Source organism: Ursus maritimus, unplaced genomic scaffold (assembly GCF_017311325.1).
Source record: "Ursus maritimus isolate PB19 unplaced genomic scaffold, ASM1731132v1 scaffold_4, whole genome shotgun sequence".
Lineage (NCBI taxonomy): Eukaryota > Metazoa > Chordata > Mammalia > Carnivora > Ursidae > Ursus > Ursus maritimus.
Genome location: NW_024426552.1, coordinates 77,797,488 through 77,869,576, shown reverse-complemented (window position 1 = coordinate 77,869,576; position 72,089 = coordinate 77,797,488). Strand labels below are relative to the sequence as shown.

The window sequence follows — 72,089 nt, the reverse complement described above, 5'->3', positions numbered from 1 at the left end:
TCCTTTGAAACCTTGGTAAAAAACCAGTTGACCATATAAGAGTAGGTCTATTATTGGATTATGTTCTCACTTACTGACATATTTTTTATGTCAGGACCGTATTGTCAGTGATTACTGCAGCTTCAAAGTATTTCTTGAAACCAGGAAGTATATAAGTCCTCAAAATTTCTACTTTTTTATCAAGACCATATTGACTATTTTAGATTATTTATATTTCTATGTAAATTTCAGAATCAAGTTTTCAGTTTCTAAAAAAAAAATCTTTCTTGTGGAGAATTAACATCTTAACCTTGATTTTTTTCAATCCATGAACATAGCGTGTCTTTCTATTTATTTAGGCCTTCTTTGAGTTTTCTCAGCACTGTTGTGTAGATGTTAGTGTAAAGATCTTGCATGTTATGAAATTTGTTCGGAAATATTTTTAGTGTCTTGGGTGCTATTGTAAATGGTGTTTTTAAAATTTAATTTTCTTTTTTCTCATTGCTACTATATAGAAATACAATTGACTTTCATATATTGGCCTTATTTCCTGACATTTGCTAAATTTATTAATGTAATAGCTTTTTGTAGATTCCTTAAGATTTTCTGTTAATACAATCATGTAGTTTTTGAATAAAGACAGTTTTACTTCTTCCTTTCCAATATGTATGCTTTTCTTTCTTTTTTTTTTTTTTTTCATTGCATTAGCTAGAACCTCCAGTATAATGTTGACTAGAAATGATATGAGTGGACAGCCTTGCCTTGATCTTGATATTAGGAGAAAAACATTTAGACCACTAAACATGGTCATAGATGCCCTTTATTTGATTGAAGAATTATTTTCCTCTATTCTTAGTTTGTTGAGTTTTTGTCATGAATGTGTGTTGAATTTTGTCAGATGCCTTTGCTGCATCTATTGAGATGGTTATCAAGTTTTTCTGCTTTTTTCAAAACCCTCTTTATGTGGCAAATAGCATCAATTGGTTTTTGAATGATGATCCAAACTTGTATACTTCAGAAAACTTGTTTAGTTGTGATGTAGCAAATTTTTATACATCGATGAGTTAAAATTCTCATTATTTTGGGATAGATCTTGCACTTATGTTCATGAGAAATATTTACTCTGTGGTTTTCTTTTATTATAATGTCTTCATCTGGTTTTGATATCAGGGTAATGCTGTTATCATAAAATGAGCTGAGAAGTGTTCTATTCTCTATTGACCAAAAAAGTTCGTATAAAATTGTATTATGTCTCTCCTAGATATTTTTAAATAGATTTTATTTATTTATTTGTCAGAGAGAGAGAGCGTGTGCACAAGCAGGGGGAGGAGTAGGTAGAAGCGTCCCTACTGAGCAAGAAGCCTGATGCAGGTCAGGCTCATCCACTGTGAGCCTGCTTCTTCCTCTTCCACTCCCCCTGCCTGTGTTCCCTCTCTTGCTGGCTGTCTCTCTCTCTGTCAAATAAATACATAAAATCTTAAAAAAAAAAAAAAAAAGAAGAAGAAGAAGAAGAAGAAGAAGAAGAAGCAGCCGCCGCTGCCGCCACCTGATGCAGGGCTCTATCCCAGAACCCTGGGATCAGCACCTGAGCCAAAAGCAGATGCTTAACCGACTGAGTCACCCAGGCATCCCTCTCCTGGATAGAATTCACTAGCGATTCTAACGCTAGGTCTGGAAGTGTTTTGTTCTGTTATGGAAACATTTTAAATTACAAATTCATTTTAAAAAATAGGGTCTTTTAATAGTGTCTGTAGGCTCTGTAATGATGTTTCCTCATTCATTTCTGATATTAATAATATGTATCCTCTTTTTTTTCCTTGGTCAATGTAGCTAGGGTTTAGCAATATTGTTAATCTATACAAAAACCAAACTTCAGTTTCGCTTATTTTCCCTATTTATTATCTGATTTTTGTTTCACTGATTTTAGCTCTTCATTTTTTCCTTCCTTCTACTTATTTTGGGTTTAATTTGCTCATTTATTTTCTAACTTCTTAATCATGGAAACTTAACTTATTGATTTTAAGTCTGTCTCCTTTTTTTAGGTGAAATAATTTAATTTATAGATTTCCTCCTAATCACTGCTTTAGCTGAATCCCACAAATTTTGATATGATATACATTTATTATCATTCAGTTTGAGATTTTCTAATTTCCTTGGGAATTCTTCATTAATCCATGGGTTAATTAAACCATGTTATTTGATTTCCAAATACTTGAAGATGTTCCAGATATCTTTCTGTTATTGAACTCTATTTTTGTTAAATTGCAGTCAGAGAACAAAGTCTATATCATTTCTACTTTTAAAATTTATTATGTCTTATTCTCTAGGCCATTTGTGATAAACGTTCAATGTACATCAAGAAAGAATGTCGGGGCGCCTGGGTGGCACAGCGGTTAAGCATCTGTCTGCCTTCGGCTCAGGGCATGATCCCGGCGTTCCGGGATCGAGCCCCGCATCAGGCTCCTCCGCTATGAGCCTGCTTCTTCCTCTCCCACTCCCCCTGCTTGTGTTCCCTCTCTCACTGGCTGTCTCTCTCTGTCAAATAAATAAATAAAATCTTAAAAAAAAAAAAAAGAAAGAATGTGTATTCTTCGGTCATTCAATATAGTGTTCTATAAATGTCAAGAGATTGAATAAGTTTATGGTGTTCAAGTCTTCTGTAGTGTTACGATATTCTAGTCTATCAGTTCTTGAGAGAGAAATGTTGAAATTGCTAAATACAATTATGAATTTGTATTTCTTTTTTTTGGTTCGGTCAGTTTTGTTTCATGAATATTGAAACTCTGTTATTATAGTATGTACAAGTTATGATTATGTGTCTTCCTGATGAGATGATCCTTTTATCATTATTAAATGTCCTTCTTTATGTCTGGTAATCTCCTTGTCCTAAAGTCTGTTGTTTGATACTATGATAGCCATTCCATCTTTCATAAAAATAAGTGTTTGTGGGGTGCCTGGCTGGCTCAGTTGGTACAGCATGTGACTCTTGATCTCAAGGTTGTAAATTTGAGTCCCACACTGGGTTTGTAAAGATTACTTAAAAATAAAAAAATCTTTAAAAAAAGAATAAGTATTTGCATAATGTTATTAGTGTTTACATAGATTTTCAGTATTTGTGTGATATATCTTTTTCTATTCTTATATTTTTAATCTCTCTGGGTCATTTATTTAATGAGACCCTCTTAAACAGCATACTATTGGTTTTTGCTTTTTAAAAAAATCTAATTTGGTAACTTCTGTTTTTAAGTTAAAATATTAATCAATGTACATTTAATGTAATTTTTTGTAGGTGGTTTTATTTTTATTTTTTTTAAGATTTTATTTATTTATTTGACAGAGAGAGCAGGGGGAGTGACAGGCAGAGGGAGAGGGAGAAGCAGGCTCCCTGCTGAGCAGAGAGCCCAACACGGGGCTCAATCCCAGGACCCTGGGATCGTGACCTGAGCCAAAGGCAGATGCTTAACCAACTGAGCCACCCAGGTGCCCCTATGGCTGGTTTTAAATTGCCATTTTGCTATTTGCTTTCTGTTTTTTCATTTGGTCTTTGCTTTTCTCCTCTTCCTTCCCTATGTACTTTTGTATTATTTGTGTTTTCCAGTATCCGAGTTTGTCTTTACTATTGGCCTACTAGCTGTACATATTCTTTGTTCTATATTGTTAGTCATTATTCTAGGATTTACAGTGTTCATCTTTAACTGCTAATACTCTACCTTCAAATAATATAAATTCATATATAATTTAAGAACCTTATGTGTTTTCATTCCCTTCCATTCTTTTTGCTGTTGTTTATATACATTTTACTTCCACATTTATCATAAACCCTGCAGTACATTGTTATTTTGTTTCTTGAAGCAGTTATCTTTTAAATAAATTAAGAAATGAAGGAAATAGTCTCTCACCCTTACCTTCCTGTTTACCAGTTCTTCTACTCTTTATTCCTTATTGCTTCATTTATTCATTCATGCTTCCACCTGGAATCTATTTAAACTTTCTTATGGAGCATGTCTGTTGACAATGAATTTTCTGAGCTTTGTTTGTTGGAAATGCCTGTATATCCTCTTCATTTTTAAGGGATATTTTTGCCTGATGCAGATTCTAGTTTAACAGGACTTATTATTACTTTTTTACAACACCTTAAATGGTTGCTACATTGTACTCTGGCTCACATTTTTTTCTGTTCAGAAGCCAGACATAATTCTTATCATTATTCCCTTTTTAATGCACTTTCCCCTCTCTGGCTGCTTTTAAGATTCTTTTTTTCATTGGTTTCCAGAAATTTGATTATGATGTCTCTTCAGTGTGTTTTCCTTTATTTTTATCCTTCTTAGGGTTCTTTGACTTTCTTAGATCTGTGAGTTTTTATTTTGGAAAGATTGCAAAAAAAATATTGACCATTATTTAAGTTCCATATTGCAACAAATATTTTTCTGCCTTAGTTTCTCTTGCCTCTTCTTCTGGTCCTTGAATTTCACATATAATAGATGGCCTGATATTGTCCAATAATTGATCATTGAGACTTTGTTAACAATTTCCTAGGCTTCTTTCCTCAGTGTGCTTCAGTTTGGATCATTTCTATTATATCTTTAAATTCACTGATCTTTCTGTGTCTCTGCTGCTAAACCTATTCAATGAAATTTTTAATTAATATATTTTATTTTTGGATTCCAGAATTTTTTATTCTTTTTTGCACTTTCCAATTTTCTATCAAGATTTCCTGGGGCGCCTTGGTGGCTCAGTCGTTAAGCGTCTGCCTTCGGCTCAGGGTGTGATCCCGGCGTTCTGGAATCGAGCCCCACATCAGGCTCCTCCGCTATGAGCCTGCTTCTTCCTCTCCCACTCCCCCTGTTGTGTTCCCTCTCTCGCTGGCTGTCTATCTCTGTCAAATAAATAAATAAATAAATAAATAATCTTTTTAAAAAATTTCCTAATTATTTCTTCATTCTGTTCATTTTTTCCTCAAAATGGTTAAACTTGTTTATAATACTGTTTAAAAAAATTTTTTTTTTCAGGGGCGCCTGGGTGGATCAGTTGTTAAGCATCTGCCTTCGGCTCAGGGCGTGATCCCGGCAGTCTGGGATTGAGCCCCACATCAGGCTCCTCCATTGGGAGCCTGCTTCTTCCTCTTCCACCCCCCTGCTTGTGTTCCCTCTCTCGCTGGCTGTCTCTCTCTCTGTCAAATAAATAAATAAAATCTTTAAAAAAAAATTTTTCAGTATAGCTGACATACTATGTTACAGTAGTTTCAGGTGTACAACATAGTGATTCAACTTCTCTAAACATTGTGCTAAGCTCACCACAAGTATAACTACCATCTGCCACCATACAACATTATTACAGTATCATTGACTATATTCCCTATGCTATGCCTTTTATTCCCATGACTTATTCATTCTGTAAGTGGGAGCCTATACCCCTTGATTCTCTTCACCCCTTTTGGTCCATCCCTGGCAACCTGTCCGCTCTGGCAACCATCAGTTTCTTCTCTATAAGTTCGATCTGCTTTTTAGTTAGTTTGTTTGTTTTTTAGATTCCAACATTCCATTGTTGCAAATGACAAGATCTCATGATTTTATGGCTGTGTGATATTCCATTGTATGTGTGTACCACTTCCTTATCCATTGACCTATTAATGGGCACACTTAGGTTGCTTCCTTATCTTGGCTGTTGTAAACAATGCTGCAATAAATACAGGGGTGCATATATCTGAATTAGTGAATTGAATTAGTGTTTTCATTTTCTTTGGGTAAACACCCAGTGATATAATCACTGGGTTATAGGGTGTTTCTATTTTTTATTTTTTTAGGAACCTCTATAGTGTTTTCCATAGTGGCTGTACCAATTTACATTTCCACCAACAGTGCATGGGGATACCTTTTTCTCCACATCCTTGTCAACCACTTGTTATTTCTTGTCTTTTTGATTTTAGCCATTGTGACAGGTGGAAGGTGATATCTCACTGTGGTTTTAATTTCCATTTCTATGATGGTTAGTTATGTTCAGCATCTTTTCATGTGTCTGTTGGCCAGCTGTCTTCTTTGGAAAAATGTCTATTTTTTTTTTAAGTTTGTTTGTTTGTTTGTTTTGGAGTAATCTCTACATTCAACATGGGGCTTGAAGTCACAACCCCAAGATCAAGAGTCACACGCTGTTTCAGACTAAACCAGCCAGGTGCCCTAGAAAAATGTCTATTTTAAAATTCTTATTGATAATAACATCATTTCCATCATTTGTGTGTGTATTTCTATTGACCAGTTTTTCTCCCAGTTATGAATTAAGCTTTCCTGCTTTTTCACATATCTAGGAATTTTTTATTATATGCTTGGCATTATGAATGTTACCTTATTGAGTGCCTAGATTGGGATTTTGCTCTGTCGTAGATATTGACTTGGCAATTAACCTTTTGAGACTTAAAGTTTTTAGGATTTGTTAGGATGGATCTAGGGAAACATTTAGATTAGTCTAGATTAGTTTTTCTTCTAAGATATGATCTTTCTGAAGCCTCTATTAAGGTATTTTTGTAAAGTGTTTTCACTCAGGCTGATTTCAAGTTGAACATTTCCTATCCTCTATGATATTCAGTAGTTATTTAGCTCACAACTAGCTGATAGTTGTTCTTTGCCCAGGCTCCTGGAGTCTTGTCTTGTACATACACAGTTTAATATTTGGCCAGACTCAAGAGGGTCCCTATGTACATTTCTGGAGTAGCTTCTGGGTACTGCTCCTTTATCTTTGTTACTTTGCCCACAAATTCCAGATAACTAAGTATCTGGTTTCTATTTTGTTAAATCAGGGAGACTTCTGTGCTCTGTTTAGGTAATCCTTCCTTACACCACAGCTCAGAAATTAACTCCAGATAGAAAGTCAGGGAATATGAGGCTCAGCTCATTTTTTTTCACTTTTCCCAAGGACCATGGTACTGTATTACCTCTTATGTAACATCTGAGAACAGTTATTTTATATATTTTACCAGTTTTCTAGTTGTTATAGTGGGAAGGCTGGTTGAATATCAATTTCTGTCATGGCTAGAACCATAAATCTTTGCCTCTTGTCTGATTTTATATCTTTAATTTTGGGAAGTGATGGAAATGTTTTATGTTATGATTTTTGTGGTGGTTACATGACCATATCCTTCTCAGAACACATGGACACTTTAGTACGCAATTGTGTACTGAAAACTGGTAAACTTTTTTGTGTGTAAATCATACCTCAATAAAGCTCATAAAAAGGTAAAATAAAGACTTTTGAGACCAAGTGATAATACTATTAGATTTTTCAGACACACAAATAAGTATAGAGAATAGTATAGGAAATGCCCTTACAGTTATCACTCAGATTACACAAGAAGATAATAAAACCAAATACAACCAGAAGCTCCCTGTGTATCCCTCTCTCTCTCACAGCTGAACTTGTGTTTATTATCATCGTGCTTGTTTTTATCATCTGACTACATGTATATGTATAATTTTACTTAATATGTCTGTATCTTGACAAATATGATGTTTTCCCTGCTTTTCAACTTGACATAACTGTTTCATCCATCCAGCTGTTTTTCAATGCTGTGGTAATAAATAGGCAAACCCACAAGCACAATTATACTTTTGAAACTTCTAGCAGTAGGTCTGACGTTTATACTTGGGCCTGACATGCACAAAATTTACCAGACTATACCTTCTGAAACAACTACCATTCTCTCAGGAGAGAAAGCCAAGGGAATCACTATCATTTATTCCTCTGCCCAGGGGGAAGAAAAATTAGTGAACACTCCCGCTTGGCAAGTGACATGAAAGGCAATTTGCAAAGGCTGGCCGTGTTCCAAGAGCTCTAGTAAAGACTCACGCGCCCAGGGGTGACGAGGGTTTGGCTGCCCCTATTGCCCTGAGTCAGCAGGCCTGCTGGTGCCTGGTGTCAGCAGTTTCCGGTCAGAGAGTGACTTGCTGGACACCCTCCTGCTTTCTGCTGGACGGAAGTGAGCGTCTCCGAAAAATTGATTCCAGTCCTTGGATCCAGGCTGGACCATTAACTCCGTAGATACTATTAATCCCTTAATAAGCTTCAGAAATATCTGTAATTCCCCCCCAATGCGACTCCTTTTTATGAGGTCCAGCCCACATGCGCTACCCATTCTCCAAGGCACAGGCTCCACAGGCAGCCCTTCCTCACACCAAGCCCGATTCCCCTAATTCACAGTGATGGCTGATGCTTTCAGCTTTTATCTGTGCCTTTTTTTTTTTAAATCATTTTCTACATGTGCTGTATTTCCTCACTACCTGTGTTGTTTCCTCCATTACAGCCAGGGACCTGCATATGCCAGTTTCTCTTTGTTTCCATCTATCTGCCCCAGCCTCTTACCCTCACTCTCGGTGAGATTTAATACAGTAACTGGTTGTGGAATAAATGAGCGATTGACTGTAACAGATACTCATCTCTTGTTTCAGTTTATCATACCAAATTTAAAACAACAGAAACACTTTGCTCACAAAAGGACTCTGTGTACAGCATAGCATTTGTATTCTCTAGTTTAATCTATAATTCCACGCTTTTGGTTCATGTAAGTCCTTAAGAACAAGCCAATCCCTGCAATCACCAGCAAGACCACAGCTCGTAAACACAGCCAGATCCTCCAGAATAAGTTTTATTTTCTCATAACCTCTGCTTATTCTAAGTAGAGTTTCATTTTCTTTTCCATTGTTCTTTTGAGCTGTAACAAGCCCCTCCTTTGTCCATTTCTTGATTTCCCAACAGGTCAGTTCTGATCACTAGCAGGGTGGTTAAATTTCCTGAAATGCCACACAGCTGAGCCAAAAGTTCTCAACAGAAACAAGAGGGACATCAAACAGAAGAGCCTCTTTTCAAAGTTCACAGACCACATGAAATTTGGAAGCATTAAACAACCTCTTTGTCAGTTAAGGAAAATTTTAATCGGGGGAAGTGATGAAAAGCATGTCTCCATTAGCACACATGCACACATTACCCCACCTACACATGCACACACTTTTGCTTATTTATTGTTCTTTGTACTTCAAGCCAAGCATAATATATTTCTATATCATTTGGTGAAATCAGTTTCTTCAGCTGGAATGTGTGGAATTCCCATTTATAAGTAAATAAGGGAGGAACAGAATTAATTTGTTTATAATTTATTTTATGAAAGGTATTTTGGTCAAAATAACTTAAAAATCATATTTAATAAATAAAAATGCAGGATACTCTATCCCTTTCTTCCTCTCTCAGTTCTTTTTCTCAGAGACAACCATCAACACCCATTTTACCTTTGTCCTAGTATTTCTTCTAGTATCTACCTCTGTTTCTAAATATTATGTTTATATTGTTCTTTCTTACTTTCTCAATTTTAGAAATGATCTATTGTTGTGGAAATTGAGATCTTAGCACCCTTCACTTATATACCCATACTTTTGTTCCTCCCTGTCCTTTCAATGTAGGTATATCACAATTTTCAGTGTATTAATATGCAGTGTGAACCTTACTATGACTGTGTCAGTATTGTTCACTTCTGACTCACGCACTATAATATATTCTGAATGGCTTTTTATTGTCCTGTTTTTTTCCCAGCTTTACTGAGGTTTAAAATTATATGTATTTAAGATGTACAGTGTGATGTTTTGATATATGTATTCATTGTGAAATGATTGCCACAGTCAAGCTAATTTAATATATTCATCACCTCATATAGTTACCTTTTTGTGTGTGTGAGGAGAACAATTGAGATCTACCCTCTTAGCAAACTTCAAGTATATAGCACACTAGTGTTAGCTTTGGCCACCATGTTGTACATTAGGTCTCCAGAACTTATTCATCTTGTGAGTGGATGTCTGTACGCTTTGACCAGCGTCTCCCCTGGTCCCCATTCTCAGACCCTGGTAACCACCGTTCTACTCCATGTTACTGCATTACTATGAGTTTAACATTTTAAGATTCCACAAAAGAGTGATATTGTGCAGTATATGTCTTTTTATGTCTAGCTTATTTCATTTAGCATAATGTCCTTCATCCATGTTGTCACAAATGGCATAATATCCTTTTTTCTCATGTCTGAATAATGTTGCATTACATACATATTTTTATATATTAAATATATATACACACACATACCACCTTTTAAAATCATTTATGTGTTGGTGGACTCTTAGATTATTTCTATATCTTGGCTACTATGAATAATGCTTCAGTGAATGTGGAAGTGTAAATATCTCTTTCAGATAGTGATTTCATGTCCTTTGGATATATACCCAACAGTAGCATTGCTGGATCAGATGGTAGTTCTATTTTTAAGTTTTTGAGAAAACTTCAGACTGTTTTCCATAGTGGCTGCACCAATTTACATTTCTAACAGCAGTGCACAAGTGTTCCCTTTTCTCAGCATCCTCACCAAAACTTGTTATTTCTTGACTTTTCGATAATATCTATCTTGACAGAAGTGATATGATATCTCATTGTGGTTTCAATTTGCATTCCGCCGATGATTAGTGATGTTGAGTATGGTTACATATAAATGTTGGCCATCTGTATATCATCTTTGGGAAAATGCCCTTTCACGTCTTTTGCCCATTTTTAGTCAAGTTATTTGTTTTTTTGCTATTTGAATTGTATGAGTTATTTATATATTTTGGTTATTAACCCCTTATTGGATATATAGTTTGCAAATATTTTCTTCTATTCTGTAGATTGCCTTTTTGTTTTGTTGATTGTTAACTTTGCTGTGCAGAAACATTTTAGTTTAATGTAGCCCCACTTGTTGATTTTTGCTTTTGTTGCTGTGCTTTTGGTGTCAGATACAAAAAAATCATTGCCAAAACCAATGCTATAAAGCTTTTCCCCTGTTTTTTTTTTTTTTCTAGGAGTGTTATGTTTCAGGTCTTATGTTTAAGCCTTTAATCCATTTTAAGTTGATTTTGGTGTATGGTGTAAGATAAGGGTCCAATTTCATTCTTGTGCGTGTGGATATCCAGTTTTCCCAGCACCATTTTTTGAAGAGACTATTCTTTCTCCATCGTGTATTCTTGGCATTATTGTTAGTTGTTTTGGTAATGTGTATTCTTGTCACCAAGATTAGTTGACTGTATATGTGTGGATTTATTTCTGGGCTCTCTTTTCCGTTCCATTGGCACATACTTCTGGTTTTATACCAGTACCATACTGTTTTGATCACTGTAGTTTTGTAATATAATTTGAAAGAGGAAGAAGTATGATGTTTCCAGCTTTGTTCTTGCTCAGGATTGTTTTAGCTCTTTGGGGTCTTTTGTGGTTCCATATTAAGCTTAGATTTTGTTTTTTCTATTTCAGTGGAAAATGCCGTTGGAATCTTGGTGTAGGGATTGCTTGAAATCCACTTGATACTACTCCACTTGGTAGTAGTTTGGGTAGTATGGACATTTTAACAATATTATTTTTTCTGATCCATGAACACATGTTATCTTTCCATTTTTATCTTTTTCAGTTTCTTTCATCAATGTGTTATAGTTTTCAGTGCACAGATCATTCACCTTCTTGGATAAATTTATTTATAAATATTTTATTGATTTTGATGCTATTATGCATGGGATTATTTTCTTTATTTTTTTACATAGTTTTTCCTTTTTTCTTTTTTTAAGATTTTATTTATTTCTTTGAGAGAGAGTGAGAGCATCTGTGTGTGTGGGGAGGGGCAGAGGGAGATAATCCCCAAGCAGGCTCCCCGCTCATGTGGGGCTCAGTGCCATGACCCATGAGATCATGACCTGAGCCAAAATCAAGAGTCAGATGCTTAACTGACTGAGCCACCCAGGTGCTCATGATATCTTTTGCTAGGTTTTCAAATTGTGGCTTTAAAAATCTGGGGTATGGTTGACATATTGTGTGAATTTAAGATATACAATGCATTGATTTGATACATTTATATATTGCAATGTGATTACCACCATAGCATTAGCTAATACCTCCGTCACATAATTATCATTTGTTTTTTGGGGTGGGAAGAATTAAGACCTACTCTCTTAGAAACTTTGAGGTTTATGATATAGTATTGTTATCTGTAATCACTACGCTATACATTAGCTCCCAGGATTTATTTACCTACTAGCTGCAAGTTGGTACCATTAAACAATATATCCCCAACTCCCCCACCCTGTAGCCCCTGGTAACCACTGGTCTACTGTCTGTTTTTATGAATTCAGCTCTTTTAGATTCTAATATAAATGATACTATGCAGTATTAGTGTTTCTCTCTCTGACTTATCTCACTCAGCGTAATACCTTCAAGGCTCATCCATGCCGTCGCAAATGGCAAGATGTCCTTCTTTCTCATGGCTGAATAACACTCCATTCTACATTTTTACACCACATTTTCTTTATCCATTTATCTGTTGTCAGACACTTAGGCTGTTTCCATATCTTGCCTGTTGTGAATAATGCTTCAATAAACATGGGAGTGCATATATCTCTTCAAAATCCTATTTCATTGCCTTTGGGTATAAACCCAGGATTGCTGGATCAGGTGGTAGTTCTATTTTTAATTTTTTGAGGAAACTCCACATTGTTTTTCATAGTGGCTGCACCAATTTACATTCCCACCAGTAGTGAATGCAGGTTCCCTTTTGTCCATATCCTGCCAGCACTTCTTATCTGTTATCTTCCTGATGATAGCCATTCTAACAGGTGTGAGATGATCTCTCATTGTGGTTTTGATTTGCATTTCCCTGATGATTAGTTGAACATCATTTCATGTACTGTTGGCCTTTTAGATGTCTTCCTTGGAAAAATGTTTATTAATTCCCCTGCCTATTTAAAAAATAGATTTTTTGTTTGTTATTGAGTTGTAGGAGTTCTTTCTATATTTTGGATGTTAGCTGCTAATCAGATACATGGTTTCCAAATATTTTTTCTCATTCCACAATGTGCCTTTTCATTTTTTTATTGTTTCCTTTGCTGTGTAGAGGCTTTTTACTTTGATGTAGTCCCATTTATTGATTTTTGCTTTTGTTGCTTGTGCTTTCAGTGTCATATCCAAAAACTTATTGCCCAGACCAGTGTCAAGGAGCTTCTTCCCCATTTTTTCTTTTAGGAATTTCATGGTATCAGGTCTAATATTTATCTATTTTGAGTTAATTTGTTTGAATGGTATAGGACAGGGGTCCAATTTTCCCAAGTTTTCTGCAGGTCGTTATCCTGTTTTACCAGCACCATTTGTGGAAGAGGCTATTCTTTCCCCATTGAGTGTTCTTGTCAAATATTCCTGAGCTGTATGTGCTGGGGTTTATTTCTGAGCTCTCTGTTTTGTTATTGGTCTATTTGTCCATTTTTATGCTGGTACCATACTGTTTTAATTACTGTAGCTTTGTGGTATAGTTTGAAATCCGGAAGTGTGATGCCCCCAGCTTTGTTCTTCTTCTTTTTTAAATATGTATTTATTTGAGAGGGAGAAAGAGCATGCACAAGCACAGGAAGGGACAGATGGAGAGAATCTTCAAGCAGATACCGAGCTTGGAGCCTGACTCCAGCTCGATCTCATGACCCATGTGATCATGACCTGGGCAGAAACCAAGAGTCAGACGCTTAACCAACTGAGCCACCCAAGTGCCCCTGTTCTTCTTTCTTATGATTACTTTAGCTATTTGAGTCTTTTATGGCTCCATACAAACTTTAGGATTGTTTTTTATATTTCTGTGAAAAATGCCATCGGAATTTTGATAGGGATTGTGTTGAATCTATAGTTGGCTTTGGGCAATATGATATTTTTTAGTATTGATTTTTCCAATTTATGAACATGGGATATTTTTTCCTTTGTCTTCTTCAATTTCTTTCATCAAGGTCTTATAGTTTTTATTGTACAGATCTTTCAATTCCTTGGTTAAATTTATTCCCAAGTATTTTATTTTTGATGCTATTGTGAATGAGATAGTTTTATTTCTTTTTCAGATAGTTATTGTTACTGTATTTAAATACAACTGATGTTTGTATGTTGATTTTATATCCTGCAACTTTACTGAATTTCTTGATTAGTTCTAGTAGTTTTTTTGCATGAGTTTTTAGGATTTCTTTCTTTTTTTTTTTTTTAAGTTTATTTATTTATATAAGTAATCTCTACACCAATGTGGGGCTCGAACTCACGACCCCAATATCAAGAGTCATATGCTCTTCTGACTGAGGCAGCTAGGCATCCCCAGGATTTCTATATATAATATCACCTCATCTACAGATAACAACAATTTTGCTTCTTTGTTTCCTATTTACAAACCTTGTATTTCTTTTACTTGTCTAACTACTCTGGCCAGGACTAACAGTATGGTGTTGAGAAAGAGTGGTAACAGTGGCATCTTTGTTTTTTCCTGATATTTGAGGGGAAGCTTTCAATTTTTCATAATTAAGTGTAATATTAGCTGTAGATTTGTTGTACATGGCCTTTATTATGCTGAGTTATGTTCCTTTTATACCCAATTTGTTGAATTTTTATCATGAAAAGATACTGTATTGTCAAATGCTTTTTCTGCATTTATTGAGAGATTCATACGATCTTTATCATTCATCCCATTACTGTGGTGTCTCATATTTATTGATTTGCATATGTTAAACCATTTCTGCATCCCAGGGATACATCTCACTTGGTCATGGTGTATAATCCTTTCAGTGTGTTGTTGAATTCTGTTTGCTAATATTTTGTTGAGAATTTTTGCATCTATATTCATCAGGAAAATTGCCTGTAGTTTCCTTTTCTTCTAGTGTCCTTTTCTGGCTTTGGAGTTTAGGTAATGCTGGCCTCATAACATGAGTTTGGGAGTGTTCCCTCTTCTTCAGTTTTTTGGAAGAGTTTGGGAAAGACTGACATTAATTCTTCTTTAAATGTTTCTTAGAATTCACCAGTGAAACCATGTGTTCCTAAGCTTTTCTTTTGGGGGGAGGTTTTTGTTTACTGATCCAGTCTCCTTACTCACCATTGGTCTGTTCAGATTTTCTATTTATTAATGATTCAGTCTTGGTAGGTTGTATGTTTCTAGGAAATTTATTCCTTTCCTCTAGGCTATCCAATTTGTGGGCATATAATTATTCATAGTAGTTTCTTATCCTTTGGATTTATGTGGTATCATTTGTAATGTCTCATCTTTCATTTCTGACTTCATTTGAGCCTTCTTTTTTCCTAGTCTAGCTAAAGGTTTGTCAATTTTTTTTTCCCAAAAAGCCATCCTCTTAGTTTTGTCAATCTTTTCTATTGTTTTTGTGGTCCCTATTTCATTTATTTCTGCTCTGGTCTTTTTTATTTCCTTCCTTCTGCTCACTTTGGGCTTAGTTTGTTCTTTTTCTAATTCCTTGAGATATAAAGTTACATTGTTTACTTAATATGTTTCTTTTTTCTTTTTTTCTCTTAAAGATTTTATTTATTTATTTGCCAGAGAGAAAGAGAGCATGAATGGGGGGGGGGGGGGAGAGGGAGAAGCAGACTCCCTGCTGAGCAGGGAGCCTGATGCAGGACTCAATCCCAGGACCCTGGGATCATGACCAGAGCTGAAGGCAGGCGCCCAACCAGCTGAGCCACCCGGGCACCCCTGTTTCTTTTTTCTTAATGTAGGCATTTATTGCTAGAAAATTCCATCTTAGAACTGATTTTGCCACATTCCATAAGTTTTTATATATTGTGTTTCCATTTTTGTTTTCAGATATTTTAAATTTTTCCTTGTGATTTCTTATTTAATCCATTGGTTTTTCAGGAGTATGTGGTTTAATTTCTACATATTTTTTAAATTTCCACTTTTCCTCCTGCTATTGATTTTTAGTTTCATACCAGCTATGGTTGGAAAGATACTCAATATGCTTTTGAGTCTTTTAAAATTCGTCAAGACTTGGGACACCTGGCTGGTTCAGTTGGTAGAGCGTGCAACTCTTGATCTTGGGTTGTAAGTTTGAGCCCTATTTTGGGTGTAGAAATAACTTAAGACCTATGAATGAATGAATGAATGAATGAATGAATGAATGAATATTTGTCAAGGCTTGTTTTGTGTCCTAACATATGATCTCTCTACTGGGGAATATTTCATGTTTGCTTTAGAAGAATATGTATTCTGGTGCTACTGCATGGAATGTTCTGTTATGTTCATTTGGCCCAAAGAATTGTTCAAGCCCAATGTTTCTTTATTGCTTTTCTGTCTAGATGATCTCTCCGTTGTTGAACATGGGTTGTTGAACTCTCCTACTGTTATTGTATTGATGTCTATTTTTCCCTTCAATTCTATTAATATTTGCTTTATATATTTAGGTGCTCTGATGTTGGGTGCATATATGTGCAATTGTTATATTCTCTTGATGAATTGAAAGAATGGCTTTCCTATCTCTTACAGATTTTGTTTTTTCTCCTTGAGTTGAAAATTATTTTATCTTTTCAATTTCGAAGTTTTTCATGTGCATGTAACTAAACTTCCTCCATCTATTTGGGAAAGTAACAAATCTGTTAAAACTTCTCAATATTTTTCTGAATGCAAAAAACACAATTTCGTGTTTCCCATAGAGACTTTCCTCCAATGTAGACTTGGGCATCTCTAGGCTGGGCACACAACTATGATACTGGGCTTCCCTTGGCTGCTTTTCTGGCTGGGATGCTTAGTCTCTTGGATCCCATCCCTTCTGCTTTCCTAAGTTATGCCCCAATTTTGCCAAAGCACATCTTCTAGGAGATTCCTTAAAAGTCATATAGGAAAAAATATTTTCAAAGATTTTAATTTTTTTTAAGTGATCCTAACCCAATGTGGGGCTCAAACTCACAACCCCAAGATCAAGAATTGCATGCTCCACCGACTGAGCCAACCAGGTACCTGGGAAAAACCAATATATATATATATATATTGAATGAATGAATGAAACTCACAACCCCAAGATCAAGAATTGCATGCTCTACTGACTGAGCCAGCCAGGCGACATGCTTGGAAATATTTTTATTCAATCCTCATACTTAAGTTTGAATGAGTATAGAATTTTAGGTTGAAAATAATTTTTCCTCAGAATTTTAAAAGTATTTCTTCACTCTTTTATAGCATCCACTGTTGCTCTTGAAAACTCCCATGCTGGGACGCCTGGGTGGCTCAGTCAGTTAAGCGTCTGCCTTCGGCTCAGGTCATGATCCCAGGATCCTGGGATCAAGTCCTGTATTGGGCGTCTTGCTCAGCAGGGAGCCTGCTTCTCCCTCTGCCTGCTGCTCCCCCTGCTTATGCATGCTCTCTCTCTGACAAATAAATAAATAAAATCTTTAAATAAAAAGAAAGAAAACTCCCATGCTATTCTGATTCTATTATCTGGTTCTTTGGGATTTTTAAAAAATTATTTTTAAGTAACCTCTATGCCCAATGTGGGGCTCAAACTCAAGACCTGAGATCAGGAGTCACATGCTCTACAGACTGAGACAGCCAGGCGCCCTGTTATCTAGTTCTTCGAATGAGATCTGTGTTCTCTCTATTTTTGTCTCTATAATTTCCCCCTTGGCTTCTCTCCTTCTATCTCCTTCTGTCCCAATCCATGCTTTCATGATTTTCTTCGGTATTCTTTAACTTTTGTGACATGGATTTGTGTGCTGGGTACTCAAGGGGCATTTTCAATATAGAGAATTATTACTTCAATTCTGGGAAATTTATTTGTATTCTACCTTAAATAATTTTCTCCCCTCCATATTCTCTGGTCTCTCTTTTGGCAAATTGTATTATTCCCCATCTCCTGGAATACTCTTAATTTCTTCTTATCATTCATACTGTCCACCTCTTTGGTTTTTGTATTATACTTCCTGGGAGTTGTCTTCATCTTTATCTTTCAACCTTTTATTGAGTTTCTGTTCCACCCATCATGTTTTTAATTTTGAAGAGTTCTATCTTCTTGTCTAATTGTTCTTGGCTTTAGGTGTAATACTCTTATTCATAGCTGTAATATTTTATCTTACTACTCAGATGTTGTTAATCATAATTTTTAAATATTTTCTTCTGTTCCCTGTGTGGTTTGTCTTTTATATAAATCCCCCCATTTTAGTTTAACTTTTTAATTGAGGTATAACTTATTGAGACGTATATAGAACTTGGTTATACAACTTGATGTATTTTGCATCTGATGACACTCCTGTAACCACACCCAGATCAAGATATAGAATATTCTAGTGACACAAAAGTCTCCCTCATGACCCTTTCCTGGCAATATAACCCCAGAAGAAGTAATCACTCTTTTGATTTCTATCAACAACAGTTCGTTTTGTTGGTTTTCAACTTCATATCAGTGGAGTCATACAGTATGTACTCTTCTGTATCTGGTTTACTTCTTTCAACAATATTAAGCCTGTTTGACTCATCCATGTAATCAGTGTAGCAGTTGTTAATTATTTTTATTGCTGTATAGTATTCCATTGTATAAATATATCACAGTTTGTTTATTACTTTCCTGTCGAAAGACCTTTGAGTTGTTGCCAGTTGGAGTCTATTATGAATAAATCTAAGAATATTCCTGTACATGTTTATTATAGACATAAGCACTCAGTTCTGAGGGATATATATTCAGGAGTGAAATTTCTAGGTCATAAGGTTTATAAATATTTAGCTTTAAAATATATTGTCAAATAGTTTTTCAAAGTGGCTGTACTAACGGAAACTTCCGCCAGCAATGTATGAAAGTTCCAGTTGTTCCACATCCTCGTCAACACTTGTTATTGTCAATTTTAAAGTTTTAGTCATTCTAGTGGGTCTATAGCAATATTTCATTGCAGCCTTAATATGAATTTCCCTGCTAAGCTTCTCAGCTCTTTGCATATCTTTTTTTTTAAAAGTATTTTGTTTTTAAGTTATGTCTACACCGAATGTGGAGCTTGAACTTACAACGCTGATATCAAGTGTCTCACACTCCACCGACTGAGCCAGCCAGGTATTCCTGCATATCCTTTTTTAAATAAAACTTTTAAAAGATTTATTTATTTACGTGAGAGAGAGAGAGAGCGAGCATGCACAAGCAGGAGGGGCAGAGGGAGAGAATCCCAAGCAGACTCTGCTGCTTGTGGAGCTGCATCAGGAGTGCTGACGCATGGAGCCACAACCCTGAGATCATGACTTGAGCTGAAACCAAGAGCTGGATGCCTGACTGCACCTCCCAGGTGCCCCTTTCTCCTTTTTTTAACATGAAATTTCTGTTCAAGATTTTGTCCATTTTTTAGAAAATTGGGTTGTGTATTATCTATTCTCAGTAACAAATTACCTCAAGACATACTGGCTTAAAACCCCAGTAAACATTTATTCTTTTGGTTTCTGTGGGTCAGGAATTCTGGAGTGACTTAGATGGGTGCTTCTGGCTTGGAGTTTCTTATGAAGTTGCAGTCAAGAGCTTAACTAGGGCTGCAGTCATCTACAGGCTTGAGTAAGGTTTGGAGGATCCACTTCCAAGATGGCTTCCTCACATGGCTGGTAAGTTGGTGCTGGCTGTTGGCAGGAAGCCACAGTTCCTTGCCATATGGACTCTTCATAGGGTGGCTTGACATTTCTCACAATATTGTTGCCTTGCCCAGAGCAAGTGACACAGGTGAAAGCAAGGCAGAAGCTTCCATGTCTTTTCTGACCTTGAGTTTGAAGTTACATTTTGTCAGGTTTGTAACATTCTTGGTTGCCTAAGTCTGTCTAGTTCAGCATGTGAGAGGACTAACCTAAATGAGGGTGTAAATCTCAGGAAGCCAAGACCAATGCAGATTGTCTGGGGAGCTGGCTTCTCCAGGTTGTCTGCCCTTTTCTACATATTCTGATTAGAAGTTCTCTGTTAGGGGCGCCTGGGTGGCTCAGTCGTCAAGCGTCTGCCTTCAGCTCAGGGCGTGATCCCGGCGTTCTGGGATCGAGCCCCATGTCAGGCTCCTCCGCTGGGAGCCTGCCTCTTCCTCTCCCACTCCCCCTGCTTGTGTTCCCTCTCTCACTGACTGTCTCTGTCTCTGTCAAATGAATAAATAAAATCTTTAAAAAAAAAAAAGTTCTCTGTTAGATGTGGCAACACTGTCAGAGTAACTTACCTTTCACTTAATACTGCCTTTTGGTGACTAGAATTTAATGGCTTTATTAAGATATGCAACCATCACCACAATCAGTTTATGGATATTTTCATCATCCTTAAAGGAAACCCCATACCTAACACCAGTCACTCACTATTCCTTCTGCAAACTCCCAGCCCTATAAAACCACTAATCTCCTTTTTCTGTATATAAAATTGCCTGTCCTGAACATTTTATATAGATTAAATTATACAACATATGTTCTTTTTTGACTGGCTTATTTCATTTAGTACAATGTGTAGGAGAATTATCCATGTTGTAGCATGTGACAGTATGCCATTCCTTTTTACTGCCAAATAATATTCTATTATATGGGCATATCACATTTACCCATTCAAGAGTTGAAGGGTCATTTGGGCTGTTTCTACTTTTTGGCTATTATGAATAGCGCTACTATGAACGTTCATGGATAAGTTTTTATACGAACATATATTTTCAGTTAAATAACTAGGAGTGAAATTGTTGGGTTGTGTGTAACTTTTTTTTTTTTAAGATTTTATTTATTTATTTGACAGAGACAGCCAGCGAGAGAGGGAACACAAGCAGGGGGAGTGGGAGAGAAAGAAGCAGGCTCCCAGCAGAGGAGCCTGATGCAGGGCTCAATCCCAGAACGCTGGGATCACGCCCTGAGCCGAAGGCAGATGCTTAACGACTGAGCCACCCAGGCGCCCCTAATGTTTTCTTTTAAGACCTTATTTTTAAAAATTTCTAGAAAGATTATTTATTTATTTGAGAGAGAGAGAGAGAGAGAGAAACTTTTAGTACGTCTTGAAGTCCAACTTTGTTTTTCCCTTCAGTATTTTGTTGATCATTCTGGTTCTTTTGACTCTCCATATCAACTTTATTATTTTTTTAAGATTTTATTTATTTATTTGACAGACACAGCCAGCAAGAGAGGGAACACAAGCAGGGGGAGTGGGAGAGGAAGAAGCAGGCTCTGAGCGGAGGAGCCTGATGTGGGGCTTGATCCCAGAACTCCGGGATCACGCCCTGAGCCGAAGTCAGACACTTAATGACTGTGCCACCCAGGCGCCCCTCCGTATCAACTTTAGAATCAACTTGTCAATATCCACAAAATAACTTGCAGAGATTTCTATTGAGATGTCTATTTCTATAGATTGCATTGAATCTATAGATCAAGTTGGAAATAACTGACATTTTGACAATATTGAGTCTTCCTATCCATGAACATGAAATACCTCTTCTTCATTTACTTATTCTTGGGATTTTATTCATCAGAGTTTTTTGGGTTTTTTTTGTTTTTTTTTTAGTTTTTCTCATGCGTCTTCTATATAATTTGTTAGATTTATACCTAATCATTTCATTTTTTTATTAGTGTAAAGGGTATTGTTTTTAATTTCAAATTCCACTTGTTAATTGCAGATATATAGGAAAACAATTGACTTTTATATATTAACCTTGTATCCTGCAACATTGCTATAATTGCTTATTCCAGTTTTTTTATTTTTATTTTTGTAGATTCTTTCAGCTTTTCTACATGGACAATCATGTCCCCTGTGAATAAAGACAGCCTTCTTCCTTCTCAATCTCTATATTTTAAAACTCCTTTTCTTGTGTTATTGCCTAGGACATCCTAGGACTTCCAGGATGGTGTTGAAAAGGGGTGATGTCTTGTTCTTGATCTTAGTGGTAAAGCTTATATTTCTTAGCATTAGTGTGATGTCAGCTGTAGGCTTTTTGAAGATTATCAAGCAGGGAAAATTCCCTTCCATTTAGTTTACTGAGGTTTTTTGTTTTTGTTTTTGTTTTTTTTTTTAAGTAAACTCCATACCACATATGGGTCTCGAACTTGAAACCCCAAGATCAAGAGTGACATGCTCCACTGACTAAGCCAGCCAGGTACCCCAGTTTACCGAGAGTTTTTATCATGAATGGGTGCTGGGTTTTGTCAGTGCTTTTTCTGCATCTATTGACATGATTATGTGATTTTTCTCCTTTACCATGTGGATGTGATGGATACATTATTTGATGTTTGAATGTTGAACAAGTCTTGCCCAACTCGGATAAATCCCACTTGGTTATGGTGTAAAATTCTTTGTATACATTGTTGGAGTTGATTTGCTAATATTTTTATATGTGTGTTCATGAGGTATTGATCTGTAGTTTTCTTGTAATATTTTTGTCTGGTTTTGGTTTAGGGTAATGCTGTCCTCCTAGAATAAGTTAGAAAGTATTCCCTTTGCTTCTGTCTTTTAAGAGACTGAAGAGAATTGGCATAATTTCTTCCTTAAGTGTTTCATAGAATTCACGAGTCAATCCATCTGGGTTTGGTGCAGTTTTGGAAGGTTATTCATTATTAATTCACTTTCTTCAATAAATATAGGGTTATTCAGATTGTCTGTTTCTTCTTGTGGGAGTTTTGGCAGATTGTGTCTTTCAAGAAATTGGTCTACTTCAACTAGGTTATCAAATAAAATCTTTTTAAAAAATTTTGTTTAGATTTATTTTATGGCCCAGATGTGGTCCATCTCAGTGAATATTCCATGTGAGTTTGAAAAGAATGTATCTTCTGCTGTTGCTGGATGAATTAGTCTACAGATGTCCATTATATCCAGTTTATTGATTTTATTGTTGAGGTCAACAATGACCTAACTGATTTTCTGCTTGCTTGGTCTGTCCATTTCTGAAAGAGGGGAGTTGAAGTCTCCATCTTTACTATTGGAGACATCTATTTCTCCTTGTAGTTCTATCAGTTTTTGCTTCATATATTTTGATGCTTTGTGGTTCGGCACATAACCACAGGATTGTTTTATCTTCTTGAAGAATTGGCCCCTTCGTGATTATGATTTTATGATTATGTAATGCCTCTTTTTATCCCTGATAACCTTCCTTACTCTGAAGTCAGCTGTCTGAAATTAATATAACCACTCTTGCTTTCAATTAGAATTAGCATGGTATATTTTTGTCCATCTACTTACTATTTTTTTTAAAGATTTTATTTATTTTTTTGACAGAGAGAGAGACAGCGAGAGAGGGAACACAAGGGGAATGTGAGAGGGAGAAGCAGGCTTCCTGCCGAACAGGGAGCCCGATGCGGGGCTCAATCCCAGGACCCTGGGATCATGACCTGAGCCGAAGGCAGACGCTTAACAGCTGAGCCACCCAGGCGCCCCAATCATCTACTTACTATTAATGTATGTGTGTCTTTGTATTTTTAAAAATTTTATTTATTTTAGAGGGGGGAAGAGAGAGAGTACGTGAGTGGGGGGAGCAGCAGGGGGAGAGAGAATCTCATGTAGACTCCATGCTGAGCACTGAGCCCAACGCAGGGCTCAATCCCATGACCCTGAGATCATGACCTGAGCCAAAATCAAGAGCTGGGTGCTTAGGGGCGCCTGGGTGGCTCAGTCGTTAAGCGTCTGCCTTCGCCTCAGGGCGTGATCCCAGAATCCTGGGATCCAGCCCCGCATCAGGCTCCCTGCTCAGTGGGAAGCCTGCTCCTCCCTCTCCCACTCCCCCTGCTTGTGTTCCCTCTCTCGCTGGATGGCTCTCTGTCAAATAAATAAATAAAATCTTAAAAAAAAAAAAGTTGGATGCTTAACCAACTGAGCCACCTAGGTGCCTCCTCAATATTTTAAATATCTCACATTCCTCTCTCTTGCTTTCATCATTTCTGACAACTGAGATGTAATTCTTATCTTTGCTACTCTGTAAGGTTTTTTCCTCTAGCTTCTTTCAGGATTTTCCCCTCCATCTTTGATGATCTGTAGTTGGAAAATGATAGGCCTAGGTATAGCTTTGTTATTGTTGTTTAGGGTTTGTTTGGCATTTATCCTGTTTGGTGTAATGTGAGTTTCCTGGATCCATAGTTTGAGGTCATGGTCTGTTCAGGTGGCTGTTAACAGAATGCCATAAACGAGGTGGCTTATAAACTACAGAAGGGTATTTCTCACAGTTCTCGGGGCTGGGCAATCCAAGATCAAGACACCGTCAGCTGCAGTATCTGGTGAGGGTCCACTACCTGATTCATAGTCATTTTGTCTTTTTGGTGTGTGCTAACATAGGACAAAGAGCAAGGGGAGCTCTCTCATGAAGGGGACCATTCATGACAGTCCCATCCTTATGACCAGATTGCCTCCCAAAGGCCCACCCTCCAAATCACGTGACATTAGAGATTAGGTTTCAGCAAGAGTTTGTGCTGTAGAACACAGTCTACGGCAGTCTGATATGGACTTGGGGAAATTCTCAGTCATTATTGTTTCAGAAGTATTTCTTCTGTTCCTTCCTTTCTTCTTTTTGGCATTACCATTCTGTGTAATCTTTTGTAGTTGTCTCATAGCTCCTGGTTATGTCGTTCTCTTTGCATTTCGGTTTTGGCAGTTTCTATTTGAGCATTCCTCAAGCTCAGAGACTCTTTGACCAGCTATGCCCGATGAATAAGCCCATTAAAGATCTTCATTTCTGTCAGTATTTTTGATCTCTAGCATTTCTTTTTTCGTGTAAGTTCCATCTCTGTTTACGTTGCCCATCTGTTCCTGTTTGAGATCTACTTTGTCCATTACAGCCCTTAGCTTATTAATCACAGTTGTTTTAAGTTCAGTCCGTTAATTCTAACTTCCCTGCCATATCTGAGTCTGGTTCTAATGCTTACTGTCTCTTTGAACTGTGGGTTTGGCCTTCGCAGTTTGGCCATTACAATGCCTTGTAATTTTTTTCTTGATAGCTAGACAAGAATGAACAAGGAATTGCTGTAGGCCTTCAGTAATATGGTAAGGTGTGGGTGGAGGAAAGTGATCTATAGTCGTATGATTTGGTCTGTCTTTTAGTGTGTCTGTGTCTCTGCAAACTTCACAAGTGCCTGAGTTCCCCCGTCCACCACTCCAACCCTACCCCCTCCAAACCATTGTCCAGGACCCTTTAGGGTGGGACAGGATGGCTAGAGGGGGCTGGAGTGGGGTAATTTCCTTCTCTTTCGTGGAAGGCTAGAGGGGGCTGGAGTGGGGTAATTTCCTTCTCTTTCGTGGAAGGCTAGAGGGGGCTGGAGTGGGGTAATTTCCTTCTCTTTCGTGGAAGGCTAGAGGGGGCTGGAGTTGAGCATTTCCCTTACGCAGGTCATTAGGCTCGGATAAAACCCCAGCAGGTTAGGGTGTGGGGGGGGCGTGGGCAAACCTTGTTAAGAAGTACAGAATGCTCTGGCTAATTTCAGTGGTTCCTTTTCCCCTCCCCACTGACAGAAGTACAAAGCGACTTCTCTCTCCAACATTCACGGCGAAAAACTAGTTGAGCCCTTGGAAGCAAAACTCACTGAAGTGTGAGGATTCCCCGATGACTGGGTCCCTGGAGTTTTTGACTCAGATATGTCTGCAGCCAGCTTCCAGCAACTCCTCAATTACACTGTTTTCCTCCCCCGACACTGGTTCTTTCAGAGATTTCTGCCTGTGGGCTTCTGCTCCAGTTAAGCTGTGATTCTGTGTGTCTGCCTGCCTGGGCCCAGTTTGGGGAGCAGCTGTTTGCCCTGTGACCTCACCTCTCTTAATGATCTAAAATGAGCTGTTAATTTTTCAGCTTTTTTACTTGTTAGGATGGAGTGGTGACTTCTAAGGTCCTTTACATGCTGGCCTGGAAACCAGAAATCATTTGGTAACTGTTTCATTCAATAACCCTTAAGTCTTAGACTGAAGCAGAGAATCCCCATAATATACAAATACTCTTTATTTGTACAAATCTCTTTATATTGCCTAATGAGACCATTTTTGGGGGGTGGGAGAAGAGAGAGTGTTTGTCTTAGGAGTCTGATAACTTTTTAGCTTTAACAAAAAAGATATCCACTATACTGAGAAAATTCAATTTGAACAAGTGTAAGACGACTGTAGGCCTTTGTATCTTAAGAAAATTAAGTTTAAAAAATTTAGGCTGCTTACTTCTTAAAGCATGTTTTAAAAAAAACTCTACTGTAGTTACAAAGGCCAAGCAGACAGTAAGCAAAATAAGGATTAAGAAATTGGTTCCAAGCCCGAGAAGTACCATCATGAGGCACCTAGTTCCAAGATCTGTCTCCATCTTACCTCCTCTTTCTCTCCTCTTTCCAAGTGGCTGTCAGAGCTCCTGCTGCATGTCCCTAAACTGAGGAAGCTCCTGCTTCTGGTATTCAAAAGACAGTTGCAAGAGGAGGTTGGAGAGACCTGGTGGGTTAGAGGCCTGGCTAAATAATGAAGGTTCTCGCAGGCTACTAAGAGTTGGGATTTATGTCAAAATGCAAGAGGCCATTGAAAGACATTATTTTTTTCTTATCACATCAGACAGGCAACGCGATGAGGTTGTGACAAGGTTTGAGGGAGGCACGTTTCAAAGCAAGGGAGTGATGTGATGTGATTTCCATTTCTATTTTAAGACATTCACATTCATTGCTAAGTGAAGAATGGATTCAAAGGGATAGGAATTGAGACCAGAGGTTACCAAGTAGGTGTCACAACTGAGTATCATCAGTGAAAATTCTTGGTTGTAAAAAATGGAAAATGCCAGCTGATTTAAGCAGAAAAGGAGCTTGTTTTATTATTTTATTTTTTAAATAAGACCATTTGGTAGTTTGCAGACTCTGCAGAAAGAGGGGAGAACCAGGCCTGGGAGGAAGTTTAACAGCCAAAGTTACACCACAGTTCAGTGTGGACTGCCAAACCCCAACCTGCCCCACTGCTGCTGACATAGACAAGCCATCTGGCTCCTGAAGCTAGAAGCACCTCCCACTCCCAGCTTCATCCCTTCCCCTCCTCCCCACCTCCCGCCCCACATCTTTGAGGCACTCTTAGCTACTCTATCCACTGGAATAGCTTTTCTACTGTCCTTCTTGGCGTTACTGGTTACTGATGATGTCAAGTTTGGATGCATCTGACTGACCAAATCTAAGTCACAGGCATATACACTACAAGCAGAAAAGGGTGGGTTACAATACCTAGGATTTTCTGCATCTTTGCTGTTAGGTACTCTGCCTCCCAGAAAAACTCATTGATCAATATCCCGGCCAGGTCTGCCTCCTGAGCAGCTGAGAAAATGACACATCCAATACCAGCAGTGGAAAACCTGGTATAGTAGATTGAATTATCGACCCTTCTGTTATCTGTGCCCTTTGCATGTAACTCTGCAATCCCCTTAACTGAAAGTAGCGTATTTCCTCATCCTGTGGCTTTTTCCTTGGCCACGTGACTTGCTCTTGCCTTGGAAAGTTGACAAGCAGAAAATTAAAACGTACTTGGGCGATTGACCTTATTTCTGCCATCATGAGAGGAACATGTGCTGGCTTGCCCACTTTTCCAAGGAGGCTGAGACATGTGAGCAGACCCACACACCTGCAGTGTGAAGCCACTGCAGTCCAGATTAACAAACCCCAGCAGTCCTGCAGATGGGAACCTGGCTGAGACCTCTGAATTTCTACGGTTTATTACGCAGCAATAGCTGACTAAAAGAACTCCACAAGGTTGAAAAAGTTGGCAAGTATAAGGCAGCTTTAATTATGGAAACAAATGTTTCAGAGTGTGGATCAGTCTTGAGACCTGTCTGTACTAAACTCTGCTGAGTGACCACTCAGCTCCATATGTATGGACGGTTTTCAAAATCCTCACATTTATGTGCTGGTCTTATGGCTTACAAAGCACTTTTGTAAACATGCTCATAAACCCATTACTAGTACTGTCATCTGACCCAAGCCTAGCCAGGGCCTCTCTTCTGGGATGTCATACCATCCCGAATGTACCTAACAGATCTTCCGTTTTTATAACAAAATCACCTCTATAGGTTCCTGTCTTTCCCATTGGATGACCTCATTCTATTCATTACACATTTGATTGGCACTCCAGAGCCGAGCTTTTATCAGCTCACGCTTCCGCTGAACACTCCCCACGGCTCATGCCATCACAAGTAAAAGCCAAATTTTCCTTAGTGTCTACAAAAATCACAAACTGATATGGCTCTTTGCTTGCCCACTTTTATTTTTTTTAGATTTTATTTATTCGACAGAGATAGAGACAGCCAGCGAGAGAGGGAACACAGGCAGGGGGAGTGGGAGAGGAAGAAGCAGGCTCACAGCGGAGGAGCCTGATGTGGGGCTCGACCCCGTAACGCCGGGATCACGCCCCAAGCCAAAGGCAGACGCTCAACCGCTGTGCCACCCAGGCGTCCCTACCCACTTTAATTTTTACTCACACTGGCCTCCCTTAGATTTGAACAAACCAAGGCACTTAGTCCATCAATATTCTTTCCTCAGATACCCATATGGCTCACTTTCACCTCTTTCCTCTCAAATGTCATACTAAATGTAGTCTTCCCTGACCAAGTTCAAGTTCAATGTGTGAAGTTAAAAACCAACGTAAGGTTAAAACAGATGGCATCTGTGTTCACTGCTTAGAGTTCTTGATAAACTCATTCTAACACAATGGTTTTCCTATGAAATGCCTGTTTATGCTGTAATTCTATCATCACATCTCGTAGTGGGGAGTTCAGCAGCAGTGAATGGAATGGATAATGGAACAGTCATGCTCTATTCCCAATGCACAGGTCTTTGGATGCACTGAGAGAATTAAACTTTAAGAGGCACAAAGCAGCAGGACTGTCTTTACCAGGTAACCCAATTTTCAAAGACTTCAGCGGTGCTTTTACCTACCAAATTTGAAAAGCCTCTAGGATGATAATACTTAACTGTGGTTAAGACTAAGGGTTTAGGCACTTTATTTACTGGGGGAAGGGTAAATTTGTTAAATTCTTCTGGAAAAATAACAGTGATATGTACTGGAGCATTCCTGAGCCTTAAAAATGTTCATACGCTTTAGAACTTAAGTCCACTTTGAGAATTTAAGAATGAGAAAATAGAAAACTTTACAGATTAGATTAATTTCTGATGATGAGAAGACTTAATTCTCAAATGGATGTTTTCTGAAGTATTTTAAAGGCATTGTGTTTTAAGATATGGAAGTAGTGAGAAGTGAATTATAGTTGATAATATGTAAAAGTGTCTATAATAATGCACACACATACCCACTTTCCATTTTCTCACAAGAACCCTTGATAAACCCAAGTTGTGTGGCAGGTCAAGAAATCCAATTCCAGAATTCTATTTACAATTAAAACTGTCCCCTTCACAATGCAAAGAGCTCAATGCAACTACCTATTGCAGTGATTCCTTCCAAGTACTCATTTCACACTGGAGCTCAGGGTTGGTTATTACTACTGGCAAGATAGGTTCCTCGAAGTGATAGTAATGTTTAGCCTAGGTGAACATTCAAATTTACAGATACAGGTTCATTGTCTTTATTACCAACCCTCCTTTCCTGCTACTTAGCTATATAGCGAGGTCACAAGACACTGTCTAGGAAATACCCATGAATTCAGTTTATCTTTTAGGCCAAGACAGTGGAGGTATACACTTCTCTTAGTTCTCCCTGGGAAAACTGCTGTTGATCATCAGGGTCCCCTGAGTGAGTCTTGAATAGTCTGATTCTGGCCGATGCAGGCAGAGGGTAGAGAGCCACCCATGCATCAGGCTCAGGTAGGATGTCTGGAGGCGGATCAGTTACCTGTGGACTAAAATATCAGCAAGCAGAAATTTTCCTGTAAAAAGGTCAGTAATTATTTGCAATTTTTTGGGTCGTATGGTCTATCACAACTACTCAAGGCTGCCATTACAGTATGAAGGCAGTCATATATAATGCATTAAGTGAACGGTTATGTAAAAACTGGAAACAAACCGACCAGATTTAGTACAGAGGGTTTAGTTTGCCTACCTTTGGGAATTCAAAAATTCTTACGATGGAAAGGTCAACTGGTCTCCTTCCCACAAATGCATATTGCTTCTGATGTTGACCAAAATGATGAAAAAACTTTTAGATTTTAGGGACATACCAAGTGTCCTATTAGTCCCAATTAGGAAAATTCATCTGAATTAGCACATGCTTAAAATAACCACTTAAGATGCCACCAGTCTACACACTGGCAAAACTAAGTGAATGGAAAATGTTTACATTTTAGGACTTATTATTAAGTCCTAAAAAATGGCTTCCCTTTGGCCTTTATCCCAAGGTTAAGAGGATCCTCCTAGTTGAGGATATTAGTTAAAACCTGCACAGGATTTGGGGGGGGGGGGGAGAGAACCCCCACCCCCCAGGATAATTCCAATGTTCCCCCAGACCTACCACAAAATAAATTTCAAGCAATCCTATTCATCACCTAGTTCCAAGCCCAGTTTTAACTTTTTTTTTTGGTCACAATATTGTCTGTCCTTGGTTCCCATGAACCAGTTTAATTGCAAGCCAGTATCTAATATTTCTGGTAAGTTTATTTTTTTTCTCTTGTACATAGTTAAGTGCACAAATGATTGCATAATCCCTTGGCAAAACTGGTAAAGTTCATATGCACAGGTGGTTCTTATTTTGAGTTTCTGGCCTCTTCAGAGTTCAATGTCTTATGAATTCTCTATTGTGTCAGGCCCATGTTCACAAAATCCAGAACGTTTTTTGTTATATAATCAAGATCTGTTGTCTGAAGCAAAACTGCTGGTGTGCACACTCCTATCAATAAATCCCTCCCTGTAAAATTTACCCATTTTGATAATACAAATTTCACCCTTTGGATGAAACTTTTTTCCTAGTCTAATTCATAATTTCTCCCCTTCAGCCTTTGTAGAGTTGAAATACTGATTAGCAGGAAATGAGGGTTGAGAATTTTTAGTTTTATCCCAAAGCATACTTTCCTTATGCAAGGGAAGCCAACTTAAGAGCATTTTGGAGGGCTTGGGGTTCTCAGGCCTCCAAAAAAACACAACAAAAAACAAAAACTTATGCCAATTGTTGGGATCTGACATTTCCTGAATAATGTGTGCTTTCACAAAACCCTAGTATGATCATGAATTTTAACTATTTTAATTCAGCATCCTCCAAATCAACTTTGCATTTGGTTTCAATCATCTCAGGCCTGCAGCGGTAAACAATGTATTGTTAGTACTGGCATATAAAAACCTGGGTTCTTTTGCCTTGAGGCAGGAATTTCAAGACTTATGAATTTATCCAATCCATAAATTATCCAATGGCTCTCCTATGGTTCTGACATTTGTTTCTTTAAATTGGTGTATGCCAACAGTTAACCCAAGGGACTCACCAGATGACCACCATCAGAGCACATGAACAGACTACTTGTTTCCTATCCCAGAATAGAAAAGGAGTCTCCACCCATCAAACCGGTAAGTTCTAAATTTTCAAGGTCTGCTGCCTGTAATACACTCCTGGTAGCAATTTCTAAATCAAAATGCTTCCAGATCCAAAAGCCCAACTGATCACTAGCTTTAAAAAAACCACTTCATTGGCAGGATAATGGGTGGCTTACACGAATTAATTGCAAGCCAACACCTTCTGGGATGCATCAATTAGGCATGGTTGCTTTCTAAAATTGTTCTAGACCTGAGGCCAATTAAAGGGCTGGGAAATATTTGTATTTCTTACTACACATACTGTAATGCAAGAATAAAGAGGTATCTTTGGGTAGGGGACCTCATTCAGCGAGACCTGCACTGGATGCCTACAGTTCTCACCACTGCGTTAGTGCTGGCCTACCCTTCCCCCTAACAAGACAGCCTGTAAGTGGTACCATGTTCCTTCATGTACACGCTTACCACCACAAAACTAGAATTCATCTGGTTATCTGGAGTAGTGGCAGAATGGCATCATGAATCAAAGTACAGACTGGGATGGACATCTACCCACATCTGGATCCTGGCATTGCCATTTAATAGCTTTAGTTTAACTTAAGGAAAGTTACATCTCATGGCTGCTACAGACTAAATGAACTAATATATGTAAAGTGTTTTACAAAATACCTGGGACACAGTAAATGATTTTGATACATTACCTGCCTATTGCATTTTCCCTTGAATTGGCCAACCTCAGGGCAGGTGTGGAGACTAGACCTTATTTAAGAGAACATCACCCAAATGAAGACAGTCACTCAAATACTCAACTCCCTTCTTAAATGTAGTTTCCAGGAACATACCATTATCTGTTTAAAAAAAAAAACCAGCAAAAAGAATACATTTCAGCCCAAGGGATGCTGTACAAGAGACTAAAAACTATTTTTAAAAAACCCTCTAAGTATCAAGGTTAAAACAAAATCTTCTATGTCAACTGAGTTGTACCAGCCTTTTTACTCTTTTCATTTGCATTTATTTAAACACAGTTCTCAAAACATTTGAGTGAAATTGGGCTTCCTTTGGTAAGCAAAGGACCTGAAAATAATATTTAAAAAATGAACAGGCAAAGTCTTCAGTTCATCCACAACACAGGTGTAGTGTTCCCTTCTCTTTTCCCGAACTCTGAAGCACTCAGTTTTTTCCATAGTCTAAAAGCTAGAAGAACAAGAGTACATTTGTGGTGGAATGTATTGTCACTTGCTGATAACTAGTTGAAATACCATTATCCCCTTGTAACAGCTTTAAGAAATAGCCTTTTAAAGGCATACATTGTGTACCTCTTTTCTTATTCCCTGCTTTATATGATACAGATTACATAAAGGCTGACAAATCCACATTTATATAAGCATTAAGCATTGGCTGTATTGAAAGTTCTTTAGTTCTAATACTAGCAGTACAGGGTTACAGAGCATAATTTTTAACACTTAGTTGCAGGTATATTAAGTATAGTATGTTTTATGGATTGGAGGAAAATGGGTATTTTTGTCTCGAAATTTACTACTGACAACCTAATCTGAACAGTTTTGCTAAGCATTGATGTTAGAAAGAAAAGTAAAAACCAAACTTTATTGTTGCTTTTTACCATTTGGTAGCATTTTTACACACAGGCTTCGATCTTCAGAATACCCTGGATTCAGTAGAAAAACCTTTTAAATGAAGTTTTGTACAATAGAAACTTCTCAGCAGTCAAAATTTAGACTGTAAAAAAATACATGCAAAACATACTTTTCTGAAAACACTTAACTTTGAACAAAGCACCGAACTACACAAATGCAGAATGAAAACAGCATTTCAACTCCACCAAAAGTAGTCATCATAAAAGGTGTAAAAGTCACCTAACTTCACTAGGCACTGTTCACTTTTTAAACAGGAGACAATAAAAAATATTGTCCACAAACAATATCCCAACTCTAGGGTAGGTTTCAGAAAGTCTTCAACTTCATGCTTTAATAGCGACCTAGGAAGAAATAATAATCAGTCTTTCAGCACTGAAGAATATTTATCAAGTATACTTTCATGTTGAGACTTTTTAGACTATTCTACCATTACAAAATTCTATGCACCAGATTCTCTCCTGTGAAAAGGGTTACACTAGAAATCAAAGAACCAACACTGAAGAATAGAAATAACTGGGAAGTATAACTCAAATCCCAAGAGCTAAGGTTTTAAAGTCACCCAAATGTTTCCAGGCTGTATAAAAAATTGCAAGGCCACCTGAAAAGAAAAGCTACAAATGGTGACCAGAATATATCACACATTTACCATTTTAATTGGCAATGAGATTCCAAGGATTGTTTTCATATACTTCCTTGAACCATACACACAAAAACCAAGGGTGGGTGGATTATAATATATAGATGAAACTACCCGAATTAACCCACTCTCTACCATAGTTTGATGACTTCAAGCCAGACTATTATAAAAATCATAACAAGGTAAAAACTTACGAGGTGAGTATGATCGAGATCTAGAACGTGATCTGTATCCTCCACGACTATAGTAAGGAGAAGGTGACCGCCTTCTGTAAACAAATGCCAAGACTGTCTAAGACTCCATAGACTGAGGTTATAGACTAAATGACATACGAACATTGCAATAGTCATGGTATTTCAAAAGTCTGTTTTAGACAGTAAAACCATTAATCCCAAGCACACCCCAAATATTACTAGTGCTTCAAAGTGGTTAAAACTGACTTGAATATTAACTTGCTTACTGAGATGCTCTTTAAAGGCTAATAAAAATGCAGTAGTACAAGAAAACAGCTCTAAGGAATTAAAACTAATATTATGGATGCTTATCAATGACCTTAATTTATACTAACATCGCATATTAAGGTACAAAATGGGGCCAAGGAGTAGTTACCAGTATAAGCCCATTTCTGTAAACACACAAATGAAGTCATGGTTTTATTTCATGGGTTTCAGTTACAGTATTTTATGAATTTCATGCAATCCAATCTATATGATGCAATTTATAACTACCAAAATACTAGTAACCAAGTGTTTTTAAGGTGAGCCATTCTACCGTGCACAGTGTAGATTTAAAATCGTCTCCTGCCATACCTGTAAATTTGATCCCTGTCTTGAGCAGCTCTCCATCCTCCTCCTCCTCCACCTCCTCCTCTGTGAGGGCAGAAAACAAACACACATTTTTAAAAAAGTTTTAAAAAGAATACATTACTTATGCAGTAAAATCAGAACTCCCACAGAGAAGAGAAAGGTCATTTTTTTAAGTAATGTCATTAAAGCGCTAACTTTTGTCACCTTTTTTACGAACTGGCATAGAGCTCTCTCTGGTGGCTAAAATGAGTAACAGAACAAATTATACTTCTAAAGTAAATGCTCAACTGAATTAAAATAAAACCTGAAAGTGTAATCTTCCCAGCCTCCAGATTAATCCCTTAAAGTGCCAATTAACACACAAATGTTCTTTCAAAAATGCTGCACCATAGGGGGCGCCTGGGTGGTTCAATCATTAAGCATCTGCCTTTGGCTCAGGGCGTGATCCCAGAGTCCTGGGATCGAGCCTTACACAGGGCTCCTCCAGGAGCCTGCTTCTTCCTCTCCCACTCCCCCTGTGTTCCCTCTCTCGCTGGCTGTTTCTCTGTCAAATAAATAAAATCTTAAAAATAAATAAATAAAATGCTGCACCATAGTGTCAGAAGCAAGCTTAAGGACTCACTTCCACAGATAATGGTTGACAAGCATCAACTTCTTTAAACATTCAAAACGGTATACAAAAAAAGACACCCACACCTCAATACCACACCAAAATAAGGCACCAAGGATAAGTGTTGTGGCCAATACTTATTGCACAATTTACATTTTCACAAGCAAGACAGGGTCTAAATTACCTGCGGCAGTTAAAATAGTTTTACTTCATTTTATATTCAAAACTATTTCTAACATATTTTCCTACTAACCCCTAAAAAAAAAAGGTTCAATCTTTCGGTAATTAAAAAACCTCTAGCCATTGTTATACCAAATTATTGCCTTTCGGCAATTATTTGGGCTCTTCCAAGACTTATTTTTCCTCTCTCCATTGCAGCATACATTAGAGACATCAAAAATGCTTCATAAAGCAGCGACTTTAAAAATGCAGCTTATGGGGGCGCCTGGGTGGCACAGCGGTTAAGCGTCTGCCTTCGGCTCAGGGCGTGATCCCGGTGTTGTGGGATCGAGCCCCACATCAGGCTCCTCTGCTATGAGCCTGCTTCTTCCTCTCCCACTCCCCCTGCTTGTGTTCCCTCTCTCACTGGCTGTCTCTATCTCTGTCAAATAAATAAATAAAATCTTTAAAAAAAAAATGCAGCTTATGGAACTCATTTTAAGTACTAGTACAAAAAAATGAAAAATCTCAAGAATAGTCTATAATTCTGATTCCATTGCCATGCTCAAAACCAGGGATTTCAGTTGGTTTACAACTCGATGCTTAAAAAAAAAACACTATCCTATCATACTAATAAGTTAAACTGACTAGACCCACAATCATAAAATCTAGTTCTAAACTCTAGCCCTACATTTCTTAGCATAAAATAGGATTAGTATAAAAATGATTTTATTAAATACTTAAAGTGTTTTTCAGGCCATGCCTTAAATTATGTTGCAACTGATTCAGGAGAAGAGATACTTTCCTTCAAATTTTTGGCAACTTAAATCTTGTATTATGGTTAACTTACCTGTATGATCTACTATAGTAGTCTCGATCATCATAGCCTCGATCATATCCTCTGTCATAGTAATCCCGACGGCGTGAGCTGCCACTATGAATAACATACCTTCGTAAGTATATTTCATCCGGTGAAATAGATTTTCACAGAATATCTTCATAAAATACCCTATGGCCTTTCCTATCTTCCTACGTACAACTTTGTTTAAAGCTGTTCAGACAACAGCAGCGGCATGGCTCATTTGGGTTCTGGGAGCCACAGCTGAGATCTAAGGACATGACTGGGCAACTGCTTCATGTATAATCTCTTTATCTCTTCTACTGGGCAAAATTACCTACTAATAACCCCCTAATTATTAATTCACAAACAGGCCTTTTCTAATAGAAAAGTTAACTAGAAAAGGATTATTATTCCTATTTAAGATTTCACTGATATGGGATAAACATTGTCCTTTCTCTGTCCCCCTATAACAATGTACATAATAAATATATTTTAAAAATCTTTGGTTAAGGGACACACAATCTGCTAATTTGCTTTCAAAAGTCAATTTGTTAGGCACACGTATTTTCCTAGAGGAAAGGAAAATGAAATATATGGAAGAATGTGGTTTCCGGAATGGGAAAATCAAAAGACTTCAACTCAGAGCTTTTGATCAACAGAAACACTGGTGAGAATGATGACAAAGGAGACAAGTATCCTACCATAGTCCAATGTAAAAACTGTGTTTTCCACTCTGCTTAACGAAATCAAAAACTAAAAAATGCACAGCAGTAATATTTGTTATAAACCTGACTTTACCTATAATGGTTAAGAATTCATCATGATAAAAATGGTGTTATCAAGAACATTACCAAGCAAAGCCTTTCTGTATGATATGGTGGGATGTCATCTATCTTACTGTGCAGCACAAATACAAGGTTTCCATTGAATATATTCTTTTGAATAGCCTTACCCAGTTAAAAAAAAAAGAACAACGCAGGAAGAATAATTTGTACTGTGCCAGGACTGGATGAAATGTCAAAGGTGTTCCCCCCCTAGTACATAGTAGTTCTTAGAGAAAATGCACTCAGCCAACAATCTTATAAAATAAACTTACTAGGTAGGTCTCCCCATGTAAATTCCTGGTGTCGGGGTATGTGGTCTTTTTGTTATAGAGAAATCAACTCTGATTCTACGTCCATCAAGCTCCATTCCATTGGCACGCTCTTTTGCCTTTGAAAGATACATTAAGTTATTACATACACGCAGGACAAAGCCACAAACTATCCCATATAAGATATACTTTTGTAAATATTTACAAATAAGATATTTATAAGAAACTATAAATATATCCTATTTACAATATAAAAGCAAAAACTGTTCTTATCCAAGTTCATTAGTACTTGGGAGTTAGCAATAGTGACTATTTTAAAAAGAAAAAAAATCCAGGTTAACTTTTACTTACTTCCTTGGCATCATCCACGTTTTCAAAATATACAAAGGCAAATCCTCTTGAACGTCTAGACTGCTGGTCATATACGATAGACACATCAGCAATGGGGCCATATTTAGAGAACACTTCTCTCAGATCTCTTTCGGTAGTGTACAAGCTCAATCCAAATACTCCAAGACAGCAGTTGGGATCAGGATTTGCCTAGAAATGGAAAAATAAATTTTAAACCTTAAAATTTATCATAAACTGAAGTTAAAAAAAATACATAAATTACCCAAAATGTCACTTATAAAGTAGATTTAAATAAACAATTAAAATTTAAAATCAGTATGTTATGGCAATAGCTGCAAGCATTTAAGAATGGGCAGAAAAGGAGCGCCTGAGTGGCTCAGTCAGTTAAGCACTGGACTCTTGATTTTAACTCAGGTCATGATCTCAGGGTTGAGATCAAGCCCAACGTTGGGCTCCACGCTGGCCATGGAGCCTGCTTAAGACCCCCCCCCCCCGCCAAAAATACTGCAAAGAGAATTTCAACCTCAAAATTAAATATGTGTGGGTGGGTGGGTGTGGGTGTGTGTGTGTAGGGAGGGGGAAATAGGGACTCATACTAGTGAATACCAAAACTGGTATTTTTGTGGGGGGAGATGCAGAGCAATTTGCCCAAAGGATTCACCTCCTAGGAATTTATTCTAGGAACAAGAATAATGAGAGTAGCATTATCTCCATAAGCCAGATGGAAAAACCATCTCAGGGAAGGCAAGCCTTATTGACACCTGAAATAAACTCCCTTAAAATTAAGTGGAAAAACCAAGAAACATTCTAAGAAGAGTATTAGAGCCAACCCAGAAAACTTCAGTAACATTAGTATGGTACATATGGATGGTAATGCACAATGGGGATTTTTTGATGAGCTGAGCTACACCACTGTCATAGTATTTTGCTTATGTGTAACTGATAGCCCAAATGTAGACCATTACATAAGAAATACCTTTTAAAGAAACTTATTTCAAAACACTAAAAAGTCTCGAAAGAACTCTCACTGCTAAAAGTCTACTGTCAAATGTAATCAGTTCTTATTCTGAAACGAGAGATACAGTTCATTGCTTCAATTATTTTTTCACCTTACCCGATTCCCAACATGACGCCTGCGAGTAGACATGGGAGAATGACTGTGGCTATGCCGTCTTCGATAATCTCGACTGTAAGACCTGCTACGGGATCGTCTATGGGAGCGGGACCGAGATCTTGATCTTGTGTAATGCCTTCGAGAACTTCTTCTGGATCTAGACCTGTAAGACAAAGGCTTCAGGGTTATGACTGATACAGCTTTCAATTCTTCTAATAATCTAGAGTTAAACTCCGAAAGACAGAACACAATTCAGACATATATTAACATGAGACTGAGATTTTTCTTCTGTATCTACAGTTATCTCAACTCTATTAAGAGCTCCAAACCACTACCCAGCTCTCTTCCATTTCTCAAGATAAAGGAGATCAAAAACATACTCAAGACCAATTAACACACTCAAAAATTTGATAATCATAAAACATGCAGCACTTCACACTAGCTTGATTTGTGCCCACCTTTTCCCTCAGTATACCACCCTCTATTTTTCGGTCTTTCCCATTATGCCCACCATTCACTTAAGATAAAATCACCATCACCATAGTTTTCTCCAGCAGTGTTTTAAAACCAATCAATCGCTCTTAACTAGAGTCATATGAATTATTATCTAAACCAGAAAGGACACATTGTAAGAGAGAAAAGAGGTGCAGTTAATTATGCCTGACAAAAGGCATAAACTGGGGCTGTCCTGGGCAAACAAGGACGTATAGCCTACTCTTCACCAGCGTTTAAAAAAAAAAAAAAGTGCGCTCTATTAAGGTATTATTTTTGTTTTATACACACATGTATATAATATTAGACTACACCTATTTATCAAGAATTGCAGTTATGAAAGCCAATGTAATGTTCTGCAGTCTATTTGTCATACTTAAAACCCATAGTGAATCCTTACAATTCTGAAGAACTAGTACTATTACTAACTGCCTTTTAAAGATAAGGAAGCTAAAGTGGAAAAAGGTTAAGTAATCTGCCCAAGCCAGAAAAAATAGAGGTAAGATTTGAACCCTAACGCCAAAAGCCCAGGCTCTTAACCACTTAGTCTTCTGTCCCAGAACTTACAATTAAGTACATTGCTAGTACGAATATTAAATAAGCCAGTACGAATATTAAATAAGCCAACAAATGATCTAACCCTCTCTATCTTCCTAATTTACAAAGCACACACCAATTTCAAAGCTAAGAGTAACAGAAGAAAATCCCAAGACAGTCTTTCTTACCTAGATTCAGATCTGGACCTGGACTTTGATCTGGAACGCCTGGAATCTTCCTTGGAGCGAGACCTTGCAGGGGTATGCCTTGCAGATTTCCCAGATCCATGAGCACTTCCACTTCTGGAAGCAGAACGGGATTCCTACACGTAGATGTCAAAAGTTTAATTTGTATACTTTCTGGGCAACTTTAAAAACAAATAAGCTGCTGTGAGATAAATGGTGAGGGAAAGCAATCCCCTTCCAAGATAAGAAAACATAGGTAAGGGCAGGAACTGAATATACCTGGTATATTTACATTGCTCCAACTGACATAAGCCAATTAACTTGAACTTCCACCTTTTCTGGAGCAGGGATGAGAGTTAACTGACCCCACTCTCTTCAGAAAGGGGCGCCAAAGCCAAGCAGTTAAGGGAACTGTCCAAGGATTGTGTTTTGGGACTGTTACTCCATAAAGACTAGGGTGAGAAAGAATCTTATTAACTATGACACCTATACCTTATACCTATATTTCAATCAAGTTGCCATCAATAAAACAAAACCCTATGAAATTCATAAAACTTACTTTTAAAATGCCTTTTTTTTTTCCATAAGACCTCACCTTCTCAAGTTTTATTTATTGTTGAGTGGGAAAGAGGCAAGGACAATCTCTTTCAAGTCCTAGCAAAAGGCAGAAACCTAGTGGAAAGCAAGGACCAGCCTGAAGGACACTAAACCCTATTCCATCTAACCATGGTGGGAGGCCCCTAAGAATCTCAAATCAACCAAAAGGAGCCACAGCAGAAAGGCAGTGAACTGTGCCGAAGGAAGAGCAGAGAGAGTGCCAGAGATCTACAGCTTCCTTGGCTAAATGGAGATGAACCAGGGCAAACTGATGGGGATCTAGGAATAAGTAGCTATATAAGTTACATAAAGGACCTATTAAAACCAGAACAGATTAAATAAGGAGCTCCTATCAAGGTCCACTAAGGGAGGGAGTTCAGAATTGTATGTAAAAACCAAAGTAGTAGGTACATACTATATAGCCATATCTTTCCCAATCAAAACTAGACTACCTAGTAGGTAAGTGGCACAGTAAGGAAAATCTCTAAAGAATCCAGCAAAAGAACGGGGAAACGGTAACTGGCTCATCAGTGAGTCAAAAAATACAATCAACTCATAAGCAGAAAAGACATACATATGAAGTAATGGAACCAAGGAAATATTCTGCCAAGGCACCAAAACAGAAGCAGCAGATTAAGAGAACAGACCCACTCAGTCTGATAGCAAAGGTGTATCATCAAGCAAGACCACATTATTTTAGGTTCCAACCAAAGGCAAATTAAAAGGCATAAAGTCTAGTGAGTCTTTCCACCCAAGATAGAGCAGAAATGGCCAGACCCAAAAGGAACCATAACATTACAGTAACTCATCCTAAGAGTAAGACTCAGTGCTGAAACTACTGGATAAAAGTTACCACCGGAGACCTCCCTGTGTAGTAAACTTTCAGAATATTCTGGCCATTCTTGAAAGGATAGAATAGGATTTTAAATTATAGCTACAGCCTTTTAAGATTATGTTCCGTGATCTACAGCATAACAGGAGAAAATGTGGCTCAGGGAAAAAAAATTCTATGCAATACAGAAGAAACTTAAGCTTTAAGTTTAAAACAGGAAAGAGTAACTCAACCAGTAAAACGAGTTCTGGTCTCTAGGCCTGAAAGAACTCTAGAAACTTTCCAGTAAGATTTCAGTCATTATAAAACACGGTGTGAAGGGACAGGAAATGTGACAGCCCCCCATGAGTTGACTGTAAAAAGGTTCGGTTCAAAGAAAAAGATGGTACTGCTATTAGTGAGAACAGCTACCTTTAACAAGGAATGGTTAGAGGGTGTACTGCAGCTTTGGGGACCCCAATTAACAATCTCTTGGCATTCTCTGGCAAATATTCTGCACACTGAGACATTTAAAAGTACAATACACCTCCCTCCCTTGAACAAAGAAGTTCTCAAAAAATAGGGGTGTGGTTTTGGACATCTTTACCACAGGCAAAAGCTAACCTAGAAAAGAAAATAGAAAAAGGGACCCCAAAAGTGAACTGCCTTCGTTTATTTCAATGCTAATAAAGATTATTTTCATGGAATGACTATAGCTTTTAATGGAAACCAAAGAAAACAATTTACACTGGAAAGGAGAGCTGAATATGTTCACAATAACAACTCACAGTAAGAACTAAAAGATTACCAATAAAGTATTTAACAATTCAGTCAGCCTAGGGATCGGAATATAAGGGAAGAAACGGTAGAAAAGTCAGGATCTCTTTGTAAAGCCTCTTGCTTCATTAAAAAGAAAAACCTTATTCTAACCTGCTTTACCAGTCTGCCCACTGGGAAGAGACTACTTTTAGCCTAGCAGACCAAGAGTCAAAGATACAGTATCTGTGAAATTATAAGTCTTTCCCCTCAGCCTCTAAAACTAACTGGCTATATGCATATATATTTTTTAAGCAATCATTTCTTAGGCACCAGCCAGAATGCAAAGATTTTCCCTTTCATGCGGATGTTTGGTGAGGCTAACACCTAAACAATGCCTCCACCACCTCCTACCTTTCTTGTCAGGGATGTTTCTTAAAGAAGTGAAACCCCTTTTTGTAGTTATGCTGCCCATTAGCTGGTTTGGAAATACATATTCAAGGAAATTTAGACTGTCCAGAAGAAATGAGACCTAAAATTATTAGCCAAATCTAAAAACAAAGTTAACTTTAAACCTTAATCCATGGGCAAATCTACAAAGCCAGTTGGGAAAGCCTCCACACAAAGAAAACAGAGTCCACTCTTAGGGCTAAAAAATTTTACGTGTCAACGCATTAAAACCCTACCAAAAACACTACTCTGGACCTTCAATACCTCAAAGAAAAGGATCATGAACTTAAATATAAATAACAAAGCCAAATAATTTCCTGAATCAAGTTTTCCTAGATTAATCTTAGTCATACACTAATAATATACAACTTAAAAGGAGCACGTCAGAAAAAAACTATTTCAAGCCTTTCGACAAAATAATCATCTCCACCCTACTCTGAGAATGGCACTATCTTAGAAAAACTTTTTGAAAGAGATAAAGGAAGTGGAAACCATCTGGAACCACCAAATCACTAAGGTTTCTCCTGTATTATTTTAGAACTAGATGCAGTAAATTAGGTTCTGAACAGTGGCTCTTAAACAGAGATATACAGTAAACCTACACAGTATTTAAGAATACAGGTCCCTAAACTAGAGCTCATTTTAGTTAACTCAAGCTGGTCTTCTACATTTCTCAGAAGCACCCTACATATTCATGATGCTAATTAAGTCTCAATGACTTATTCAATTTCAGAGTTTTATGCTTCCTATTGATTTTCCTTGGCAAAAGCATCTTCTTGGAACCTTATTTCTCTCATTTTCTTTGCTCCACCTGCCTCAAGACAAGAGACCTATCTCCCTCTTACCTCCCCAATAGCCAGGGTGGGGGTTAGAGGAGGAAGATACTTTGGCCAACAGGTGGTGGTGGGGAAAAACCCTGAATGGATGGGATGGTCCACCAGTATCAGTGTTTAGTTTCACCATACATCTATCCAGCTTAGGCCATATAATCAAATTCCAAACTGCTTTCCTTCCATTTAGAGGCTTAAGAGGTCTTTCCTCTTTTGGACCCCAAGAACCTTTCAGGTCTCCTGATAAAAGAACCCATGGACTTGAAATAGAATATCCATTCACATCTCTTACCTCAGCTCTCTGCCTAATCTGTAAGTAATTCAGAATGCAAAATGAACATTAACTTAATGTTATTAGTTTATACATGGCAAAAAATTTTACAAACCAGTAATTGGGACAAAACCAAAGCTGGAAACTACCATAAACAGGAATAATTTTCTTCTCCTTGCAAAACACAGAATTGTAAAACACAAATTTCACATCGACAGCTGGCCCTAAAACCCCAGAAAACAGATCCTTTTAGAAATGTCATTTAAGCCACTTTTTCCAAGAGCTGGAAGATCGGACAACTCTCAGAGAAAGTTTTTTTTAGGTTGTCTTCATTTCAGGAAGGAGAAGTGATACCCCTGGCTTTCCCAACAGGCCCAACTGTTGGTTAGCTACCACTGGTTATTATTTTGACACATATACTTGTCCCATCCAACTGAAAGTATCATTACACTGATCATCTGTTTCTTTTATTCAACTAAAAGAAAACACACAGATGGGGAAATTATCGAACTTGGAGGTTTCTTTTTCCCAAGTAGTGGGAGCGGGGAACCAGAGTAAAGCTACTTTATAATCTATACCTCTCACATCATTCTAACAGTTAAGTGTTAATAGCAGAAAATGAGAAAAGGGAACAAAGCTGTTTTCTGAATAAAGCACCTACCACTATTGCCACTTTGGAGTCAGAGATCCTGTTCACTTGTGTGACCCACCTCAGTTCTAAGATAAACTATTTTTTTAAAGCAGTAATCCTAGCCATTCACAGCTGGAAAAGGCATTAAACAGGAAAGAATTAAGAATCATTCTTGTGAATTTAGAACCTGCACCTTGAAAGGTAGGGCCTAATTGGTCATAGCTTTCCACTATGCCATCTGGAAAGAAAATATTTTCATAAACGCCAAAAGGAGCTAACTATCCTCTTCACTGGTTTGCTTCAATTTTGAAGGTTCCATTCTATAACCATCCTGGTGACATTCTTTAAAAAACTATGACAAACACAGAAAATATTCTACTATACATTGTTCAGTACTGAAGCATAGGGGGTCAGTGAATTTTAAGAGTCCATGGAGGTGGCACAAACCACCAATTCCAACTCTGGAGGTACTCGCTCATACTCCAGGACCAGCAGAGTTAGATGAAAAAATCTAGAGGGACAATATGAAGCCAACTGTTACCCATGCTGGAGAGCTCATTCCTGCCTCATGTTTGACTACAAAGGGTTATTATTTTTTTAAATTGCATTTCAATCATTTGACTAAGAAGTTAAAATTAGAATTACCTAATTTAAACGTTTCCCCTGGAAGGCACTTCTTTGCCCTGTATATATTTTCTTCTATTAAACAAATAATGCATGCATGTTTAGCAAAATATACAGGGACACATAAACAGACTAGTAATTACTTAGCGTAGTGCTTTCTGATTCCAGATTACTTCTTATCTTAACTTCATTTTTATTTCTTTTCTTCATTCTTCCGTTTCAAATTCTGACTTCTTTCATCTTCCCCACTTCACACAAATTGCTCAATATTCTACAAGTGGGACTTCTGGTCTGATAATTAGCATGCATTCTTTCTTTTATTTTTTCAAATTTCAGCTTCACTTATTCCTGAGCTTCAAATACTCATTTATAAAACTTGTCAAATGACGACTTCCGCATTTTCCTTCTTCAACATTAACCTTAATAGAAAAAGAACAGGATGAAGATATTTTAAAACTCCAGGATAAAATCCAGTGCCAAAACTGAAACTAGAAAAAAAAAATCCCTTTTTTGGATTTAAAAAAAAAAAAAAACCTAAAATATGCAGCTCAAAAACCTGAAACTAGCTTCCTGTTGGTTCTAAAATATATAAGGTAATCAACCTCAGTTGTCTACTCCAAATAGATCTGTATCATGCTTAAGTTTAATTCGAAGTGCTCAACTGAACATTTGCTGTTCATCTAACATTTAAGAACTTTAATTACAATTCACACTTCTTACTTATTGTATTCATCAATAGAAAATGTTAAGTGTCAAAGCACATCTCTAGTCAAAAAGTGACACATTAATACAAAAGTGCAAGAAAGGAAAGCACGGACAATTCATTTGTACAGTGATGACAAGGCTCAGGGTTGGAGGCTTACAACTTGTGACTTGTCTAGATAATAAAGAAATGTATTTAATGTCACACATTTTTGTACTGCATATTTAAAGAGCTCTGAGAAGACAGTGTCAGGGAAATCAGAAAATTTGGACTAAAGTGCTCAAAACCCACCCCTAGAAAGCTGCTCTAGTGACATTTTAGAATATGAAAGTTTCGACTACTAAATTTAGCACTAAAATCATAAAAAGACAAAATCAAGTCAACCAACTACTATGTCCAAGTAGCTATGAAGGAAAGCAGAACAAACTTGAATCCAGCAGTGGTGTTTTCCAAGAATTTTTTAAAATTCCCCCTCAATGAACAAAGTACTAAAATCTTCTGCAGTCCAAAGGAGAAATCCTACTTTTTAAGGTGGCAATATTGGGAGAAAATTATAGCTCACCTCCTGAAATTATTCAAAAAACTCAACATCACTTAACAGATTATAATAAAGTATAAAAGTGTATGTTGAACACCCTGAACAAAATAAACAGTCCTCACAAAACATCCTCGTTCTCCTTGTCCTGAACTTCACCTTAGGATCTTTCATTTGTCAACAATTTCCTCTCTACTAGTTTTATTTTCTGTTGGGGTGATTGGGTTTAAAGGTTTCTTTAAAAAAAAAAAAAAAAAAAAAGAAAGAAAGAAAGAAAAAGAAAAAAGTCCTTATAAATCTGTCTGGATATAAAGACAACCATGGCTATCATGGGAAGTGTTGTGATGTCTTTCCTAAGAAAGCACAATTTTCAGTCTAGTTTTTTTTTTTTGAAAGTCAATTATTGTTTAATCCAGGAAAAATTTTAAATAGCTTTTTATTTAAGGGAGTCATAGTAATTGATTTTCTTTTAATATCCATCACTAAAATGTAATGGGAATCTTTGCTGGCAGCACAAATGTAATCGTGGAATCAGAATGCCCAAGCAGGTTTCCTCTTTACGGCCTCCTAAAGATAACATACAGATACAGGGCTTAGATGCAGAAGATACTAGAATGGAGGCCAAAGCTCTCTAGGTATTGGAACTTTTCAATATGGATGCCTTCCTGCTTTTCTTGTATTACCCCTTCCCAACCATCTTCCTCCTTTTATATTCGAAGATCAAAACATGCCGCTAGATAATGTAAATATTAGGTTTATTCAACTCAACTACTAAGCTCAAGTGGCCACTTTAATAAAACCAGATGACCAACGATTGGGCTAATGTTATTCTCCATTTGGTTAAGAGATCCTACTTAGAAATAAGCAAAAACTTCTCCCATCACACAATTTTTGTTAAAAAACAATTCAAGGGATTTTGGCTGGGATTCAAATAACATTAAAAACATGTACAAACTCCACAGGTTGCTGACAAGGTAATATCTTAAAAATTGAAACGGCAAAGAAAAAGTTTATCCTGCTAGAAATATAAAGGTTAATGCTCACATCGATGGACTATTTTATTTTTCTGTAGTCGAACTTTACCCGAAGGTTGGGTGGAGAAAAATCTTCAAAAGACTGAGAAAAATCCCCAGGGGTAGGGTGGCACCCCCTCATCCAGACTTGCCTACATCAGTTGTAAGCCCACCTCTTGCATCAATAATACAGACTCTGAAAAGGAGGGCCTCACGCACGCTGCACTATCGGGCAATCTACGTTGATCAAAGTAGCAATCTGAAAATAACCTCCACAACCTAATTCAAAAAGATTTTGGGGAATTTGAAAAGTCTAATTTACTATAGTGAAAAACTTTTTCTGGGCTTGCTTAAAAACAAGACTAAGTGACAATAATACCTGAAATTCAATGCAACCCATACCCCAAAAAACTAAGTTGGGTAAAAACACTTAAAATTTCCTACACTTCAATCACCATCCCTTCTAAAAAAAGAATTACGAATGAAAACTGATCACCATAAATAACACAGACTGCTAAGGCTCAAAAAATACACCCATTTGTAGCTCTGTCCTTCTCTTGGGCAAAATGTGAACTATGAAAATGTTAAATACTTATCACTTAGGTTTTGGGCTTTATTGGAGATAAAGGGGGAAAAGGTAAATGCTATTAACATTAACATCTCTCACCACCTGAATTCCTCTTTAATCTTTTGACAAAACCAGAGTACTTACCTTGTTGTAATCACTTGTAATTTCAGTTTGAAAATGCCACCTTCTAGTTCCAGACAACATCCACAACATTAAACATTCTTAGTTAAAACCAAGAAAAATATTCTTCAACCTGGTTTCTTCAAGAGACTCGTACCTAACCAGACTCACAGTGAAACAATGCAAACTATTTCCTCCCACTGGACATTAATTCAATCCTTTATTAAAGGAATTGGTGCGATGGCTGTTAATTCTTTAGAAAGAAATAGATTGAGATATTTCAGTATTTGAAAATCAGAATTCAGAGTTAGGGGCTAAAAACGAATACAGAAAGACAACCCAAGATTAAGCAGAAGACAAAAACTGCAGAAATCTGAAAAGGAGTTTGATGGGATGGTATCCAGATGCTATTCATCTCCATAAAGAATAAGATTAAAGATAATATATCTACATTGCAAACATTATTTCTACAAAAACTATAGCCCATATTCTACCAGAAATTTTCTTAAAACTGCTTGCTCTTTGTAATCCTAACAGCAGGACAAAAATCAAAACCACCTGGTTCATACAACAGTGTTTCCTTAGTTTCTGTATTCTCTACGTATAGATGTATTTGTAGAATCTAAAGAAATTACAATCATTAGGAGGGTAGAACATTAATCCAGTGCCAAGACCAAACACACAAACACTGCATACCCTAAATATTGTGACCGTTAGTGGGCCTTAAAGATTTACTACCCCCGAATATTACTATGCACCTCCAAACTTGCCACCAACTCGTTTATCGTATTCTTACTCGTCCAAATTGTGACATAGCTAAGAATACTTCCTTTTGCAAAGGTGCTGGTCAGCCCTTTCCCAAAAAATGTTTGCCAGCAATTTTTGGAAAGTACTGGAAGAGAACTGAATTTGGAGATGAAAAATGATTTTGCGCAGGTTTGGCTACATCAAGGAAATCAACTCTAAAGACAGATTTTAATTTAAACCTATCAACTTTCACATGAAAAAACCCACAAAGGTAAAAGCTACTCTGCCATAAAAAAGTGTGACGTGAACCACAAAAATTCTAGAACGTACCCTAAGTATGCATTTAAAGAGAGATAAGGGGACACACTTAACCACAGTTCTAAGTGTCAATATATTCATTCAATAAGGGTGATCAAACAATTTACTGCACACATACACAACCAGTCTGTTTAGGAAAGGAACTTCTGAAGTCTAAAGAAATAAAAAAATACTTCTAGAACTATGCTGGAGCCAGGGGTACAGGAATGTCTGGATTCTGGACAGCAAAATTAAGTGGGGGATGGGGTAAGTTTGCAGGTGGGTGGGATTCCAGTCAAACCCAGGAGGTCTATGACAAGTGATTACATTAACAGTACCAATTAGGCTTGTATTAATGATTTACATTAATAGTTTGAAGTCTTTGAGGACCTAGAGTGGATTTACAGTAATTTTTCAGGCTTCAGAGAAGCTATTCATACCAGTCATGTCCAAGATTATTACCCTGAATGCAACTTTTTCACTGCTTTCAGGCCCTTTCAAAAGCAAGTTTTTAGCCAATCAGGCCTGCCTGTTACGTACTTAGTCTTTTTATGGCATTGTATCTAATCTGTTCCATTACGCTTTAGGGTTTTGCCAGACGTTCTTTAGGAACCTCAACGTGTTTTTTTGTTTAAAGGTCTATTCTAACCTCTTCAGGTTCCAATACACCAATTGGAAAGCAATCTACATACAAAATAAAATGCCTAATAAAACAACATGGAAGTATTCCACTACTTCAAAGTTTAGAAACCTTCTAGGATTCAAGACTCTTCCGTAAGAAAAAATACTGATTTCTAACATGCAGCTTGAAATTATTCTATAATTTTCCTTCCATAAGAATTTAGTGAATAGCTAACCTATGTGAACAAGATTGTGGAAAAAAAATAGGATATGTTTCACTACTAGAAAAAAAAATCAAAAATGTCTAATAATTGGGATGACGCCCCTTGAGCGGTCTCAAGCCAGGAACCCACTTCCAACAATTGTTTCCTCCCTTATGTAAAATACGCCAATTTATTTCTGGACAATTTTCGTCTTCAAAAGCACACCATTTCAAGTAACTTATTCAGGCATATTCAAATGAGAGCGCTTCTATTTAGAAACTAGCCATTTTGTATTCTCTCAGCGCAAAAAGTACTAATTGTTTAGAAAATGGGAAGACTTAAATTTCTCATTTGCTTTCCGGTACAAACTCCAGTGACTAGTTTCAACAGTATAGTCAACTGGTAGAATCAGAAATCACAGCTTTAACAATCTGTGGGCTCAATCCAAACTTTCTTACCATAAGAAAGCAAGGGCTTAAAAATAATGGTACACGCGCCGGTGACGGTGTCATCAATCTTCTTAGAGAAAACTGTAAAAAGCCGATATTCCTCTGAACAGGTGAAGCCTGGTTATTTCAAACTAAATCAATCAGATTTGTCTCTACAGTTACACAGTAAGTTCAACAACGTTCCAGGAGCTAAGACAGGAATTTAAAAAAAAAAAAAAGCCCTCCCAATGAAGGGCCCCAAATCTATTTTATAGGAGTTTGCTTGCGAATATATTTGAACAGATTTACCTGACGACTGCTACTCAGATCTTAGGATGGCACTAGGAGAAAGGGAAAACCTAACAGGTCAACTGTAAAAGAAGCCAACTTATTCCTATCAAGTTAAAAAATTGAATTCTACGGTGCTTTTTATTAACCTCCTTCTAAGAAATTCTCCATAACCTCCAAAATGTGCAAGATTCTGACAAGTTTCGTATTTTGCTTCTTCATTAATACCCACAGGCTTGCAACCAAGCTTTGCATCACGCTTTTTAAGTCCGGAAACGGTCTTATTCCTGCAATTTAATTAACCTCCACCGAACTCCACATCTGGGAGGTGGAGACTCAGAGTAAAAGTGTACCAACACAGGTTGTGGTTCACAGAATTAGAATGCCTCAAAACAAAGGAAATAACGGCGCCATAAACCGTTGCCCGCCAGTTTCTTCTACACAATCCCGTGAAAAATATCCACTCCATGAAACAAGAAAAGCTCTGTGGCCTCGGGGTCTAATCCACTGGATGCTCTGAGAACGATTTTTCGTTTGAAAGCACTCTCGGCATTGAAGAAAAGCACTCCATTTAGGCCAAACACAAAGCCCGCGCGATCTCCTTGTAACGGGCCCAGAACTTGTCTACCTCGGATTAGTTTCCCCCACCCTAAAAGAGGCCCCCAAGAACACCCTAGATTCCGTCTTTCCAGGGTCCATAAAACGATCCTTTCTTAAACTAAACACCTGGCGAAAACCCCAAGAGAACGCTGCCCTTCTTTCTCCACCCCCACGCGGCCCTGTGAGGCGCGGGCCCGCCTTGACGCGCGGCTTCTCCGCCATTTTGTGCCTCTGGCAGCGCGCCCGGCCCGCCAGCCCAAGATGGCGGCAGCGAGGCTTCGCAGGAGAGCAACGGCGAAATGAGATACCGCTCCCCTCCCCCAACACCAAGGGGACGCAGCGGCCATTTTTAATCTTTTCCCCTCTTCTAACGGAAAAAACCCGCCGTCTCGAGTAGGGGGCCACATAAACTCGCCGGTGGCCTACTTAACGACTAAAGACACTCTCCGCAAGGGCTTTTTAACCCCAACTCCCATGCTTCCCAGCCTCAGACTTCGGAGCCGAAATCGCCCGTCTCCAGGTCCGAGGGCGACGGGCCTGGGAAGAGATGAAAGCTGGGTCCACACGGCCGCCCCCTGCACCACCTCTACGTACCCGCTCGCCGTAGTTCTGCTCGCCGCTGTCGCTCATGACTCCTAGGTGCTGCCGCCGCTCGACGTGCTTCAATCGAAGCTGCCAACCTCTTGCGCCTTCTATACGGAGGCTCCGCCGCAGCCTCACAGAACGCACAGGTTCCCGAGCCGCTGAGCACCGAAGCGCTCCGCACCGCCTCCGCACGGGCTCTAAGTCTGCCGGACGTGACGCGGCGCTCCTTAACCCGGCCCCCCCCCCTTTCAGAACGCGCGCTTTCTTGGCTCCGCCCCTCCGCTCTTGGCCTTCCCTTTCTAGCAGTGGCGCGTCCGGAACCGGACGTGACGTACGTCCCGCAGCTCGCCGGGCCCTGCCCACCGACTCTGAGTCTCAGTGAGGCGGGAAAGTCAGGGTGCTGGCCGGCCTTCCCTTGTGATTGGTAGTCGCTAAGGGGTGCAGCGATGTCACTGGCCTCACCCGAATCTCTTCTGGAATTTTCCAGGGAAACCGGCCTGGCCATGAGAGGGAGGAGATGCCCTTTTCTCCCATCCTTGATTCCGTTATTAATTTTTGTCTTTTTGTGTCTTCCCTTGGTTGGAGAGGGCGGCTATCCCTATACTGGGTCCCATGCCTTACTTTTTATTTAACTTCAATCGTGGATGCTTCCTTCCTGGAAAAGAAAAAAAAACCTTCATTTGAACACCTATTAAGTGCCCAAGCATTATGTGAGTACTTGATGTGCTGAAATTAGACACAGTCTCTATTCTGAAAAAGTTAGTGGTCTAGTAAGGGGGAACCATTAAACACATGTATAAACTATGATTTTAAGCGCTAGAGGTATCTACTATAATGATGTCACAGGAGGGATGATTAATTCATTAATCACTCAACAGCATGATACACAGCGGATTCTTGAACAACATGGGTTCGAACTGCTCTGGTCCACTTGTACTTTTTTTTTATATATATATATAAATATAGGACTGTACTGTCCAGAACTTATCCTCTGCACCTGTCATTTCCCCACCCATTAAAAAAGAAATATAGTACCTGGCTGGTGAGGTACTTTGGTACCTGTAAAGAGCATTTGATTTTTTTTAAAAACAGCTTTACTAAGATATAATTCACATACCATGCAATGCTCCCATTTAAAGTGAACAATTCAAATGTTTTTTATTGTATTTACTGAACTGTGCAAGCATCACTGCAATTTTAAAAGTTTCATCACCCCTAAAAAGAAATCTGTACTCATTAATAGTCATTGTACATCTCCCTCTACACCCTCCTCCTGGAACCCTCCTACCTCTACGGAATCTGAAATCTACTTTGTCTCTATGGTTTTGCTTATTTTGAACCTTTCATATAAATGGAATAATATGAAGTCCTTTGTGATTGGCTTCCTTACTTCAATGTGATGTTTCCAAGGTTATTCTATGTTGTAGCATGTATCAGTATTTCATTCTTTTTTATTAGTGAATAATACTTTATTATATAGTTATATCACATTTTATTTATTCATTCATCAGTTGATAGACTTTTGCACCCAAAAGCACATTTTTCCACGTTTTAGCTATTATGAATAATAATAGCTGCTGCTATGAGTATTCATGTACAAGTTTTTGCCTGAACATACATTTTCAGTTATTTTGGGGATATACCTAGGGGTGGAATTGCTGGGTTTTATGGTACCTCTATGTTTAACTTTTTGAGGAACTGCCATTTAATTCTAGCTACCCTAATGAGTGTGAAATGGTATCTCTTTGTGGTTTTGATTTGCATTTTCCTAATAATGATGTTGAGCATCTTTTCATGTGTTTATCAATCATGTGTAGATCTTCTCTGGAGAGATGTCTATTCAGACATCTATTCAGATGTCTTGCCCATTTTTAGTTGGGTTATCAATATTTTTATTATTGAGTTGTAAGAATTGGCAATTTGATTCTTACTTGGTACAGCATCAGTATTTAAGGCACCTGAGACCCAGAGGTTTGGTGATGACTCAAGGTGACAGTTGTCCTTTTTTAACATATTCTCTAGAGCCATCCTCAATTGTTTTCATGGTTTCAATCAGTGACCTACATGCTGCTGGCTTCCAATTTTATATTTACACCTTTGAACACCCCCCTCAGTTTTGTGCTTAAATTCCTGTTGCCTGCTTAAATTTTTACCTGGATATTTCAGAGGCTTATAGGAATTAACATGTCCAAAATTAATTGTTTTAATAATTTCCTCTTCTGCCATCTAAATGTCTCTGCTAAAACTTTCTTCTCTCTTCCCCTTCTTATTTAATTAGTTAACATATCTCATCAATTCTACTTCCTGTATAATTAAAATTTTTTTCTTGTCTTCTCCATGCCCCTTGCCACCATTTATCAGGGCCTCATCAACTCCGCTTACCTGGAGAATTTCTAATTAACCTTAGAAACTAAATTAGTGTTTGTGGAGTTTTTACAGCTTTAAGCATTTTAAGCAGCTTTATTTCAAGTTCTAATAAGCAAAAAATAGTGATTAAAAAGATTCAAACTATTACCTTGGACCTGGAGTTATAGTTTATGAAGATGAAACGGGATAGGGTGTACCTGGGAAAAAAATTCTAGTACACTTTTTTTAATTGTGTTTTGAATTTTGCAATGATCCCTTGTGTTTTTGTTCACTTATTAATTTCTAGTCATTTCATTGGCCAGGCTGTATCATTTCTAAACTTCCTTGTAGCCTCCCTGGGAAGAAGAGATTAAATTTCTTTTCCTTTTTAACACCTAGACACTTGTCAATGTGATGTAATTTAAAAATTAAGTGAGGAGCAAACCGATAGTGTTCATTGTACAATTCTCTCCACTATGTTTGAACATTTTCATAATAAAATGTTGAGGGGAAAAAACATAAGTCAGGTCATGGTACCACATGCTCTGGAACCATCAATGGCTCCTCATAACTTTTAGGATAAAGTTCAAAAACCTTAATACAAGCTGCAATTCTCTGCATGATTTGTTCTTTATCTGCCATTCTCCCACTTGTTTGCTCTGCTGTAGGCACACATTTTCTCGCATTCCTTGTATCCTCAGTCTTAGACTTTTGAATACGCTGTTCCCTCTTCCTGGGACATTCAACAACCACGCTTTCTCCCAACACACACCTACACTTGGGCTCCTACTCACATCTCAGGCCTTGCCTTGCTTCCCGGTTCAGATTGGGTCTCTTGTTTACATACCTTCATGAGCATCCCTCATATCATTCATAATGATTGTAGTTACATAACAATACTTTTATAATTATTTTTGTGATTTTGGCTTTTAGGTCTGTCTTCCCCACTGGACTAGATTCCTTGAGGACAGGGCCCATGCCTATCTTATCCACTGCTTTATACCTCGTACCAGTACCTGGCATGTTAAGCCTTCAGTTACACTTGTTGAGTGAATGAAAGTGAAGTATGAATTTAGAAATGAGTGGGTAGGCATCAGGTACCTTTTTAGGTCCCTGAGCAGGGGAAAGACTTGCTGAAAGCAAGGAAGACTGTCCTGGCAAAGACAACGAAGTCATTCTGGAGGGCTTATGTGTCATTCATGTCTATGTCTCCAACATCTAGTACAGGGCCACGCTGTTGAATGAGGGACTGTGTGGCATGTGGTTCCCATACTGTAAATACGAGGTGGAGAGAGGACTGGCAGCAAGAATGGAGAGGAAACAGTGAGTGGGTAGACTCTCAGAAGCTGGGCCTCACTGATCCTGATGATGGCAATATGCGGATAAAAAGGCAAAGAGATAGGGGAAATGACCATAAAAACTTTGTCTTGGTAGGGGAGGTATATGCAGGAGGAAGTAATGTGCCTGTTTGGAAGTACTCTCTTAACGGAGACTTACTCCCACGGCTTAGAGAAAAGCCAGAGGCTGCCCCCAAATTTGATTATTGTTTGTTCTTATAGAGACTAGACCCTTGCTGTTCAACTTCTGTCCTGGAATTCATGAGTTCATTCTTTCTTTGATTGATGGTTTCATTTTTGTTCATTTGGTTATTCAGTAAACTGGAGAAGAAAGCAAGAGGCAGATCACAGAGGACTTTGTATGCCTTTTTAAGGAGTTTAGATTTTATTTAGTATAGGGAACAGGGAAGTATTGAGGGGTTAAAAGGTGAGTTACATTATCATGTTTAGGCTGTAGAAAAGTGGTAGCCGTATGGAGTACAGATCCGAGGAGTGATATGGCCAAGGAAGATGGGTGTCTAGGGACAGATGAGGAACAAGACCTCTGCTGTTAGCTGTGCAGGGCATAACTAGCAAGGGTTCCTGAGAGCTCATACCCAGGCAATGTGCTTTGTACACCCAATGGAACTCCCTTCTTTTGCAAATTCACATATCATCATTTGGGTGAGTGGCAGCCACGCCAGGAGACCAGTTTCTAGACTCTTTCAACGTTCCAGACAAGGGATAAAAAGAGAAAGTGAGCTAGTGAGTAAGTCTGAACCAGAGCTGTGGCAATGGTGCTAGAGAAGAATGAATGGACCTGACTTCCCGTGCTTGTTGCTCCAAATTCATCCTTTTTGGCTTCTCAGGGAAAATAGACATGGCCCTTTAAATAAATAAATATATATATTTAAATATATATACACTAAATATGTATAAATATGTATACACACTATATACGTGTGTGTGTGTGTGTGTGTGTATATACATATATATATATATATGTATATATATATATATCCTTTTTGCCCGTTGGCACTGAAGCTGTGTCAGTATAGGGCCTCGTGCAGGCGTTACAGGAGGAAGGGGTTTACTTCTTAGCTCTAGAGTGTTCCACAGACTCCTGCAGCACATGAAGCTCCCCCAGTGACCAGCTCCTACAGAGATTATAGCTCTCTTCAGCGCTGAGCTTCTGCAGTGTGTTGGCAGCATCTCCAGATCCCAGCTCCTGCAGTGCATGGCTACAAGAAGCTCCTAGCAGCCAGCAGCTTCCTCTAGAGCACCCACCCCCAACTCCAACCAGGTTTTGTAGCAGAGGCCTCTGGCTCCTGCAGCATTTGCAGCTTTTCCAGTGCTCTGCTCCTATAGTGCACACAGTATGCAGCAGCACCCAGCGGCACCCAGTGGCACCCAGTGGCACCCAGCGGCACCCAGCGGCACCCAGCAGCTGGTGGCTTTCCCTGGCACCACATCAGGTGGTTTTGTAGGTGAGGCATGCCCCATGAACAACTTTCCCTGGCATCCTAGAGGGAAGATTTCTGAAAAATTCTAGAAAGCAGATTTCTATTATGTTCTGTCAGAATGGCATCTCAGCAACTTCTCTGTCATCCAGTGAGCCACAGCTGTGCTTTCTATAAAAAGGTCTGGACCTCAGCTCTTGAGGAGAGGAAGGTCTTTTTTGGGGGACTCTGTGATAGACCTAGGGGTAGGGCTTCTCCTTATATCTGCTATTCCTATGTTCTTTAGAGATCCCTTTACTTCTTCATAGTTAGTTTCTCATTGCCCCATCCCCAGTTATAGTTAATAATTCTTTTTTTTTTTTTTAAAGATTTTATTTATTTATTCGACAGAGATAGAGACAGCCAGCGAGAGAGGGAACACAAGCAGGGGGAGTGGGAGAGGAAGAAGCAGGCTCATAGAGGAGGAGCCTGATGTGGGGCTTGATCCCGTAACGCTGGGATCACGCCCTGAGCCGAAGGCAGATGCTTAACCGCTGTGCCACCCAGGCGCCCCAATAATTCTTTATATTAAAGGTTTGAGGTCAGAGTAAAGTGGTGTCAGGAGAAAGCCTGGCTTTGCAGATGGAGGAAGGGGCTATGAGCCAAGGAATGTGGTTGGCCTCTAGAACTGGAAAAGAACCTTCTGGAACAAACTAGAAGATCAAACAGGAAGTTGCTGCTGGGGAATTCCGTGCTGGGTAGAATGGCTTGGGGAGGCTTGCGGCTTTCCTACTTCAAATCCCATGGTTTCAGGGCTCGGCATGACTCAGGGGTGCAAACTCTGGAGGGTCTGCCCTGGAATGTGACTCAGGAACTCTGATCAGTCTCCCTTGTTCATATCTGAAGCTGGCAAGTTTACAAAACCCAAAAGCTCTTATAATCAGAAAAGATAAATTCCGTATAAGGAAGAAAAACACAATGGAAAATTCCATGGGAAATATTTGAAATCGCCTTATTCTTGCGTCAGCCAGATGGATACCATGGCTGTATAGCTGGATAAAGCCTGTCCTTCTAGGAAGTGAACACCTGGAGGGTGCCTCTGGTTCTTAAAGCTTGTTTGAACGCCATACAAACAAAAAATTCTCTGTTCATGTTACCACGTGGCTTATCTCTTCCAATTGGACCCTGATTCAGCATTGCTCCCAGGAGTGGTCCCCTAAAATTCTGCTGGGGTGTGGAAGTGAAGGCAAGAGAAAAGCTAGACGAACTTCTAGGTTTAGCTTGGGTGACAAGGTGGAAGGACAATGGTGCCATTAACTAGGGAGGAAAATAAGGGCAAATGGGCAGAATGGTGAGTTCAGTTTGGGACATGTGGAAGTGATTTTTTGCAGGGACATCCAAACAAAGATGTCCAGTGAGTACTGGTTATTGCAATACGGGACTCAGGGGAGATCTGGGCAGAATACACAGAACGGGAATTACCAGTATAGAGATGGTGAAGGAAACCTTCCACTGAATAAGCAAGATTCTTAAAGGAGGGATGTGGGGGTGTCCTCAGAGAACTAATAGTAGATCAAGTGACTCAACACCTGTCCATTGCTTGGAAACAGGACTGTGGAAGTCAAAACTTGGAGACTTAGTTGAGGCAGGTTTTCATGAACCAGTTTAGAACTGAGAGGAAATTAAGGAAACAGTATGATGACTATGGCTGCATAATATAAATAACTGCGCTGAGGTAACCAATCGCTTTGGAGGGTCCTGAACACTAAAGAAAAACTCAGCCTAAAAAAAATAAAATAAAGACCTTCTCCAACTACTTAGAGAAATCTGGGAAAGAGATAAAGGTAGCAAAAACTAGAGGACCAAAATAACAACAGTTAGAGCTCAGACATTCAACTTACAAAGAAGATGTTTGCCCTAGAATTCTTATTATATAAATAATACAGGCTGAGGATATAAGAAAACCCTCCGATAATAAGTATGCAATGAAAAAAGTGAAAATCCTCTTTCCCATTGTCCTTTCTTTCCCAGTTTCACTACTCAGTTAAATATTTAGTGTAAAAACACTAAATTTAGATGTTTGATAGGCAAAAAGAAAATTTTAACAAAACGCATGGAATCATGCTATACATATTCTTTTAACATGCTATTCTGCAACCTGCTTTTTTCACTTAGCAGTGTAAAATACACTAAATATTTTTCCATATTAGTACCCATAGATTTAGCTCGTATTTTAAAAACTGTTGCATGGTATTCCATTGTAAATACGTGCCATGATCTTTATACTGTGCCCTTTTTATGAAGATGAGAAGCCAGCTGCTTCAAGAGCAAGAAAGCTGTGTTCCTAGGAAGGAATCAGCCAGGGCACAAAGGCACTGAGGTGAGAATGTTTGGCAGGGTCCAGGGACCTAGAAACCAGACCGTGGGATGCCTGCGAGCACAGCTGGGTAGTAAGTAAGGAGGTGTGGTGCTGAGAGCAGATCTGGACCAGATGAGGTAGAAGCCTGCCTCCCCGTGACTTGTTGGCAATTGGAACATTATGATTGGATTCTTTTCTGTGATTGTAAAAGTGGAGTTATATCTTGCATGTATACTACTGGCTCTACAATATTCTACCATATGGCTGTACATAATTTTTTAAAACAAATTTCTATGTTTGTTTTGATTAATGTTTAATTTCCCCTGAACTCTAAGCTTCAAGAGGACAGAAATATTTTGCTCATCGTGAATCCCCACTTAAGGAATAGATGTGAAATGAATGGAGGACAAAATGATAGGAAGTGGGAGGAGAGAGGTACTGTGATTGGCTCGGCTGGGTCGCGCGCCTACCCCTATCCTGGGATGCAGCTCTCTTACTGGCAAAAGAAATTGTGGTGCAGGAGATGCCCTTCAACAGACAAATGGATAAAGATGTGGTGCCTATATACAATGGACTATTACTCAGCCATCAGAAAGAATGATTACCCAACATTTGCATCAATGTGGATGGGACTGGAGGAGATTATGCTAAGTGAAAAAAGTCAAGCAGAGAAAGACAATTATCACATGGTTTCACTCATTTGTGGAACATAAGGAATAGCAGGGAGATCGGTAGGAGAAGGAAGGGAATAATGAAAGGGGGGTAAACAGAAGGGGAAATGAACCACGAGAGACTACGGACTTCGGACTTCGGGAAACAAACTGAGGGGTTTAGAGGGGAGGGGGGGTGGGGGGATGGGCTAGCCTGATGATGGGTATTAAGGAGGGCACATATTTCAGTGAAACCTGGGTGTTATACGAAAACAATGAATCATAGAGCACTACATCAAAAACTAATGATGTACTGTATGGTGACTAACATATCATAATTAAAAATCAATCAATCAAGGGGGGTTGTAAAAAGCTGTTTGAAAATAATCATCTTTCAAACTATTTGTTAAAATGTCAGAAACTTTATATAACTTTTTTGAACAATATTACCTTTTTGATACAAGAAGAAAAAAAAAAAGAGGGGCGCCTGGGTGGCACAGCGGTTAAGCGTCTGCCTTCGGCTCAGGGCGTGATCCCGGCGTTCTGGGATCGAGCCCCACATCGGGCTCCTCCGCTGTGAGCCTGCTTCTTCCTCTCCCACTCCCCCTGCTTGTGTTCCCTCTCTCGCTGGCTGTCTCTCTCTCTGTCGAATGAATAAATAAAATCTTTAAAAAAAAAAAAAGAAGAAAAAGAAGTAATTTATAACCAGACTTCTAATGTATGTAGATTTACTATCTATTCTGCAATGTCTTTATAGTTTCTTTTCAGAAAGAAATAAGCAAATAAAAATTAAATGGGAAAATGTATAGCTACTACAGGATCATTTACTTTCCAGAATTTAAATCAGATGGTCATTAATTTAATGGTTAGCTTCCAAAGTGTTTAACGTTATCTATAATGATGTAAAGGGTTCCTGATTATGACATTGCTAACAAAATGATAAATAGTTTACACATTAAAAAAAAAATCATGGCGCAAATACGGTCAATGGGAAATCACTGTGAGCTGGGTAGCTATCTCGACGTGTGTTGACCACAAGAAATTATACATTTTCATGTGATCAGAGCTACACATTTTCTTTGTTAGGAATTTTTTAATTCTATTTAAGCTGAGAAAGTCCTTTCTCATCCTGAGATAAGTGTACCTTATATTTTCCTCTAGGCTTTTCTTCGTATGGTTTCTTTTAAACGTTTGACAGTGGTTACACAGTTTTCGTTATGATACCATAGGAAGAAATCAAGAAAAGAGGGTTCGGCATGCAGGAAAAATTTCTGGGACCGGACAGAAGTGAGAGAGAAGGTTAAAACTCTCTTTATCTCCTGATCTTTGTCTCCTGATCTTTGTCTTATCAGACAAATCTGATAGGAGAGATTTTCTTTTGCTGATTTGCTATGGGAAAATGAATGTCTTCCTGTTAATAACGCCCTCACCAGAATATTTACAGGGTCAATGCCATTAAAATTGAGTGGATAGAGTTTTTTTAAAAAGTTAGCCCAAGTCTTCCCAGACCACATCAGCGCAGTGAGGTGAGAAGTCGAATGATCAGTTACAACACAGTATTTGACGCTCAACCACCTGAACCTCTGGAACCTTCCCTCCCATCCCCAATCACTTCTGATGCAGTCCAAGAAGTCCCTAAGGAGGTGTCTGTCACCTGCTTCCTCCCTGTGGTGTTTCTCTACTGCTCCTAGCCAGGACTGTGGGCATTTCGGGCTCTGATTCATACCGCATGGCTTGTTTCTCAGCATCTGAAGGAGACTCTGGTGCTGTAGCTCTTTCATTTGATACCCTCCCTATTAAGATGTTAAACTGGCTACTAGTGTACTAAGAAATTTTATGAATTTTTTAATGAATTATTTATGAATCTTTCCGTGATCATAAGTTATAAAGACCTTCTATGCTTTGTTCTACTTGCTGTTTTCATCTGTCACATTTAGGTTAAATTCCAAGTACAGTCTACTTTTGTGTGTGGTTGGGACCTGGATTATTCTATTTTTTTTTTTCCCCATAGAGGTATCACCAACTTCCCCAACATTGGGTATTAAATAACTTGTCCTTTTCTATGTGGTTCTGCTGTTATTGTAAATTATGTTCCCATTTGTATGCAGGTTTATGTGGAAGCTGCCATTGTCCCCCACCTGGGGTCAGCAGTGTTGGTGGCTCTGAGTTGTGGTGGCCGTGCTCAGAGAGAGCAGCCCTGGTATCTTTGCCAGACCAGTCTACAGCATCATTTTGAGGCATGTCCTGACCATTCAGCCTCTGAGATTTGTTGTCAGAATTTCTGAAGTTTCTAAATGTGACTCGTATCTTTTGAATAATTTCCATGACCAGTGCCTACTGTTTGCAAATGAGAGTCCTGACTAACAAAATCTTGAATGTACTGACATGGCTTTATCATATTTTATTCACCTTTATTTTTGTTCATCTCTATTTAACTCCTCAATAGCTACCCACCTGTATGTAAAGAATGATCTCAACTACATAAACACAAAAATGAATAAAAAATATGGGACTAAATATGTTAAATTTAGGAAGGTAGTGATATTATGAGGAAAGTGATCCTAATTTACACTTACTAGAATTTTCCAAATCTTCTTCAGGGGAATGCATTATTTGATAAATAAGAAAAATCCATTCAAATCTCGGAAACATAAACACAAGCAAAGAACTTCATCTAAACTTTTTAATGCTTAAAGCAGTTACGGGCTTGTGAAGCTTTGCCCTTTAGCAGGAATATCTTTCTTACCCACTTCTACAGTCCTAATTTCTTTTTCAAGATTTATTTATTTGACAGAGAGAGAAGGAGCCCAAGCAGGCAGAGTGAGAGGGAGAAGCAGGCCTCCTGCTGAGCGGGGAGCCCGATGCAGGACTCATACCAGGATCCGGGGATCATGACCTGAGCTGAAGGCAGACACCCAACCGACTGAGCCACCCAGGCACCCCTACGATCCTAATTCTTATCTGAACTACAATATGACGCCTTTCATGAGTCCTTCCCCTGATTTTTCTCCTTCACGCAGCTTCTCTCCAAGTGATAAGTGATTTTTCCCTTTTTAGAACACCAATAATTTACCTTAAGTTTACTATAATATTGAGAAACTATTGAAGTTACCCGGTCCTTCTTATATAGAAAGGGAGGCAGTGTGTTTATTGAAAACAGCATGGGCTTTGCAGCCGGACAGAGAGAAGAACTGAATTCTAATCCCGATTCTGCCACTTCCTAGTTCTGTGGATTTCGATGTAATTCACTGTCCTCGTCGGAAAAGCGAAGGCAGCAATACCTAAATCACAGGGTCGGTGTAAGGAGTAGATATTTCGTTAATACCTACATAGTGACTGGGAGAGAGTAGGCACACAATGTCTCAGCTGAGTGGACTGTGGGTGGGTACTTACCCAAGTTAGGCTAATCAGTTCTGTCCCCTGAGAATCTGTCCCCATTCTCAGGGGAGAGGACACACACACACACACACACACACACACACATACACACTCACTCTTGCTGCTGCCCTGGGAAATGCAGGCACACCACGCCTTAGTCTGCTCCAAAGGGACCCGACAGGACGAAGGATCCTGCGCCAGGCTCCTACAGAAAGCGAACCACCTAGTTTAAAAGAAAATTACACAGGGGCGCCTGGGTGGCGCAGTCGTTCGTTAAGCGTCTGCCTTCGGCTCAGGGCATGGTCCTGGCATTCTGGGATCGAGCCCCACATCAGGCTCCTCTGCTGGGAGCCGGCTTCTTCCTCTCCCACTCCCGCTGCTTGTGTTCCCTCTCTCGCTGGCTGTCTCTCTGTCAAATAAATAAATAAAATCTTTAAAAAAAAAAGAAAAGAAAATTATACAAATGTGTGTTTTACCAGACAGCAGTGGCTCTCCTGGGTAAAATCGATGAGTTGAAGACGCTCAGGAGTCCTGTACGTGCTAAGGAGACGGAGCCTCACCTGTCTCACCCTAATCCTGGCCTTGCTGGATCCTGTCTGTACTGTCTATCTTGACATATGTTCACCATGGGTGTTGGGGATTCGTTTTGATTTTTAAAAATAATGCATTAAGATCTTTATCTTCATCATGGAGTTTTTGGCAATCCCTTAAGCTGCGTACTGAAGTGAGTGCCCACCCCAGTCAAGACAACCTCTCCAGATCCCCCAAGCTTCTCTGTTTCTTTGGCTGGTGTCATTAAGACCCGAGGAAAAGGGTAGAGTCAAGGTGCCGTTCATCCTCCAAGAGAAACTGCCATGGAGAGTGGGAGACCAGGAACCCTCCAAATTCGGCTATTTTTTTTTAAGAGATTTAATTAATTAATTAATTAATTTATCTATTTATTTATTTAAGAGAGAGACAGCCAGCGAGAGAGGGAACACAAGCAGGGGGAGTGGGAGAGGAAGAAGCAGGCTCATAGCAGAGGAGACTGATGTGGGGCTCGATCCCAGAACGCCGGGATCACACCCTGAGCTGAAGGCAGACGCTTAACGACTGTGCCACCCAGGCGCCCCTAAGCTCGGCTAACTATTAAATCTTTTGTTTGGATTCGAATGTGCTCAATGCCTCCCCCACCCCCAGGCAGATTTATTTCCATATTTTCCTTTTTGATAAGCTACCTGCTGCTCTTTGAGCACTTACCAGTGGAGAAGACGAGCGGCAATGTGGGGTAAGAGGCTGGGTGTGGTGAGGAAACTAGCCGGATAGTGCAAAGTGGGTCGAGAAATAACAGCAGTTCATTTCTTTTGCCGGCAACCACACAGATTAAGTGGTTTAATCTCATTTAATCCTCACCACGCCAATATGCTGTAGATACTCCTATAACCTCCATTCTGTAAATGAGGAAATCGAAGCTTCAGGGAAGTGTGAAACTTGTCGAAGCTCCAGGGAAGTGTGAAACTTGTCTAAGCTCGTGCAGCTAGTATGGGGTGGAGCTGGGCGTGAAACCCAGGACGGTCATACTCAGCAGCTCGAATCATGTTATACAGCCTTCTAGCTGAGAGTTGACTGGGTCGAGGTAATTACACTTGGACGTAAGAGGCAAATGCAGGCAAGGTGGCGTGCAGCTGGACGTTAGGAGCAGGGACTCCTGCCCATTCCCTTCACTGGGTGGACCAAAAACACAGACTCATCAAGGGAACCCTAAGTAAGCTTGGACATCAGCTCAGGATGCCTTCAAACTACAAAGAAAAAGGCATCGACTGTTTTCTCTGAGCACATGATCTTCTTAATGGGCCACTGCTTGCCCTGGGGGGATCAGCTTAGTTAAAAGGCCGCGGGGGTTTTTGTTTCCACCCAGTGTATATGCTTTCAGGCTGCTCTCTGCCCATTTTAGCTTCTCCTGTTGGGTCACTTCAAACTTGTTATTTTTCCTTAAAGTAAACTTTCTAATGAAGTCTAAGATATATCTATATATATCTATATATTTATATAAAGGTGCACAAGCCTTCACTGCACAGCTTGATACATTTTCACAAAACGAACACGATCAGCCCCGCAGGAGGCCTTCTCAAGCTCCTTTGGGTCATGAGCCCCCAGAGTAACCGCTATTCTGATGTCTCTCCCTGTAGATTAGTTGTTCCTTTGAAATTTTATGTAAACGGAATCATCGGCTAGGTGCTCCTTTACTCTTTGGCTCCACATTTAATTTGTGAGATTCTTCCAGGTGGCACGTTGGAAGAGTTTGTTCCTTCTTGTCGGCCGGCACGCCGGCGTGCGAGTCTTCCTGCCATACTTTACCCAGTCTGCTCTGCACGGACATCTGGGTTGTTGCCAACTTCTGGCTATCATGAACAGTGCTGCTATGTCCTCCTAGATTTTAGTTTTTTTCAGTCAGCTCTTAGAATGTGCCTGTCTTAGTACTACGCTGGGAGAAAAGTGTGAGTGTGATACCGTCATGTTATGCCCAGTCCTTGGGCTCCACCACCAACATACTGCATAAAAGCCTGCAACAGTCTATGTGTGTGTGTGTGTAATTATTTTTCTTTACAACCTGGACTCACACCCTGTATGCAGGTCTCTATTCTCTTGATATAACTTTATGTCATATTTTCCCATATTATGAAAATTCTTAGAAAATGTAATTTTTAATGGAGAAACACCATTCTGTCCTATGGTTATACCATAACTTACTTAACTGATTCCCTAGTGGCAAACAGACTGTGTCTGGTTTGTTTCAATTCAAATAATGCTATGGATAAACTGCCTTGAATATAAATCCTTGTCTCTTTTGCATGTTTGCTTGGAATGGTTCTGAGAATTCTCCAACTGGCTAGTGTAGGATTTTGTGTAGTTTAGGGCCGCAGAGGCACTGCGTATCTTTCTTGTGATATATCTGACTGTATTCCAGTAGTATATTTATGTTAGGAAAGACGACATACTAGGAACCTCTTTTGAAAATACAATTGTATGAAGGATCTCAAACTAAAATCTTTAACCTGCTAAGAGTAGAGTTGCTCAGTTGAATCTGGGGCAGGGTCTGGTATCCTGCTCATTTGGCTACCTTTTCCTCGAGCCTCTCCCATCCTTCTTCTCCATGGCTTCTGCAAAGGTGCCTCTGAAACCTAGTTTGAAAACCAGTGTGGTAAGCCAGGGGGCACCTTCTGATGCAGCGATTACAGCCGCTCTACTCTGAACAGTAGAGCTCAACTTCTTTTAGTGAACTTTCTTTCTGATCCTTCCTGTGTTTCTTCTCTCCCTGATCCTGCAGGGGCTGAGGATGACTCTGTGACCAGGGCCATTTTGGAGCAAGAAGTTGGCTGGGAGAGCACTGACCAGGTGTGTGATTCCACCATATGCACTGGAGCTCTGGAACCTTGGTACCCAGGTGGTAAAAGGGGACCTGAATGATGAAGTGGATGCCGCCTTAAAAGGTGCCCAGGGGACCTTTGTGCTCACCAACTTCTGGGACCATCTCAGTCAAGGGACCGAGAGAAAGAAGCATGTCAGGTGGCAACCACCTCTGAGCCCTTTCCTTTCATCCTCCCTGGCTGCTCTGCCCTCCCTGGAAGGGGGTAGGCCTTCAATCTGGGCAAAAATATAGACCTGACTCTACAGCATCCCTCTGACATTTATGAAATATATGTACTTGGGGTGCTTGGTAGAGGTGTCTTTGATTGTGAAATCAGTGTTATGTGTCGCTTGTCGAAATCTCCAGAGAGGCACTGTGCAACGGAGCCCGTCATTAGATTCTCTGGTTCCCATTTGCTTGTAGATGGTGTAGGAGGGGTGGCAGGAAGGACACCCCACATATTAAGGTTACCCTGAGAGTAGACTGGGAAGAACAAAAGTGCAATGAGTGTATTCATACGTCTGGCAGAGAATTTGGGGATGAATTAGTAGTGGGTATACAGAAAAAGAAAGAAACAAGCAAATAAACCCACAATGATTAACTCCTGGGAAAACAAAAGTTTGTAGAAAAAGCAAATGGAACCATAGACTGTCACACGGCTCAGCTTCAGCTCGGTGTAAGCCCTGATTATTGATCTAACCCACAGTTACGGCGTTGGGAGGATGAACAAGAGGAAATTATGCATACGCATGGTGGTGATGGCGGTGGACTGTGTGTGTGAGAGAGACCTTGAGAGAGAACGCTAAAAAAGAGAGCTCATCTTTCATAGTAGGAATTTAGGAAATGATATTGTAAACTGAAAAAAATCAGGAGTTAGCAGAGTTAATATGTTATTTAGGAACAATTAAAGAGCTAAGAGATGAACATGGTTACTTCGGGAGAGCAGTTAACAGCACAGGGTCTCGGGGAACTGCTTTGTCATTATAAGATCCACCCCCCTCACCCCGCCGAGAGTACTACTTGAACATGACATATGTGTATAAATTAGAAAAAAAATATGAAAATTGGATTTTAAAAGTGTAATAGATGGGCTCAGCCTCTTGCAGAAGTGGCATAATTCAAAAAATTAAAAACAGGATTGAACTGTTTAAGGAATGTCTGTTACAGCTTGTCTTTTAGTGACAAGCTTTGGGTAGGCTTATTTTAGGAACTCTGGGTTCTAATTCAGATCTTCACTCACTATGGAGCCGAGGAGCCCAAGTCACTTCTCTGCTTCACTTCTGCTTCTACTAAACCAGATTAATTCTGTCTTCTCTGCCTGTTACATGGGTTTTGTAAGGGGACAAAGAAGACACAGTCAAAATAAAGAAGGAAGAAAGAGAAAAAAAAAGAGAGAGATGAAGGTGTTTTGGAAAATTTGGAACTAAAAACACCAAAAAGAGAAGATAGTTATATTTGTCTGTAAGTACAGATTTTATACATACAAATTTTATGTATTTTATAAATTGTAAAAACAAACTGTAAAAACAAACTTCCCCTGGGGAGCCAGGGTCCCACCAGGGACTCTGACCATGGGACCCAGGTCAAGAGGAGAATGCTTTCTATGTATCTAGATATCTATATCTATATAGCCCTCAGTTATGCCCTCCATATCCAGATGACATGCAGATAGAGTCCATTAGCCGAAAACCGTATTTTATATATATGTAAATGTGGCAATCAACTGTAAAGACGCTGAAAGCCCAGAGGGAGGGGCCAATTTTCCGGTCTGTTCCCACCAGGTTGCCTCTCAGCTTCCCAGTGGTCCCTGGAATTCCTTTCTTCTCTGCTCCCCTCCCTTCTTTCCTGTTCTACTCCTGCCACCTCCCCGGTGTCCCACGGTCTTCCAGCTCTGGTGGGAGCAGGCTGCCGGCTTCAGCATTTGGACACAGTGCAGTTTCTGCGGGCTGATACTGGCGGCCTCTCATATGATGATACCTTAAATATATTTTGATACTGGAAAAGCTCCCTCTCTAAGGACAGCAGTAAGAAAAGGAGGGGGTGGAGGGGACCCAGCACCTGTCTGTCCTCCAGTCTCTATGCAAATCTAGTCATCTCTAGAGAGAATTTGTCCCTTGGGAAAGCTCCTGGTGGAGGCTGCCAAGCACCTGGGTCTGAAGCGTGTGATTTACAGCAGCCTGGGAAAGGTAAAGTGCCCGAGGAGGTGGCAAGTTGGAGGTGCCGCACGTTGATGGGAAGGGAGAGGTAGAGGAGTATTTCTGGTCCATTGACGTCCCCATGACCCGGTCTGCATCCAGCCTCTTTGAAAACTTTCTCACCATGTGGAAGCCTGTGAGTACTACACCTTAGGTAAATGGAAGGTTGCAATGATTTCTTTTCTTTCTTTCTTACTTTTTTTTAAGTGAGCTCTACGCCCAATGTGGGGCTCGAACTCACGACTCCGAGATCAAGGTCGCATGTTCTACCAACTGAGCCAGCCAGGTGCCCCTGGAAGGTTGCAGTTAAAGTTAGCCAGACACCAGCTGTCCTCCCCTTCCCTCCTTCCTCTTTCCCTGGCTTCCTCTCTTCAGTGGACACGTGTCATTTGAGTGCCTACTATGCGCTTAGCTCTGTGTGTGAAGTGCTGAGAGGGATAGCAGATTGTCCTGGACTTCACAGAGAACGGGATCTTGGACTGGGAACGCAAAGGGTTACACTTCCAGTCTCAACATACACTGGTGTTCCTTCTATAAGTAGTTAGCTTTGTGACCTCAAGCTTTAGCTTTCTCGTGTCTGATGGGAAAGTTGGACAAGATGACTTCTCCTTCTAGCTCATCCGCTTGACCTTCTGTAGCAGCAGGGAAAGCATTCTCCTCTTGACCTGGTCCCGTGGCCAGAGTCCCTCGTGGGACCCTGGCTCCCCAGGGGCAGGTTCCCAGCCCTGCCTGCAGAGCTGATTCCATAGGTCCAGGCTGGGGCCTGGAAGACTATAGTTTTAACGAGGACTCCTCGGAATTCCACTGGCTGGCATCCCCTTACCCTTTGGGGACGTTTTCTTTGCCCACAGTCCGAGGTGGCTCTGGGGCATGGAGGGAATCCTGCAGGATCAGAGGCAGCAGCTCAGCCTTTCTTCCTTGGCGCATAATTAAGACTGTTCAGAGGGTAACTAGTGGCAGGCAAGTAGACCTGAGCTAGAGCCAGGAACACCTCCCCTGCCCTGTAGGTGACTCCGTTATAGTTCAACAAATGACTAGATAAATGTATAAATGTGGCACATCTCTTCACCCCCCTTTCTTCCCACGCCTCTACCAGGTTTCAGAAGCCAGCTCGCCTGTCACTTCCGGATCAGCCATCAGTGAAAAGATGATGCCTTTAACTTCTGCTGGTACCCAGTCCCATCAGGGGCCCCAAAGTCTGTAAAACCCAGTGTCAGGTATCCCCAAATCTCACCCCCCACTCCAGGAATAAGTAACATTTACTAAGCACTTCCTAGGTGCCCAGCACTGTGCTGTCTCCATCTTACAGATGAGGAAGCCGAGGGACAGATATACTGAGCAACTTCCCCAAGATCTCGAAGGCAGGACCAGGACTTAAACCCAGGCACTTGGGCTCCAGGGCCATGTTCTTTACCACTGTCTCACAGCTGCTTTTAAACTTGGCCCAAGAACATCAACCCTGAAGTAAAAACAAATCTCAAAGTCAGAGCAGACTTGACGCTGAGGGCCTCAAACGGCTCCAACTGCTTGACAGATACAGGATATATCTATCCAAGGAATGAGCAGACATTTTACCTATAAGATCCGATCTAAGGAAGCGAATTTTGCTTCAAAAGACAAAATACGGTATCTAGTCCCTGACCGCTAAGCCTGAAGTCACTTTTACTGGAGTGACAATCAGAGGCCATGATCCTTGTCTTCGCCGGTTGCCTTCTAACAGCGAGGCACTGGGCGAGTCAATAGACTTAGTTTCTTCGTTTAAAAAAAAGAGCGTGCTGGGGTTAGGTCATATCTACACTGGGGTCTGGCCTGGGATTCTGGGGACCTATGAGAGGCCGTATCACCCTGTAGGCAGGGCACTGGCTTTGGAGTGACAGATGAGGGTTTGAACCCACTTTTGCTGCTTGCTGGCTGAGTGTCTTCAGGCAAGGACCTGATATTCCTGTGTTTTGAGATTGTTTTGAGGATCAAACCAGCCGATATGTTCGCGTGTCTATTTGCCAGTCCCTTATAGAGAAATCAGCGAGAAACAGTTCAACAGACAATGCTCTGCCCTCGTGAAGCTCGCATTCCGGTGGAGGAGACAGATCATACTAGAGAAGCAAAATATTTTGTATGGTTAGAAGGTGACTGTGCTATAGAAAAACCAGGGCAGGGTGAGTATCTGTGGAGAGACAGCAGGAAGGAGAGGATGTGAGATTTAAATGAGACAACTGGTGGGCCTCCTGGAGAAGGTGACATCTGAGCACCTCTGATGGAGGTAAATAATGGGCTTTGTGAATATTCAGGGACAGAGGTTTTTGGGCAAAGAGAACAGCCAGTATGGCTGGATCAGAGCAAATGTGGGGGAAAGTAGGAGGTGAGGCCAGAGCTAACAGAGGGGCTGGTCCTGTAAGCCATGGTTTTTTTTTTGTTGTTGTTGTTGTTTTTTGTTTTTGTTTTGTTTTGTTTTGTTTTTCTGAGAGACACAGAGAGCCACTGGAGGTATGAGCCGTTAGGATATGAGATGACTTCAGTTTTGACAGAATCATTCCAACTTTTGTGTTGAAAAGAGACCATGGAAGGGCAAGAGTGGAAACAAGACCGACTTGGCGAGAATTTGAGTCAAAGAGGACAGTGGCTTGGACCAGGGTGGTAGCAGTGAAGATGGCAAGAAGTGTTCGGCATCAAGACATAAGTACCAGGCACCTGTTATGTCCCGTATCTTTGAGGAGTTGACAGGAGGTGGGGTAAAAATATTCATGCCCCTGAAGTCACAGTGCTCAATACAAAACAGAAGGTCATAGGTGCTCAGCTGTGCTGCTCACATGATCCGTGCTAGAGGTGACCAGAGGAGGGCAGGAGAAAGCTTCATGGAGAAGAAAGAGGCCGGGAAGTGGTCCTTGAGGGTGGGCAAGACTGTGTCTGGGTGGAGGGAGTGATACAGCTGGTCTGGTTAAATTCTAGACTCAATATGAGTGAACCATTCCTCCTTTGGGGGAAGTAAGCAAATCCTGGCTCTCTCCTTATCTGTCTGTGGAATCTTGGCAAGATAGGTAACCTCTCCAGCCTCAGTTTATTCATATGTTTAAAAAGGTCATCACATCTCTCTCTCCTGGGACTGTTGCAGGATGAAATGAGGAACACAAGGGAGGTGCCTAGCTTGGGGTCTGGCACTCTGTAAGCCCTCAGGAATGGATCAGGCTGGAATGGCCTGGCCTAGAGTACGGCTAGGACAGACCTTTCTTTTTTATTTTTTTAAAGATTTTATTTATTTATTTGACAGAGAGAGAGAGAAGGAGAAAGCACTCGCATAAGCAGGGGGAGTGGCAGGCAGAGGGAGGGGGAGAAGCAGGCCCACTGAGCAAGGAGCCCAACTCGGGGCTCCATCCCATCCCAGGACCCTGGAATCATGACCTGAGCCGAAGGCTGATGCTTAACCGACTGAGCCACGCAGGCGCCCCAAGGACAGACCTTTTACAGAAAAGCAAGAGGAGCTGATGGTACTGAGCACCGTCAGCCATTTCTCCAAGGAAGGCGAAAGAGAACAGGGTTTCTGAGAAGGAAGTGTGTGTCTGTGTGTGCCTCACACAGAGTCCGCCAGAGCTGAAAGGAGGGCCCATGCCTTCTCTCAAGCTGGCAAGCCTTACCTAATACGCTCTTTGCCTCTCTTAGCTCCGGTTCTCCCAGCTGTGAAATGAGACTGTTGTTTGGATGATTTCTGA

The 72,089-nt window shown here is 39.5% G+C and overlaps 1 protein-coding gene across 1 annotated transcript; it reads right to left on the bottom strand.

The window, feature by feature from the left end:
* Positions 1 to 32,747: 32,747 nt before the first annotated feature.
* TRA2B (transformer 2 beta homolog) lies at positions 32,748 to 51,685 on the bottom strand. The gene is made up of 9 exons (XM_008705221.2): positions 51,324 to 51,685; positions 39,640 to 39,773; positions 38,423 to 38,585; positions 37,309 to 37,497; positions 36,961 to 37,076; positions 35,874 to 35,957; positions 34,258 to 34,317; positions 33,643 to 33,716; positions 32,748 to 33,152 (listed from the first exon to the last, which is right to left on the bottom strand). Exons 1-9 carry the CDS (start codon positions 51,357 to 51,359, stop codon positions 33,142 to 33,144), a joined length of 867 nt encoding a protein of 288 aa, XP_008703443.1. The 5' UTR covers positions 51,360 to 51,685; the 3' UTR covers positions 32,748 to 33,141.
* Between the last annotated feature and the right edge of the window lie 20,404 nt (positions 51,686 to 72,089).

Coding starts and splice junctions, on each gene's coding strand:
- TRA2B (XM_008705221.2), bottom strand. CDS start 51,359: ATGAGCGACAGCGGCGAGCAGAACTACGGCGAGCGG. Junction 38,586..39,639: donor AGGTCCAGATCTGAATCTAG/GTAAGAAAGACT, acceptor TTTGTCTTACAG/GTCTAGATCCAGAAGAAGTT. Junction 34,318..35,873: donor TACTATAGTAGATCATACAG/GTAAGTTAACCA, acceptor CTGCCCTCACAG/AGGAGGAGGTGGAGGAGGAG.